Source organism: Vitis vinifera, chromosome 3 (genome assembly GCF_030704535.1).
Source record: "Vitis vinifera cultivar Pinot Noir 40024 chromosome 3, ASM3070453v1".
Taxonomy (NCBI): domain Eukaryota; kingdom Viridiplantae; phylum Streptophyta; class Magnoliopsida; order Vitales; family Vitaceae; genus Vitis; species Vitis vinifera.
Genome location: NC_081807.1, coordinates 6,129,277 through 6,181,513, shown reverse-complemented (window position 1 = coordinate 6,181,513; position 52,237 = coordinate 6,129,277). Strand labels below are relative to the sequence as shown.

Below are 52,237 nucleotides of genomic sequence, written 5' to 3'. Positions count from 1 at the left end.
ATTTTTCCTTTCCTCCATCTCCTGCTGCCACTCACTGTCGGCCAACAACTCCATGCCCGTCGGTGCCGCTCATGGCGCGACCTGAGCTAACAATGCCCGCAGTTGCCCCCACCGAGACCCACACCTCCATCTTCAATTTTTTTTAAATAATAATAATAATAATAATAAAAGATGAAAGATGAGAGAGAAACAGACCATTTTAAACAACAGTTTCAAAGAGTTCAAGATGCACATTTGTTTAGTTACAAAGGTTATTGAAGAATTTGAAGAAAAATATGAAGAATTTGAAAACAAAATATGGAGGAACACCTCAATTCATTCTATGATACCTTTCTTTACAATGAATGAAAGCATAAATAAATAGCCTACGGATATGAGACAATTCCGGAATGGAATTTCCCTTACATGGAAAGTGAATAAACTCTTACATGGGAAGTGAATAAAACATGGAAAGTGAATAAACTACCTTGCTAGAATTACTCCTAAATATATAAACTACTCTTACATGGAAAGTGAATAAACTACCTTACTAGAATTACTCCTAAATCAATTATAATAAAGGTTGTACATTACACTAATTAGGGAAGTAAACAGAGGATGCTGGCTTGATTTCCAACACTCCCCCTCAAGTCGCGTTGTAGATGTTGATCATTCCAAGTTTTTCTGTCAGATCTTCGAAGTTAACTTGAGCAAGAGCTTTTGTGAGAATGTCAGCCGTTTGACAGTTTGTCGGAGTGTAGCTGACTTTGAAAACTCCTTCTTCAATTTTTTCCTTGATAAAGTGTCGATCTATCTCCACGTGCTTAGTTCTATCATGATGAACCGGATTCTTAGCGATACTGATGGCAGCTTGATTGTCGCAGTATAACACCATGGGATGCTTCAATGGAACCCGTAATTCTTCTAACAACCTGTTCAACCAGATTCCCTCGTAGATACCTTGTGCCATAGCACGAAATTCTGCCTCAGCACTGCTACGGGCTACCACTGACTGTTTCTTGCTTCGCCATGTAACCAAGTTCCCCCAGACAAATGAACAATAGCCTGAAGTTGATCTCCGATCAGTCACTGAACCTGCCCAATCTGCATCTGAAAAAATCTCAATCTCTTTATTTGTTGTTCTTTGAAAGAAGAGACCCTTTCCCGGTGTCATCTTGAGGTATCTCAATATTCTGATCACAGCAGTCATGTGTTTTTCGGTTGGATTATTCATGAATTGACTTACCACACTAACGGAGAAGCCGATGTCTGGCCTTGTATGAGAAAGATAGATGAGTTTCCCCACAAGACGTTGATATCTTCCTTTATCAACTGGCGCACTTCCATCACTTTCTTTCAGTTTGACAGTTGTATCCATAGGTGTTTCTGCCGGCTTGCATCCTAGCATTCCTGTTTCATTCAATAAGTCCAGAACGTATTTGCGTTGTGAGACTGCTATACCTTTCTTTGACCTAGCAATCTCCATTCCGAGAAAGTACTTGAGGTTTCCAAGATCCTTGATCTCAAATTCCTTTGTCAGTAATTTTTTAAGTAAGTCAATTTTCTCTTCATGATCACCTGTCAAAATTATGTCGTCCACATATACAATGATAATTGCCAGTTTCCCTTCTGGGAAGTGTTTCACAAATAATGTGTGATCGGATTGACATTGAACGAATCCGTACCCTTTCACTACCTTAGTGAACCGTTCAAACCAGGCCTTGGGAGATTGTTTGAGACCATACAAGGATTTTCGGAGTCTGCAAACCTTGTTGAAATTTGATGTCGTCTCAAGTCCAGCAGGAATGTCCATGTAAACTTTTTCCTCTAAGTCACCATTGAGGAAGGCATTCTTCACATCAAGTTGGTGAAGCGACCAATCGAGATTAGCTGCCAAGGATAAAAGTACACGAACAGTATTGAGCTTGGCAACTGGAGCAAAAGTTTCTTGATAGTCAATGCCATAAGATTGGGTGAATCCTTTGGCAACCAACCGAGCCGTATACCTGTCCACATTACCATCTGCCTTGTACTTTACTGTGAAAATCCACTTACACCCAACTGGTTTCTTACCTCTTGGGAGGTCAGTAATTTCCCACGTACCATTCTTTTCCAGCGCCCGAACTTCCTCATCGACTGCCGCCTTCCACTTAGGATACTTGAAAGCTTCCTGAATATTCTGAGGAACTTGTATCTCTGTGATGCTAGAAGTGAATGCACGAAACGTAGGTGATAGCTTATCATAAGAAATAAAATTTTCAATGGGATGCTGAGTGCATGACCTAACTCCTTTCCTCCAAGCTATGGGCATATTAAGAATATCATTTTCTAACTCGGAATCAACAGTACCATCAGGAGCGTTGTTACCTGGAAGTTTGCTTGGATTAGGACCCGGTTCTGCCTCATGGGTTTGTTGAGAAAGTGCTCTTTCCTCCGTTTCCTCTTGGATGTGCTCCTTATCCCACAAGTCAACAATGGACTCGGGTTGATTAAATGACTCTGGAGGAATGTGATTTTCAGTGGTGATGGGTGACTCACTGAATGACTCAAGATCCCAAAATTGATATTCCTGAGTTGAATTCTCCCCCTGAATATCGTTTTTGGGATAGTAAGGCTGGGTTTCAAAAAAGGTGACATCCATTGAATTGTAGAATTTTCTTGTGACCGGAGAGTAACACTTATACCCTTTTTGATTTGAAGAATACCCAAGAAAGATGCACTTGAGTGACCTAGGATCAAGTTTACTTCTATGTTGTTGATTGATATGAACAAAGACAGAGCACCCGAAAATTTTGGGTGGGACGGTGGAGATGAGACGAGTAGTCGGAAAGGATTTTAGGAGTGTTTGACAAGGTGTTTGGAATTTTAGTACCCTAGAAGGCATCCTATTGATGAGGTAGGCTGCCGTAAGGACAGCTTGCCCCCAGAATAATTTTGGAACATTCATGGAGAACATTAGTGATCTAGCCACCTCTAACAAATGCCTATTTTTCCTTTCAGCGATTCCGTTTTGTTGTGGGGTATCAACACATGAACTTAAGTGAACTATCCCTTCTTGTGCTAGAAATTCTCCTAGAATGGAGTTGAAATAATCCCTAGCATTATCAAACTTTAGAATTTGTATTTTTGACTGGAATTGGGTTTGAATCATATTTTTAAAATTTTTGAAAATTTGACTCGTTTCAGATTTTTCTTTCATGAGGAATACCCAAGTTAATCTAGTGTGATCATCTATGAATGAGACAAACCACCTAGTACCAGTTACATTTTTTATTCTTGACGGACCCCAGATATCGCTATGAATCATTGAGAATGGACTAGACTCTTTATAGGGTTGAATGGGAAAATGAGATCGGACTTGCTTTGATAATTGACAGATTTCACACTCAAAGGATTTTGGATTTTTATTAAATAATGAAGGAAATAAATGCTTGAGATACATAACATTTGGATGACCTAAGCGATAGTGCCACAACCTAATTGCACTATCGTTATTTTGACATGAAACCGAAAAAGAATTACTACCAACTGTCATTTGAGGTTGTTCTTGTGGATCGTGGCGCTCCTTAAGGATGTAGAGTCCAGAGCATTCCTCAGCATTGCCAATCGTCTTCCCCGAATCCAAATCCTTTGTGAGCCAAGGTTCCGGAACCAATGACCTGGTTGGAAGATGAGCCAGTTTGTGACTGTACTGACAAAAGAGGAGACAGTAGTTTCTGAAGCATCTCCATCTGATGAGAGGATGAAGACAATGAGATGATGATATCAGAAGTAGAGGATGATGAGTTGGTAGCCATTCCAAAGGCTGGATCGTATTTAGGCATAAATTAGAAGAATAGAATTGAGTAAAAAAAAACTGACTAAAGATGAAGACGATGAGATAGGATTAAACCTGCTCTGATACCATGAAGAATTTGAAGAAAAATATGAAGAATTTGAAAACAAAATATGGAGGAACACCTCAATTCATTCTGTGATACCTTTCTTTACAATGAATGAAAGCATAAATAAATAGCCTACGGATATGAGACAATTCCGGAATGGAATTTCCTTTACATGGAAAGTGAATAAACTCTTACATGGGAAGTGAATAAACTACTCTTACATGGAAAGTGAATAAACTACCTTGCTAGAATTACTCCTAAATATATAAACTACTCTTACATGGAAAGTGAATAAACTACCTTGCTAGAATTACTCCTAAATCAATTATAATAAAGGTTGTACATTACACTAATTAGGGAAGTAAACAGAGGATGCTGGCTTGATTTCCAACAGTTATTTTTAACCCAAACTCCACCATGATCCCATGTTGCGCATGTCAGCAAGAATACAGAAAGACACATGACTTTGTACCACTCTCATCTTTTGGTCCGCTATCTAAAGACTTGGTAACCTGTTCACATCAATTACAAAGTGTTTTCTACATCATCCCAAACGAAGGCTAAAGAAGAAAAATAGTCTTTTATCATTCATTATATATATATATATAAGCACATCTAAGTAAACTACTTCCTTCCCATGGCAGCAGTCAGTTTCAATTTTCCAGGAAAAAATGAAAGCAGAAAAGAAGGGAGGAGGGAGTAATACAGATAGAAACTGACAAGAAGAAGGAAAATCATTGCATTCAACAAGATCTATTGATCGATGCTCCTGGCTACAAAAACCTTTTCTTTTTTTTTTTCCCGCGACTCCAGTTGGTTGCAATGTTCATTTGCAGTGACACAAAGCCTACAAAGAAAGCAAAGCAGTAAGAAGCTTTTTCGTGCGGTGATCCCGTTTTTTTTTTCTTTAACATGTAAGAGAACCAATCAAGCATTCATCAAACCCTTCTCATGTTCATGAAACTTCTAAACTAGTTCCCTCTCAAGTCTCACCTTTCTGTTTTATAATAAAAAATGGTTTAAAATTTAAAATTGTCATGAATATCGCTCTAAATACAAAAAATAAAATAACATTATATAAAAATATTGAATTTTTTAAAACCAACTTGACATCAAGTATGATTAAATAGTACAATATTTTGATTGCACTCACTATAAGAAGGTGGGTTTTTGGTTGTGGCCACCAACCTCGACTAAAAGGAAGCTTTAGTACTGCAACTATAGGATATGAGTGGATAAAAGAAACCACAAGTAGTCATGACCATAGGGCATGCGGAGAAATGTTATGGTTGGGTTCATATGTAAAAGCGTGACTAAAAATATTGAAATTATGGCTGCGCTCACATTTATTCCACGACTAACAGTAGTATACAGCTGGGGCTTTGTTCTTACCGTGACTAAAGGTGGGCTATAGCGGCGGCTAGGAGTGGTCGCAGCCATAAGGTTGTAAAATATATAAATAATTTGAGGTCTAGTGCTTATAGGTGAGAGTTATTTGTAGTCATAATCATATGTGCTAACACGGAGATGGATATGCTTTGGCCGCTAATTTAAGTCTTGATATGGATATGATTTTTTACTTGGCTATTACTATAGGCTATCATGTGGACAACGTAATGGAGGTAATGGCTAAGTGAAGAATGTTACCCAAAGACAGCCTACTAACCATGAAAATGATGGTTAAAGAATCATATAAAAGAAATAATACCTTCTTTTTTTTATTAAATATAAGAGTACATATGTTTAGGCCTAACATAGAAGCTTAATCTTAATTATGCTGCTGTGAATCAACTTAATATTGTTCCATTACATACAAAAAGTTGAATCAATCACTCCATTACATATGTAGTTCAAATCAAGGCCCACACAATGTTTTTTTGCAACTTTAAGGATACTAAGTGAGCCCACGCAATGTTTTTTTGCAGCTTCAATGATACTAAGTGAGCCCACACAATGTTACCCCAAACTGCACCAAAATCAAGCTCATATGGCCTACAAACCAATGCCACTTAATTAGGATACCACCAAATACATTGAACCACACATCCATGACAGTAAAGGAAAGGCCATGCATAACATCCTATTGCCTACCACTATGTATCCAAGAGACATAAACTCGCCAGATGTATTTATCAAGATATTAGCATCTATAAAGCACCTAACCCCCATGGAGCTGCACAAGAAGCTAGCCAATAGAAACAGTGAGGTAGAAACATACTTTAGATGGAAGATTAGGCCAGAGTGCGACCTGAAAAATCTACGAGAGAAAAAGCTAGCATTTTCTCAATAGAGTAGAAAATGCTATCAGAGGAGAATTCTTAGAAGAAACTTGGAATATCAATGGACAAAGAGATTAGAAAAAGGAAAAAATACAAATAAGTGGAAACTACAAATTAAATCTCGAGATATGTATAGTCTATATGTATAACAACATAATACATTGAAAGAATTACCGAATAAGGCAAATAATTAAAAATAAAATAAAAGTGGGGTGACCAGGCCTCATGGGTTCTGTTTAAAAATTCAAATGGAACTTGTATATGAGGAAAGCATGCCAAAAAACTAAAAACTATGGAGGAATACCATCATGTATGGGTTTAGTCTTTGGAGAGGGATCAAACATAGGTGAATGCATAGATAAATCATGGAATAAAATGATAGGTTCGAAATACAAAACAAAATTAAAACAAAATACTTTTCTAGTTATACCCGGTGCTTCAAAGAATGTGATCCTTGAATCTGTTTTGTGGAATCAAGGCCTGCTTTGGTTGGGATTGAAGTTGGGGCAATTACATTAGACTTGAAACCGGGAGAGACAATACTGGGTTTGGGAACTTTGAGTGAGGCTTCTGTGTTCGCTTTTTGGGTTGATTGACCTCCAGGCTTCGTACCGTTGCCCTTCATTAGGGAACTATTTTCTCTAACTTTTCCTTCTTTTAGAGCCATCCAGATATTTCTAATTGTTTTTTGTTGCTTTCATTCAGTATTTAATCCACACTCATCGTGTGAGGGTTTCATCACCTCTTGTTCATCCATTTTGATAGTGCGCATGTTGGCTCCATGTTCATCATTGGCTGGTCAGAGCCAACTTCATCATTAACAAATCCCAAATTTATGTCATTGGCTTTATTATCATAGTTGATAACCATTGTTGAGATGTTTTTCTCACTCAAAAGTAAACTATCGTTGTCACTACTACAACTATTATTGCCTTGGCTTTCAGCCATGTTCTTATGAGAATCAGAAGTAGTTGATATAGGCTTCTCTAAGGAATAGGCAATAGGAGGATTGAATAATAATTGATATTGATCAACATATATAAGTTTGTAGATAGGGGAGTTTAAAAATCTCAAATGCCTGATAAGAGTCCAAATCCAGATTGTCAAGAAGAAATTGCAGAAACAAAATCCTCAAGAGTTTATCATAAACAATGCAAGATAATGCTTCCAGAGGCGAGTGGGCCAACCATACAAGCATAATAGTTAAGTATCCAGTAGACTCTACATGGGCAGTTAGTACACGAAAATCTTTGCTTCCTGAGCATCCTCTATCTGGTAGTTATACTGTCCATCAATTTCAGTTTAATTAGTTTCAGAATATCAATAAACATGTCTCTCAAATTTAGAAGGGCAACAAACTTTCCAAGAAGTAGTAATTTATTATCATAGTTACATAATACATCATTATCCTAAAGCAAAGCATAAGTAGCCATAGTGTAGTGTTAGAGTGTTTGAGTGGCATTTTTTAATTAATAAATCCATTAGAAGACACTGAAATAGTTGTAACCCAGGTACATGTGTTGTAATAGGGGAACATCAATTATGAACATAATGGGAGAAACAGAACCCAACGTACACAATACAAGTCTTCAGGAAAGCTAGAAACTGCTCATCCTATCTAAACTGCATGTATTCAGAGTACTAGAGAAGAAGTTTGAGAGATAAGCTGAGTCTTCAAAGAGGTTATAACTGAGATTGAACGACAAAAGCTGGTTTAGAGATGCACCTAGCCTAGCTTAGAATCTCCATTGAAAAACTGAAAATTAGGTTATTTTCCTACTTTTGACAATCATTTTCATTTGACCTCCAAGATAGATCTTTCCACTACACGTGTATTGGGTTCAGTTTAGCAAAGGCAAAAGCTTCCCCATCCACTTCGGCTTCAGAAATACCCAAAACTTTCTAATCCTCCTTTAATCTTACACATACCCCATCATACTCGGAATTTCCACTTTCATCCCAACTAGGAATCAAAGTTCAAACCACAATAGCTTTTCACTAAAGAAACTAAGTTGTAGCCACAATAAGATTATCACTAATATTTGTACAAAGTCACAATCCTTCATCCTAAGAAGCTATATATGGCCAGTATTGAGGAAATTACATTAATCATTAATTATAGAGACTAATTCCAATTTCCTTTACAGCCTATGACCGACCATAGGAAGTCGCATTGCAGCATGGAAGGAGCCCAGGTGTGAAGAAACAGTTTGTGGATACTAAATCAACTATACTGTAAAATGATATGACCAACATGCATACATGATAAAAGTATCAATTTATAAAAAAAAAAATTCAAGTCGAACCACAAAATTGAGCCACAAATATATATATATATATATATATATAAATCTCTATCAAAATAAAAATTCATAGAAATCAGAAGCCCTAGATTCACAAGGGAATTATTCAAACAATCAATTATTAAACACAAAACAAAAACAAAAACACAATTAAAAAGAAAAAAAAAAATCTCCATCAAGATCAAAAGTCCTAGAATTAAAAGCCCTAGATTTTGAGTAAATGAAACTACGTAAGAGGCAAAAGTTAACAACAATCTAAGGTCTGACCTAATGTAAATGGAAATCCCAATGGTAGATAATAGCTCAACAACAATCTCCAAATCCTGAGCAGCTCTTGAAGGTGAATGGAAGTTTCGATGTTGAAAATTTAAGAGCAGAAGAAAAATGTTTTGAGAAACTCTTGAAGTATCAAATAGGTTTGGGTCACCTTTTATAAGGGTCAAAAATCCTATGTCCTTGGCCCAAAGAAGTTGTTCCTAATGACCTTCTATGGTTGCGGCCTAAAAGAGACCGTTTGTATAGGATTGCTATGGTAGTGACTGGTAAAGTCCTATAGCTATTTGTCTTTCCAGGAAATTTTCCCACGGCTTTAGACATGAGCAGATTTTGGGCATCCCCATATATCATATTTTAGTCATGGATTTCTTATACCCTCCACTAAAATTATGTAACAATATCCTTCTTTTCTTGTAGTGACTTTCTTTTACATTTTAGTTCTTTGACAGATACGATGAAGACTTTGATTACCAATATGATAACAGTGTGAATATTAAGCATGATGAAGAACTCATGCCAATTTTGGATAATATTTTAAGTGGTTTAACATTTGAAGATTATGGAAAATGGAGTTTAGTTCAATAGATGAAACATAAGAATTTTACAATTTATATGCTGAAGTTATTAGATCCAATGTTAGAAAAGATGATATGTAATAAGATAAAAATCCAAATATAGTATCTTGTAAGTGTGTTCGCTTGAAGAAGGATATCGACAAAGAATGTGTTTAGGGAATGAAAATCGAAAAAGAGAACCTAAGGCAATAATTAGAGTTGGTTGTGAGACATCATTTGTATCAAGTTTAATAAACAAATAAACAAGTGGATTGTGAAAGAGTTTATGCTTAATCATAATCATCCACCAACCCAATTCCTTCGTCCCATAGGTGTTGGTACCTCGCGTCTTTGATGATCCACGTAGTTGCCAGATGGATGGACGCGTGATTTCAACTCATAAAGGTTCTTGATCCAGTCGTAATACCTGCAAGAAGGCGTCTGGACAGGGTGTCCGGACGCACCCTCCGATGGTTTTGTTAGTCATGGTCAGAGAGAGATATATAAATCAGTTGGCCTTTTACTAGGTACCAGGAGGTTACCAGGGGATTGCCTTCTTCTTTGTCTGAAGGCTTTATATATACAGCTTCAGGGGTACTGTTCCTCTCATTAATGGTGAGGAGATATTTTATGTTGTTATGATGATAATAGGCGTCAGTAGGAGCATCATCACCCTACGAACGGTTGTCAGAAACCATGGTAGGTGATGCGGCTGTCAGAGATCGTGGGAAGTGATTATGTAGAATGATCGTGGGAAGTGACTTGCTGTCACTTCATCTTGTCTTCTCACTCTGCAGGTGATGGGATGTGGGCCCTGATTGTTTGTTGTGATAGCGTGTAAGACTCGCTTTACTTTAATTGATCATCCGGATGACATATGCTGATTATCCGGATGTATTGTGGAGTAGATGCATTATGAAGGTTGTCCGGATTTCCATGCTCTGCCAGCGTCGTTTGCTCTTCCTTGGATAGGAGAAGCTGAAACGTCATTTGCCTTTCCTTGAGGCGGTCCGGATAGGAGAACTGCCTCATGCATATCTTTAGGGGAATCCGGATGGTGGTGGTCCGGATGATGATGCGTGCCACGTGTCACTGTGAGATGTGTGCCACGTGTTTCCCAGAGGGAGGGGTCCCTACATTGCCCCCCTTTTTAACTTGCCTATTTTGCCCAAAAAATGGGCGGGTTAAAAAAATAACTGGCTTTTTGAAACTTGAAGAGGTCTCTTCGTCTGACTGGGCCACGTGGCGAGTGGGGGTGCGGAAGCCAAAAAAGGCCTTTATGACGAGCCGCCGACTCTGGGTATTCTCAGGCAGCATGTCGTTTCAATGATAGTTTGTTTGGACGTTTAGCTTTCCGAGGGCCTGTCCCCCTATAAATAGCGCACTGTTGCTTCTTTTTGCATTTTTTTCCTACTGCATTCTCTTGAGAGCCTTTCTTCTTCTCGCTTTTGTTATGTCTTTTGCTTTTCTGAGTAAAGAAACACGAAAGTTTTTTGTACCGGCGATTTTGTGTTGCGACATTCGTTTGCTGCTGCTGGTTTTGCATCGAGACAACAACCTTTCTTCTTCAGAGCTTTCATTTGGTACGTGTACTATTGCTGTTCCTTTTGTTGCGTTTGTTGGTTCTTTGGTCTTGGTTTCTGATTTGTTTGGGTTTTGTTTGGGTAAGTCGCTTACAACTGTTTGTTTGGCATTTGTTGGTGCTCTGGGGGTCATTGTTGGAGTAGAGTCAAGGTTTTTTGGGATGGGTTTATTGGTGGTGTAAGATTTTCTGGGTGTTTGTTTATTGTCTAGGGTTTGTGGGGTTGTTTGGCTGTGTTTGACTGTTGCATTTCTCGTATGTAGGTTTTGGTTCAATTTTGGCCTAAAAATGTCTTCAAAGAAGAAAGCTGCTTCATCTGCGCGAGTTGGCGACGCTCATGAGAAGTCCACAGACAAATTAAGTGTGAAGGAGTTTCGAGATCGATTCTGCATTCCAAATGGCGTAATTGTTTATTTTCTTCGTGGGGAGGACGTGGTGCCTACTGAGAAAGCTGAACAAGGTGCTATCGTCTTCTCCAAGGAACAATTCAATGCTGGGCTCCGGTTCCCCCTGCCAGCGTTGCTCATGGAATTCCTCAACTTCACCCAGATTCCACCCGTCTTCATTCATCCCAATATTATCCGGGTGCTGATGGGATGCAGCATCATCAACATGTTGTACAACCTCGACCTTACAATGTTGGAGGTGTTCTTCGTCTATTCGCTGAAGAAGGCGAAAACTGACATCTTCAGTCTGTCCGCGCACCTGCCTTCCCTTCAATTGGTGACGGAACTGCCCGTCTCGACGAAGGGAGGGGCAAAGGGACGGGTGATGGTCCGGGGTGCGTGGGCAGGGTCGAGGCATCCAACGAGGCCCTTCTCTCCAAACTATTCTTTAGCGATTCCGGGTAAGTTTGCTTTGCGACTTTTGTCCGGATTTTTGCCTTGTTGATCTATTCGTATGGTATTCTCAACCCTTGTTGTTGTTAATGTAGGTCCGGAAAAAAAGGGCCACCTCGTGGGTTGGGTGGAAAAGGCGTCTTTTGACTGTCTCAGCAAGCTTTTTGAGATAGACGCCAAGGAGATGCAGTGTAAGACGCTGCTGACTGCGCGGAACCTGACGGCGGTCGTCCGGGAGCCCCAAGAGTACGTCACCAATATTCTCCCCAGGAAGATGCCAAAGGAGGTAGTGCCTGGGGAGCATTATATTGTGAAGGATCTCCCGATTTACGAGGCGTCAAAAGAGGCTGACGCTGAAAAACGCCGAGTTCTCCTGGAGGATCAGGAGAAGAAGAAGAACGAAGGGACCCTTCGGAAGGCTCCCGGACAGAAACGCGACGCAGACTCTCCTCCAAAGAAAACTCCAGCGAAAAGGAGGAAGCTGGTGAAGAAGAATGGGAAGGACGTGAAGGAGCCCACTCCTCCCAAGGAATTTGCTCCTCCGCCCATTATTCACGAGGCAGAGGTAATGATAGAGGAGCCAGTGAACCCTGCCCCTCATTCCATTTCCAGCGGATCCGGACACCTTGCGGGGCTGAACCACTCAAGCACCTCCTTGGCAGCGGTTGCGCGTCTAGCGAATTTGGCTGAGGAAGCTGCGTCTGTCAACCATCCGGACTCCCGTAATCCGGATGCCGATGCAGCTGAGGCCGTTTGTGCGACCCCCATGGAGGAAGCGGGAGCAGAAAGCCAGAGTCAGCCCTCTGACGATCCGGATCGGCTGGCTCTTGTTTTGGTGACGGGGCCACCCTCAAAGAAGCCTCGCTCGGTGCGCAATCTGAGGTCCGGACTCCACGGCCGGCTTCAAGAGCGGCAGCAAGAGATTGAAGTCAATTGCTCATCCGCCCACGACGCTCATCCGAAGGGGGGCGAAGTGGAGATGGTCACTGAGATTCCAGCCGTCTCGGTGATGGTCCCGGCTGAGGTTACACCCGAGGAGACCCATCCGGACGTAAATGTTGAGGCCCCTCATCCGGAACAAGAATTACCTTTTGCTGCTTTATCCGGGGGGAACCTATTCATGACGCATCTTGCTCATCCGATGACTCTTTTAGTTATGCGGAGTTGGAAGATAAGCTGAAAGAAATTCCACCCGGCTCGCCTGACATCATGCCCTCAGCCCAGATGTTTGAGAATGTGGAAACGGTAAACTGTTTTTCGTGCTTTTTGATTGTTTTGTCATTTTGATGTGTTGTTGTGGTATAATTTATAACTTTGCATTGCTTGTTTTCGTGTCAGCTAGTGAGTGGTCTCCGCGGCATGGCCCAACAACACGATCTCTTTTCTGACCTACTACGGACCACTGATTATATGAAGATCTTCGCCTCTAAGCATAAAGAAAGTGAAAACCAGCTGCGCCTGAAACTGGAAGAGGCTGAAGCTAGTTTGTCCACTATTCGAAAAGAAAATGAAGCCCTCCGGGTGGATTTGGCTGAGGCAAAGGGCCGGGAGGAATCAACAGCCGACCGCCTGCATGAGGCAGCAGATGAGATGGACCGGCTGAGGGGGGAGGTGAGGCACCTCCGGACAGAAATTTCTATTGAAAAGAAACAGAGGGAAGATTTGAAGCTGCGCTTGGTTGCACAAAAAGAGGAGCTAGAACGGGAGTTTGCTGCAGAGAGGAAGGAACTTGAAGCAGAATATCAAAAACAAGTGGATGATACGTTCATCTTTGGGTATCGGTGCTGCATGAAAAAGAACGGTATCAAGCGGGATGTGCCTTCAATTCCTCCGGGTGAAGAAAAGAAACTTCATGACAAGCCTGCTCCCTGATAGCTTCTCTTTTTGCAATTTCTTCTGTAATCTTCCTTTTGTATTTTTTGTGGTCCGGAGACCTCCTTGTACATACTTTTAGCTATATCAATAAAAATACTTCTTTTCTCATTTGAACTTGTTTTTGCTTTTTTATTGATAATACTACTTTAAATTAGACACATTCCATGGTCTAAGTAATGGAGTTCCGTCTAACTTTTGTAAATGATAGGCTCCATTGTTACTTGCCTTAGACACTATATAGGGTCCTTCCCAGTTGGCTTGGAATTTCCCTGCACCCACTTCAGTAGTATTTTCAAAAACTTTTCTAAGGACTAGCGTACCATTTTTGAAGCTTCTTGGCCTCACTTTGCGATTGTAATGTGCTGATGCCCTTTGTTGATAATCTGTCATCCGGATGGCCGCGCTTTCCCTCACTTCATTCGTTCAATCTAAATTTCTTCCTAATTCCATGTTTGCATCACTCTGTTTTGCTGCGTTAGTCCGGATAGTAGGGAGACCTATTTCGGTAGGAATGACTGCGTCCATTCCATATGCGAGAGCGAAAGGAGTATTTCCTGTTGGCCGTCCGGGTGTAGTTCGGTAGGCCCATAGGACGTCGGGCAGCTCCTCGACCCATTTTCCTTTAGCCTGCTCAAGCCTTTTCTTTAAGGCGGTGATTAGGGTCTTGTTTGTGGCTTCTGCTTGCCCATTGCTTTGGGGATATCGTGGTGTGGAGTATGAGTTCCGGATGTTCAGCTCCGAACAAAAATTCCTGAATGCAATGCTATCAAATTGTGGACCATTGTCGGCTATGATGGTTTGGGGAATTCCAAAACGGCAGATAATATTTTTCCATACAAACTTGGTGACATCCTTGTCCTTGATGCTAGCATACGCTTCAGCTTCTACCCACTTACTGAAATAATCCGTGGCGACAAGTAAAAATTTCTTTTGGGCAGGTGCAGTTGGGAGAGGTCCCACTATGTCCATGCCCCATTGTACGAAGGGCCATGGGCCTGAGATTGATTTTAACGTTGCTGATGGCATATGTGGAATGGGAGCATACCTTTGACATTTATCACATCTTTTGACATATGCTGCCGCGTCTTTCTTCATTGTTGGCCAATAGTATCCTTGCGAATGAGCTCTATGTGCCAAAGATCGTCCTCCCGAATGATTTCCGCATATTCCCTCGTGTAACTCAGCTAACACATACTGAGCCTCTGACTGCCCTAGGCATCGAAGGTAAGGTCCTGTGAAGGATCGCTTGTACAGGTGCCCCCCAATCAGGGTGAAACGGGCAGCTTGCACCCGGACTTTGTGTGCCTGTTTGAGATCTCCGGGTAGAGTTCCGGTCCGGATATATTCTGTGATGTCATACGTCCATTCTTGGCCATCCGCTTGGTTTGTCTCAATGGTGTTGCAGGTGGAAATTTCTGCGACAGAGGGTTTGAGTTGCACATGTATAGGCAATAGAATGGCTTCTTTGATGGGGAGGGAGGCAGCTATGCCGGCCAAGGCGTCAGCGCGCCTGTTGTCAGCTCGCCTGATTTTTTCGATTGCCCATTCGGTGAATTGCTGTAAGGTGTTTCTTACTTTAGCTAAGTATCGCGCCATGCGTGCGTCTTTAGCCTCATATTCCTCCTGGACATGTTTTACCACAAGTTGTGAGTCACTGTAGATCCGGAGTTTGGAGACGGATAGAGCAAGGGCGAGGTCCAATCCGGACAAGATGGCTTCATATTCTGCTTCATTGTTAGAGGCAGAGAATCCCAGCCGGATGGCTTGTTCCAAATGTTCCCCAGTTGGGGACTGCAACAGGAGCCCGACTCCAGAGCCTGATGAACGTGAGGCTCCGTCAACTCGCAGAGTCCACCATTCTTTTTTACTTGATTCGTCATGCTGGCCGGGTCTTCGGGAATATTCTAACACGAAGTCAGCCATTACCTGGCCTTTCATGGACAACCTTGGTTGGAACTCGATTCCAAACTCGCTTAATTCAATGGCCCATTGTAGCATTCTCCCGGTTAAATCTGGCTTGTGCAGAATATTGCAAAGGGGTTGATCGGTTAACACGATCACCGGGTGGGCTTGAAAATAGGGGCGGAGCTTTTGGGCAGCGCTTCGAAGGGCTAAGGTTGTTAGCTCCATTTTTGAATATCTGGTTTCTACGTCCGCCAATGCCCTGCTAACATAGTAGATAGGTTTCTGCTCCTTGGGTGAAGGGCAGCGGAATAGAACGGCACTGATTGCCCATTCTGATACTGCCAGATACATGTACAATTTCTCCTTTGGGATGGGGCTGCTCAAGATGGGTGGTTGCATAAGACAATGTTTAATCCTTTACAAAGCGTTTTGGCAACTGTCCGTCCACCCGTGCGCTCCAGCTTTTCGTATTGCCAAGAAGAAGGGTCGCAACTCATCAGTAAAGCGGGCTATGAAACGCCCTAACACAACGAGCTTGCCTGTGAGGCGTTGTAACTCCTTCTTGTTCCTGGGAGGAGGTGTTTCCATGACTGCCTTGACTTGATCCGGGCTGACTTCTATGCCCCTTTGGCTGACCATAAATCCTAGAAATTTGCCGGCACTCACGCCAAAGGCGCATTTAGAAGGATTTAGCTTCATGCCATACTTTCGTAAGAGGTGAAAAACTTCTTGCAAATGAAGGATATGCTGCTCTCGAGTTTTGCTTTTAACCACGATATCGTCAATATATACCTCTACCGAGTGGCCTATCAGAGGTTTGAAGATTTTAGTCATCAATCTTTGATAAGTGGCGCCAGCATTTTTGAGTCCGAATGACATGACTTTATAGCAATAGAGGTCGTGTGGCGTTATGAATGCTGTTTTTTCTTCGTCATCCGGGGACATGGGGATTTGATGATATCCAGAGAAGGCATCCAAGAAAGAGAGCATCTCTTGCCCGGAAGTGGAATCCACAATCTGATCTATTCGTGGCAAGGGAAAACTGTCCTTTGGACACGCATTGTTGAGATTGGTGTAATCTACACAAACTCGCCATTTTCCTTCTTTTTTGGGTACCACTACTACGTTTGCCAACCAATCCGGATAAGAAACTTCTCTGATGAATCCGGCTTCGAGCAATTTGTCAACCTCATTCCGGATGACTCTTTGTCTCTCCGGGTGAAAGCGCCTAATCCTCTACCGGACGGGTCTGGCAGTTGAAAAGACATTAAGCCTGTGAGATGCAATGGAGGGATGAATTCCCTTCATGTCAGAATGTGCCCATGCGAAGATGTCATGGTTCTGTCTGAGAATATTTTGCATGCCCTGAGTTTCTTCTTGTGTCATGAGGGAACTGACGCTCGTGAGGTGATTGCTTTCCTCCGAAATTTGGATTGTTTGTAAGGGATCTGCTGACGGGGGATCTTTGTCCGCCGGACCCAATAATTGCTATTGGTCGTGTGCAATGTTGGGTTCAGGGGGAGATGCATCCTCCTGGTTAGCCCCTGCTTCACGTGCTATTTGATAGCATTGGTGAGCGGCTAATTGGCTGCCATATAGGTCGATTTGGCCATCGTTGGTGAGAAAACTCACCATTTGATGATATGTAGAGGGGATAGCTTTCATGTAGTGGAGCCATATGCGCCCCAAAATGACATTGAAGGGTGATAACTTCTGCACTACTGAAAACTGTACGTTGAGAGTGACTGGGTCTGCTTGGACCGGCAGTACAATGTCTCACAAGGATGTAGTTGAAGATCCGTTGAATCCGGATAGGATTCGTCCAGGGTTTTCGAGGCCTGTGAGAGTGTGTCCCATGTGGCTTATGACCGATGTTTGCACAAGATCGGCCGAACTGCCTGGGTCAACCAAGATACGCCGCACATCGAAGTCCCCAATTTCCAGGGACAAGATGAGGGCGTCACGATGCGGCTGCAATGTCCGGGTGGGATCTACTGGTGGAAAAATGATTGTTCCATCTATGGGGCGAGGGCCCCCTCCAATTAGCCCAGGCCGGATGGAGTTGATGCATTCGCGTATTGATGCAGCTCACAACAATTTTTGCCTCTTTCTCCTAGAGTCGTACTCCTCGTCAGATGGACCTCCGGTAATATAGTTTATGACGGCCTTGGGGGCAGCTGGGGCCCTAAGGTTCCCGGGGTTGTGATGTTGGGGTGCGCCCCTTCCTCCATTATCTGATCGGAGGTATTGCTTCAAATGCCCTGCTTTTATGAGTCTTTCGACCAGATACTGGAAAGATCGGCATGTCTCTGTTGTATGGCCATGATCTTTGTGGAAGGCACATCTCCTGTTACGATCCCTTGTGGACGGGTCTGTTCCAATGGGTCTAGGCCACTTGAAGTCGGACAAGCCCTGGATCATTGGGAGAAGTTTCTCATATGATATAGAAAGAGGTGTGAGAGGCGACATTTCCGGGCGACTTGGCCCTTTCTGCCTTTGGTCAGACGGTTTTGGCCGATCCGGCGGTTTAGTATTTCTCTCCGTATTACTTCTAGATGGTCGTCCGGCAACCAAAACTTGTTGGGTGGCTGCACGTACGTCATCTTCGAGCATTGAATATTTGTTGGCTCGTCTGAATAAGTCATCCATCGTAATAGGAGGCTTTTTAGCCAGTGATTCGAAGAATGGAGTGCCTGGACAGATGCTTCGTTTGAAGATCTGTAGGACAGCATCCATACTGCAAGCCTCTACTTGAAGTACGGCTTGGCCAAATCGCTTTACAAATTCCCTCAAGGATTCGTTATCTTGCATTTTTATGTTCTGCAGGGTGCTGATATTTTGCTTGTGTCGTGCGGAGCACAGGTATTGTCCCACGAAAGCTTCGGACAGGTCCCTGAAATTGCCAACAGAGTTGGGAGGTAAGCGATGAAACCATGAGAGGGCCTGTCCTTGTAGGCTAGCGGGAAATACTTTGCACAGCAGCGCATCGTTGCCAATCTCGAGTGTCATGAGCTGTCGATAATGCATGATGTGATCGAAGGGATCGTTGGTTCCATCGTATGTAGAAAATTTTGGTACGAGGAATCCCCTTGGGGGCTCGTAATTAATGATATGAGAGCAGAAAGGCATGGAGAGCATGTCATCCAGCCTTTTGCCGATGGAGCCAATGGGTGGCCCGTTTGGGATGTTTCTCCCAGTTGGTTGTTCCGCTGGGTGCGAATGAGCGTTCCGCATCATGGGGGTGACTACGGGGTCACGATGCGGGTGAACGTTTTGCACCATGGGGTCAGGGCGTGGTGCCCAGGTTGTGGCCATTGGCGGCCTTGTTCTTCCAGGCTCTTGCGGGCCTAGTCTCGCGCGCATTGAATTTGACAACTGAGATTTTTTATCACGTTGTCTTTTCGCTGAAAAGTGAGTAGAGTCTGAGCTTTCCTCACGGTGAACTCGAGGCATAGGCGTGCGTGGCTCATGAGGTCTTATGTTGCATGCTCCTGGGATAACTCCTGTCGTCCCAGGATATATTGACTCCGGTTCTTGTTGAGGCCTTGAGTTTGCTACTTGGCCCCTCGAACGTTGACGTCGAGGAGGCCCTGATGTTGAATCCTGGATGCATAACACAGCGTTTTCTTCTCTCAATCTTTCTGTCTCCTGGAGGAGAGCTTTTAGCTGTCTTTCGCTTGCCAACTGTCTCCTTTCGATGGCTAGGCGCCATTCAAAATTATCATCCTCTCCCCTACCAGATGAACGGCTTTGGGAAGGTGTGGCCATCTTTTTTAGTGACTGAATCAAAGTAAAAAAAGTTCCCACAGACGGCGTCAATGTTGGTACCTCGCGTCTTTGATGATCCACGTAGTTGCCAGATGGATGGACGCGTGATTTCAACTCATAAAGGTTCTTGATCCAGTCGTAATACCTGCAAGAAGGCGTCCGGACAGGGTGTCCGGACGCACCCTCCGATGGTTTTGTTAGCCATGGTCAGAGAGAGATATATAAATCAGTTGGCCTTTTACTAGGTACCAGGAGGTTACCAGGGGATTGCCTTCTTCTTTGTTTGAAGGCTTTATATATACAGCTTCAGGGGTACTGTTCCTCTCATTAATGGTGAGGAGATATGTTATGTTGTTATGATGATAATAGGCGTCAGTAGGAGCATCATCACCCTACGAACGGCTGTCAGAAACCATGGTAGGTGATGCGGCTGTCAGAGATCGTGGGAAGTGATTATGTAGAATGATCGTGGGAAGTGACTTGCTGTCACTTCATCTTGTCTTCTCACTCTGCAGGTGATGGGATGTGGGCCCTGACTGTTTGTTGTGATAGCGTGTAAGACTCGCTTTACTTTAATTGATCATCCGGACGATTATATCCGGATGACATATGCTGATTATCCGGATGTATTGTGGAGCAGATGCATTATGAAGGTTGTCCGGATTTCCATGCTCTGCTAGCGTCGTTTGCTCTTCCTTGGATAGGAGAAGCTGAAACGTCATTTGCCTTTCCTTGAGGCGGTCCGGATAGGAGAACTGCCTCATGCATATCTTTAGGGGAATCCGGATGGTGGTGGTCCGGATGATGATGCGTGCCACGTGTCATTGTGAGATGTGTGCCACGTGTTTCCCAGAAGGAGGGGTCCCTACAATAGGGTCATCATGAAGAATGAAGATAAGGCTCAATTGGGTGTAATGCATGGTGTTGGCATGAGAGCTAGCCAAATTATGGTTTTGTGCAACAATCAAGTAGATATAGCAATGTTGAATTCACAAAAAAATGATCTATATAACCATGTTGATATTGTTTTTAGAGTTCAAACAAGAGATGTTGACACAGAGAGTGTTTTGGCTTATGTGGAAAGGCTAAAATGGATCCATCATTTTATTGCTAGTACGATGTTGATGAAGACAACCGCCTAGAAAACTTGTTTTAGGTATATTTTACAAGTAGATTGGATTACACTTGTTTTGGAGATGTGTTAGTATTTGATACAACTTATTGAACTAATGCTCACAGAAAACTGTTGGTCATATTAGCATTAACCATCACCATCAAACTATATATTGTTTAGATGTGCATTATTAATGGATGGGAGTGTTAACACTTATACATGGGTTTTAGAGATATTTTTAGATGCAATGAATAACAAGACGCCTCTTTTTGTTATTATCAATGAGGACAAGATGAGGCATAAAGTCATTAAGAGAATATTTCTAGTCTTATCATGGAGTATATGCTTGGTATATTCAACACAATGCATTCACTAATGTCCATGTCAAATACCTTACTAATCATTTTTCTAAGTGCAAGTCAATAGAAAACACAGTTGAAGAATTTGAATAGTATGGAATGACATGATGGAAATGTATAATCTCCATAGACATAAATGGGTGATAAATATATATATATATATATATATATATATATATATATACTAAACATTCTAAATGGGTAGAGGCTTATTCAAGCAAACAATTTTTTTTTGTAGGTATGTGAAGTGCACAAAGGATTACACATGAATGCATACTTGAATCATTTTCTTAAACCTTGTTTGAAGCTATTTAAGTTTGTTAAAAATTTTGATAGAGCACTTTCACGTATTCGTTATAATGAGGCAATAGTAGATTTTGTAACACCATTTTTCACTATTCTAACGACCAAATAATATGCAGTTAAGAAACATGAAGACACTATTTTCACAAGGCAATCTTTTTTAAAAATTTAGCAATGAGATGAAGAATGTAGAACTTTTGATCTCTATTGATACAAAAAATTATGGATATTATCATGTCCATCTATACATCGACTAAGTTTAAAAGCCCTAACAAGTTATACAAAGTATGTTATGATAATGGTAATTGGTCTATGAAATGTAGTTGTATAATGTTTGAGTCAATCGATTTTCCATGCCATACATAATTGTTGTTGTTGGCAAGTCCCCTAAGTGTGTTTCAATGATAACAAATCATGGTTAGTTTGCTAATATTGATAATTAAGTTTCAGGTATAAATCAAGAAATTCAAAAGAAGAGTCAAGAAGAAAAGTAAGATCAAGGGTACATGAAGATCATTCAAGCCTAGGAACTTAATGTAAGGCGATTACTTGGGTATCCTTAGAATTTTTAGCTCATTTATGTATCAATTTTCATACTTGCTTTAAGCCTTAAAGATCATATTTTTATAAACTCAAGTATTAAATTAAAAACCTTGGGCAAACTACTCAAACTTGTTCTATAAAAGCACTTATAGATGTTACCTAAATGTTAAAAAATTTTGGGTTTTAAAAAAAAAAAAATTAGCTAAAAATGTCTAACCAATTGAGAATGAGCTAAACTGGCTCAACCAATTAGGGAATTGATTGATCGATTGGCTTTTCCGAGTCAAGGATCAATCAAATGGGTGCAAAAATTGGCTTTTTTTTTTTTTTTTTTCTAGAAAGGCTGCTTTCCCAATGAGGAAAACCCTTTCCTAATTGAGAGGTACTTCTTCCTAGTCAAGATTCGATTGAACCCCCAACGGTCATCTACTAAGTGTTAAATGCCCAATGGCTAGTCAACTAATCAACCGGAGCTTGACCGAGAAAGGCCTATTGGTGCACTTTTTTATGTCCGAGGTTGGAAATTTATAAATAGAGAGTTCTCATTCATTTATTGAAAAGAGAACACTTGTTTTAAATTTCTTATTTATCTATTTCTCGCATTCAAAGCTCTCATTATCGCTCTGGTACATTAAATCTTCACTTGCAAACCATTCTTAGTGCACCCTTGTTTTCATCCTAGCTTTCTTTGTACTTATGAATTATTTGTGATAAGATTAAATGTTTTAAATCTTTCATCCTACAAGAAAGGTTGAGAGTTTAGTTTTCAAGTTGTGCATAAACTTGAAGAGAGACTTGTAGTGCCTATTAGAGTCAAAGAATCTAATTGTAAGAGTTGAAGCACGATTAAAAGCTTCACTACAGTGGAACCCTCACTCAAAAGGAGCTTGAGGAGAAGTAGTCTTAAGCGGGAATTGTCGAACCACTATAAACTGTGTTTGCCATCTCTCTCACTTTTATCTTTGTGCATTTATTGTTTTTTTAATTGTCGCTTTAAAGTAGTTTTTGAAAAACTTTTAAAAACCTAATTCATCCCTCCTCTTGAGTGTTTTTCTTGGTTAATTAACCTTTAATCCACAATTATAATGAAGATAGAGCATATCGAAGAAATACCTAAAAGTTGTATTATGAAAATGTGGTCTAAGTCAAGAATGAAAATATCGATAATTACGAATATATCAGTAGTCTGATTTTATGAATATATCAGATATATATTGATGGATATTTTGACATAAAATATCGATGGGTCAAAAATTGATCAAAATTCATTAAGATGTTAAGAAAAATTTTAAAGAATTATATAAAAAGAAACAATATATATTTTGAAGTTGTTTTGTTAAAGAAATTAATATATATATTATATACTTTGTCGTATTCGATAATAATACTGTGTGCGTCGATAAAAAATATAAATTTTGCAAGTATATATTTATTATTAAGTTATATTAAATATTATTAAACAATAATATTGTGACGTTTTATTGTGGTATGTATAACTTTAAAATATAATTAATATTAAAATTATGATTCATTTAATTCTATTATATTCAATGATATAAAATAAATGATAACATATACATAATTTTTTTTAATATTTATGTTTTTTATATTTAATTAATATATAAATGATATAAAAAGTTAAGAAATTTTTATATATTGGGGATATATGACCAATATATCTCCAAATTTTCAGCCATCGTGTAAGTTAGCAAAGAAAATGGTCAAGTAGAATATAGCAATGAAAGTCAAGATGATGTAATTAACATGATGTCTTATTTTGCATCACAATGAAAAGCTTTTAAAGATGTTAGGTGCAAAAATTTCTTTCATTTCTTTTTTTCTTTTTTGTTTTTGCCTTTTATTTTTCATTCCTATTTTCTTTTACCGAATTTTTCCTTAAATTTCTCAACAAGAAGAAGATAAAGCGTGACACTTAAAGTTCTCAACAAGCAAATGATGAGGTGTGGTCCACTCTAAATACGTTTAAAAGTGAGGTTTCCCTAAAAGCTTATAAGATATGGTCCACTCTAAATATGTGTAAAAATGGCAGGTTGTAGGAAAATCATGGATAGCAACATCTGCCGACCTTTTTTTTTCTTTTTTTTTTATTATTATTATCACAATCACAGAACAAACAAAAAAGGACGATTTTGAACAACATCTGCCGCCAGTGAAAACAGAAAATTTACCATAGAACTTTATCACTGTGAAAAGCTTACCAAAGAAAACCAAGAAGCTTTGAGTGTTTCTCTGCTGCTCTCCGAAATAAGCTTTTGGAGTTTGATCCAGAAAGTAAGGGTTTTGGAGGTCACACCAAAAGGTCGCAGAGCCAAAAGGAGAGCAAATCCTAATAAGGCATGTTTTGAGGGGGCTTTAGAGAGAGAAAGAGGGAATCAGAGAGAGAGAGAGAGAGAGAGAGAGATGGTAAAGCCATTGCAGTAACCGATTACACCCTAAACCGGTATACCATAACTTTTGGTTTCAGTGATGGAGATTTAATCTCCACATCCAACGGCTCTCATCTCCTGAAATGTTTGGTACATTACCATGCACATCCAACGGCTCTCCTTAAATTTTCAGTACATTTCCATGCACATCCAACGGCTCTCAAATGTTTGGTAGAGTACCGTGGCGTTACCATAGAACTAATCCCCTATCCTATCCTCATATATATATATATATATTATAAATCCTCTCTTTTCCCACTCCCATTCCCGTTCCTAAATTCCTAACAATATTATTTCTGTCTCTCTCTCTCTGTGGAAATGCGTAGCCTTGGGACTGAGAAAACGACCATAGGATGGGCAGCTAGAGACCCTTCTGGCGCTCTCTCTCCCTACACCTACACCCTCAGGTAAGCTTTCGATCCCTCTCTCACCAAAACTGTTATAATCTCATCTTACATGATCTCTCTCTCTGAGAAATTTCACAGAAACACAGGCCCAGAAGATGTAGTGATAAAGGTCACCTACTGTGGAATTTGCCATTCTGATCTTCATCTAATAAAAAATCACCAGGGCATATCCCACTACCCCATGGTTCCTGGGTATGTTTCTTTCTTTCTCTATCCTGTCCTTTCTTCAAAAACTACCCGAAGTAATTAATTATTTAACATATTGGAATAAGGCATGAGGTGGTAGGTGAGGTGGTGGAGGTGGGATCAGATGTGAGAAAGTTCAGAGTAGGAGACTGCGTGGGAGTGGGGCTCCTCGTCGGATGCTGCGGAATCTGCCGTCCATGCAAATCAGAGATGGAGCAGTACTGCAACCAGGTGATCTGGTCCTACAACCATGTCTACACTGATGGCAAACCCACCCAAGGAGGCTTTGCTCGATCCATGATCGTTGATCAAAAGTAAACTTTTCTTAAATATTTTCTTTTTCACTTAAAATATGGTCAATGATTTTTCGTAATATTAGCAATATTTATTCACATATGGTTTATTGGGTGGTGTTTGTTTAAATAAATTTCAAATAAATATAAGTGTTTTTTTTCCCAGGTTTGCGGTGAAAATACCAGATGGGATGGCACCGGAGCAGGCGGCGCCACTACTGTGCGCGGGGGTGACAGCGTACAGCCCACTGAGTCACTTGGGGTTGAAGAAGAGTGGGTTGAGAGGAGGAATACTGGGGCTTGGGGGAGTTGGGCACATGGGTGTGAAGATAGCAAAAGCCATGGGCCACCATGTGACTGTCATCAGCTCTTCTGATCGGAAGAGAGAGGAGGCCATGGACCATCTTGGCGCCGATGATTACTTGATCAGCTCTGACTCCACTCGGATGCAGAAAGCTGCCGATTCCCTTGACTATATCATTGATACTGTCCCTGTCTTTCACCCTCTTGAGCTATATCTTTCCTTGCTCAAGCTCGACGGCAAGTTGATTCTCTTGGGTATTATTAACACTCCTCTCCAGTTTGCCAACCCCATGGTTATGCTTGGTGAGCCCCATATTCAGAAAAGAAAAAAAAAATGAAAATTTTCTCTGGGTGTCTCTGTTTTTTGTTTAATCTAATAGCTAAAATTTTTTGGTTTTGTCTGGTATGAAATTGTGAAGGGAGGAAAAGCATAACTGGGAGCTTCATAGGAAGCATGAAGGAGACAGAGGAAGTGCTGGAATTCTGCAAGGAGAAGGGAGTTACATCAATGATCGAAATGGTGAAAATGGATTATGTTAACACAGCTTTCGAGAGGTTGGAGAAGAACGATGTGAGATACAGGTTCGTGGTTGATGTTGCTGGAAGCAAGCTTGATCAGTGAAATATCACTCTCCTAGAAAATGGATCACAAAATGCTTCACTTTCTGTTTGTTTCTAGGGCTCTTTTTTCTGGTTTTTCTCTGTTCTTTTCTTGATTTGACGTATGCATGCCTTCTTACTATATTATAATATGAATAATGCAGCGTTGGTCAGAAGTTGGCATTTTATCATTTCTATGGTTTTTGTTGCTCATTTATTGAGGGTAATAATAATATTGCACCTTTTGAAGTTTTCTTAAACAATTTTCTTATACCCTGTTTGGTTTAGCATTTTAAAAGAATAGAAGTAGAAATAATTATTATTGGTGCAATTAAATTAGCATTTTAAAAGAATTTGGAAAAGGAATATGAGAAGAAGGAAAGAGGAAGAAAAAAAGAAAAAAAAATTGAAAGTTTGAAAATTATATAAATTTTCTATTTATTACTTTTTTATTTTTTTTATTCCAAGCTAGTAGAACTTATTTATTTATTTATTTTCATTTGGATTTTTAAAAAGTTAAAAATACTTTTTAATATTTATGTTTGCTTCTTAATTGGAAAACTATGGTTCTATATACAATCCAATTTTTGAAAGCGTCTTCTACTTCTATTTATTGTCAAACCAACCCTAACTAGGTGCAACCCAAACCCTCTCTAACAGTCTCCTTAATGTTTAGAAGTGTTTTTCTTTATAAATAGTATTCAAGGATGAAGTTTTAGAAATCACTTCTAAAAATACAAAAAAATCATTTTCAAAAACACTTCTTTGTTATATAAAACATTGTCAATCCTATTAATAATGTACTCATGAACCCAAGTCTTGAAGCTTTATAATTAGATTGGATTATAGTTTTAGTCAACCATTCACAAAACCTTTGAAAATTCACTCCTCAATTCTTGAAATGATACCACACTAGGGATGCGTAAAGTATTATCCCACACTTTGAAGGTTTACAACAAATTTATAAATTAAGGTGCACCTAGAAACGCCCTTTCAATAAATGAAAATAAATGTTGAGTAGTTGGAATTGGAAGTCGATAAATGAGAATTGATGAGTCTTTATGTATGAATTGGAGGCAAACTAGTTGTTATAGCAACCAATTGTTGGTCCAATCAATCGTTCAATCAATCATTTAGCTAGCCATTGCAAGATTCAATGTTACATGTAACCTTTAAAGGCTCACATGCTCATCCCATCAAATGTCTGATTTTTTTAATTATTTCATTTGATATTTGTTAGTTGTTACTTTGTTTCATTTTTAACTTTTAATCTTTTAAATTCTGATTTTTAAATATGTGATTTTATACTTGTGATTTTAATTTTTAAATTTGTGAGTTTAAATTTCTAAATTTTGATTTTAATCATTTTATTCATTTGAAAATATATTTTTCATTTTTAATTTTCATAATTTTTTTTTTTAATAATATATAACCAATAACCTTTTCAATTCAATGATTTTTTTAATAACATTATTTTTTACCATTATGACCTTTTGGTCAGCTGGTAAACAATTTCTTCTTCTTCGTAACCCATTCACATCAGGTTTTGACATCTTACCATTACAAATTTTGACTTCTATGAGGACTTTGCTTATCTTCGTCACACCACTTTGAATGTAAATCTGGTAGTATGGAGATTGTTGCAAGAGGAGTATAGAAGAGTCCAAACCCATCAATTACAAAGTGACTTTTACATCATCCCCAACTCAAAAAATTAGTTAAAATCATCAAAGGTAAAGATGGAAAATACTCCATGTTATCATTCACGTATGAGCAAATATGATACCCAAACCTATAAGCACATATGAGCAAAGCACTTCCTTCCCATGGCAGCAGTCAGTTTTAATTTTCCAGGAAAAAAATGAAAGCAGAAAAGAAGGGAGGTGGAACACTGATAGAAACTGACATGAAGAGGCAAAATCATTACATTCAACAAGATCTATTGATCGATTCTCCTGACTACAAAAACAATTTTTTTTTTTTTTTTTGGGTGACTCCAGTTGATTGCAAATTTCACTTGCAGTGACAAAAGGCCTACAAAGAAGCAAAGCAGCAGAAGCTTTTTTCGATCGGTGATCCTGCCTTTTTTTTAACATATAAGAGAACCAATCAAGCATTGATCAAAACCCTTCTCTTGTTCATGTAACTTCTGAATTAGTTCCCTCTCAAATCTCACCTCATTATATATCCTATATATTGAGTGTTAGCCTCGGTGGATCATTGGAATTGACTGAAGTACATGTTCATAATGTATCTTGAAGGATTGAACCCACTCAGAATGACTGCAAAGAAAAAGAAGAAATTTACCTTCATCATAGTAAATCACAAACAAAGAAAAAAGCAACAGGAGTGGGATTTGGCACTTACAGATGGGAGAAAGGATTATGACACAACCAATTGGATACAGGAAGAATGTAGTCCTCTCCAAAAAGGGCAATACTGTGGTGAGAAACAGATGATCAGTATTTATATTCATTCATGAAAGTAGTCCAAGATGCTGAATTGGAAAATAAAAATTTCCCAGCCACTTCAAGAAGGAACATTAATATTTTCATTGACTTATTTTTTCCAAGATGCAAAGACAAAACACTCAGAATTGTCCACCCCCGAGTTCTTCTCACTCAAAAAGGTGAATGGACGGTAAGGATACGCTGTTGAACCAAAATAAGGTTTCCAAGACAGATCCCAAATGACTATATGAATCTTGCTTGAAAACATTTTTGTCACATCTGCTGAATCTCAGAAAAACCTGAGCTAAGCCATGCTGACCTTTTCATAGTTCAAATTGACAAACTTCAGTTGTCAGAAAACTGATTTAAGAGTATCAGCCAAGACATCATAAAACTGTTTTTTTCATCACGATGCCAATAAACCTGTCCCCAAAAACTCCAAAAAAATGAGACAACAGAAATAATCTGTTTGGCTGATTCCAATAAATGATATCCTAAGAGAATCCATCATACGAAGATTTCATCCCCTAGGATGATTGTAAGGCTTAGGCAGGAACTCACTCGTCCACCTACTCGATCTAATAATTCATATGACTACACAAAAATACATACATACACCTAAAAAACTGACTTACCATCATAACCTAAAAAGTTAAGATAATGATAGTAGGAGGTAGCCACCATGAAAAGCAAATTTGACAGCAAGACAGGAATGAAACCGTGAGCCACCAAGAGAGGTGATAGAAAATAATGTATCACTGTCACAAAACAAAGTCATTAGTAATATTCAGGTGAATGGATTGAGGTTAAAAATTTGAAGAACAGAGCACAAGTTAACGTAAAACTTACCATAAAGCAGAACAAACATTGGGAAGAAAGAGTTGCAGTGCACATCAAATGCATACAGCCTTGAACAGACCAAAATAAACACCAAATAAGGAAACCAAGCATGAACTATTTATATCAACAAAGATAACAGTTATGCCATGTATGTTTTGCGGAATCTTAACTAGTGAATGGGTATTTTATTCTCAATTATTAAATTACCATGTTTGAGGAGCACATAATTTGGAAATTGTAATTTTCTTGGATATAAAATCCTCCCAAATTACTTACTGACCCATTTCTATTCCCTTATTTCTTCATAAATAAATCTCATCTTCATAATTATAATTTGAAGAATAGTTTTGCAAATTTGCATCAACTCTCAGGCAATTCTTGAAATAACCAAACACCAAAATGAGTGTGAAAGTAGACAATCTTAATTTCTGGACATTAACAGAATATTGAAATAAGAATCTCATATCCACTTCATTTGAGGGGATCCTTTTCCACAGACATGATTCCCATTCCCAGGTTCCAGAATTTATCCCCAGAATGGTATGAATATGACATTCCCCTACAAAATTTTGGTTCCTGTCAGAATCCATCAATCTCATTCCTGTTCTAGTGTTTGGTTATCTCAGGAATTGCACAAAAATTACTACAAATTTAGAGTATAACTCTTTCAAATTATATTTATAGAAGTATATTTATTGACAAACAAATAAGGGAATAAAAATAGTCATTTAATCTTTTTCATTTTTTGTTTCATTAGCAAAGGATGGGAATAAATACACTGAGGCTGAGCTGTCCTTACACAGTTACACTTGATTGGAGAAGATCCCAGGAAATTAAAATTTCCCCAGTTATCTGTTTCCTAAACAGGTCATCTATTAATGAAAGACTCATTCTCTATTTTAAAAACCCTAAACACCCTAAAAAAAAATATGAGGAGCATCAACCAATTTTAGCTTTTTCAGAAGTTGCACACAGAGCTAGACCCATAGCTGACAACTGAAATGTAGGATGAAATTTATTTGAACTGCTAAAATTGGCATAAAATTGCTTGAGTGGGAAAGGGGAAGTTTGCTGACTTGCCATTCAACCCGTTGCTCAACTACATGACTGTTTGGAGCCTCCTCTCGAAGGTAAGCATTTGTTAGAAACCTGCATGGACATTCAGGAAAGGAATTTTGCCATCATAATGGTTAATCACTATACATCTTTTTTTTTTTTTTTGATAGGTTGGTTAATCACTATACATCTTATGCAAAGAAACTAATTGCATATCCGATCAGCTTAGTATGAGAGGGGAGAAGGAGGTTACAAGAATGTGAGGCTTCTCAAGTCAGGATTATGCCATAATATAAATTAGGATACACAGAATTAGCCAAGTTGGCTTTTTCTAAAACAGAAAGTAAAAATAAAAATAAAAAATAAAAAGGCACTAACACAGAAAAGCAAACAAAACAAAACAACATAAAAACCAGCCAATTAAGTGATATCATCAGATAGTAAAAATGCCAGGCAAAATATTGAAGATAAAACTTTTTGCCCTTATCCCTGAAACCTTTAGATTCTTGCTTTGAGATCCCTTTATCAACATCTATTCTGGAATAACATTTCTTCCAAAATCATTTTCAAAACATTTTCTCTGATTTTAAAGAGAATAAGGAAAATTTATGTGGTATTCAGGCTGGGCATGGAGAAACAAATATGAAGCTAGATCTCTCAAAAACCCACTTCAAGCCTTGTAATCTTTCAAGATTTTCTATATCCTGCTATAGCTATATCTTGGGTGAATAAGAAAGAAAGAGGTTCAAAGCTAGCTCTTTGACATTGTCTCAAAGTTGGAGTGCTCTTTTCATTGGATCCCTCACTTAGCTAAAAGTGGCAGATTTGTAAGCAAAAATGGGAGCAAAACATTGACCTCCTTTGTGGGGATTTTCTACCTCCAAAAGGAATCAATGTTATAGTTGTAATTTCTTTCTCGTATTTGATTCTTGTAGTTTTGTTACAGGGAAGGATTTCTCACCTTCCCTTCTATGTGATTATTTCTTGGCAATGAAATGTTTGTTTCTGATTAAGTAGAAACAAAAAAGCATGTGAGGACCTTCCCACACTCATTTGATTATCTTGCTCGCTTTGTTCCTTCAAAACCAAAGTGAATGATCTCTAAATTTTCAGTGGAGTGATTTTTCAAGAGAATGCCCGATACAAAGGTTTGGAAGATTTTGTACTCTTTAGTTTGGAAAGTTTGGACAGGTAAAAGAGGGCAAATAGACATAAACACGATATCTTTTTGTAGAAGAACTACTCAAATAAATATTATTACGCATTAAATGGAATTAGGTGACTCACAAAATAAAAAACAACACAGAAGCTGCTAATGTGCACAGTAGGTATTAACAAGGATCCTAAAAAAAGAGAACACTAAAAAAATATCACATTTCTCAGTAGAAGGGGCTCTTACCAACAACATGTAGCCAGAAATATTCCAGTTATTAAAAAATGGAAAAGCAATACTGATATCACTACAAAAACAGCATGTGCTGAACTATGATCATACCTGAAATAGATAAAACATTTAGATGAGATTAGACACGAGAATAGTTTATACAACTTACTGAACAAGATGGATGATAATCAAATAGTCCAAGTGCAAGATTAAAAAAAATCCAATTAGAAGGAAATTTTGAGCCATTAAATTACTTAAGTTGGAAGAAGTTAGTACATCTAAAGTACAGGAATTGACCATTTTGCATTTGCACATTAATAATCACAAATCTAGCTTTTGAAGGCACCATGGCATGGAAAGCTTTTGGAAGGATTTTCCTTGCCAAAATAGTCATTCGCTAGATGATTGATGAGCACTTGCTTTCATATGGAAAGGTTCTTGAACATCAATTTTGTCACTATTATCACTGCTACAAAACTAGCTGTAACTTGCAACTGAGAAACTTACGCAGCACAATAAGCCGAGGTTGCAACTACCAAAAGAAGACTGCAGATTACAACAAAAGCAGGATCATCACGGGCCCATTGATTCTTAGTTTCTGAGATCAAAAAGAGAAGTAAACAGATTCTCAATTTTTATCTAATGTAAGGAAGAAAATTTTAGGATCTCCATATATTCAATGATTATGCGCTCATGAAAGGTAATAAACAAATGGTCTTAAGAACACAAGCCAGTCAACAAGGTTTAAAATGAAGTTTTCCTACTCAGTTTATGCTTGACCAATCATGCAAACAACAAAACTAATCAAATCATATAAGAATCCCACCTACAAAAATCTGAACCAACTTCCTTTGAAAAAAACCATAAGAACTAACACAATCTCAGTTAACTCTTATTTTCTACAATTTTCATCAAGTGATGAATGGAAATTGGATATCGGAGTAAAACTTGAGGAACAGAGAGCATATTTTTTTAACATCAATCCAGTAGATTTACAGGTACCATTGGATACTTTACCAATAATTTGATATCAAATGTTGCAGTTTCCAATACTTTTGAAATATTTGCAGGTACTCTTCACTTTTAGCTGATTATGTTCTTGCCAAAAATGACACATTCAAGAAAACATTAAAAGACACTGAAGAAGACATAAACCATGCACATACGAAATATTCAAAGAAACACCAATAAAAGAAAAGAAAGGGAAAAAAAATTACACTAAAAAACATCATCGAGACCTTATGCCATCTAAGAAATCAAGAAAGGAACCCAAACAAGAAGGATTCAACCCAGGAAAACGGCAAAATAATTTTTTTTTTTTTAAATCCCAAAAAAAAGTGGGTTTGAGCCTAAGTAACAAAAGCTGTACCTCAAATTTACCAATTATTCCTCTTTTTCCACAAACACCAAATTAGCCAAAGAGGAGCTCCTTTCCTTAACCATGGATCAGCTCTCCTAATGAATCACCATGCCAACCTCTAAAAACCTCCAAAACCTTCAAAGCCATAATTCATGTGAGAATGCAACTCACATCCTCACAAGGTTTTTAGAGGATGTGAGTAGCATATGGAACAGTTCCAATGCTACTCACATCCTCCCTACCCACATAGTCTGCTACCAAGGCATCCTCAAAATCCAGAATCACAAACAAATCAGGGTAAAATAAACTGTTTTAAAGCCCTATACTTCCTTCACCCTCCACAAACAAAACACATTTCCTGAAGTCTCCCCAAACCTTTCTTAGAACCCCTTGTCTTAGCAGGCAGAACACCATCCCTCCCAAAGAAAGTCCTACGACTTCTCAAAGCTCTCAGTACTTTGCACTGAACTTAGAACCATGTAAGCATACATAAAAATATGGGGAGGCTACATTGATTGCTTATGAAGGGTTAAACTACAACCTTTTGAGATACAATGTTTCTCAACCCACCAGAAAATCCTCTCAATAACTGAACCCCATAGAGTCTTGGCCTTAGGCCTAACCCCAATGAGAGACCAAGATATGTTTAGAGAAGAAATCCAACTCCAAAACCCAAATTTTTTGCCTAACCTAGCAGATTCCCAATCTCAGAGACAAGAATCAACTTACTCTTCTTCATATTCACTTTCAGTAAGCAAGTTTGATAATAAATTATACTGGTAACCATAAGGGTTACAATATTTCACGTCATTAAAGTCACCTATCATTGCCATGCGACCGCTTAAACTTTGCTTTTGAAAGGTTAGTGTAATCAAGAAACCTCTACATGCTCTACTAGGAATTCAATGTTGGCTCTCTCCCGTGGTTTCCATACAACAGGTGCAACAAATAGGTATGCTTCTGCAATACTCGTTAGGGAACCAATTGCAAATTCTATCACAGGCACCATGCCTACCATGAATAGTAAGAAGAAGATCAACGATTACAAGGACAGGGGATCATCCAGATTTTTCCCAGCTGCCAAAGTGAAGGCTCTCAAGGAGTATTTAAAATCCTGGAACAAGGGGTTCTAGGTAATATGGCAGTTTGCAAGGAATGTGCTCTTGAGAGCAGTCGTTTATAGGACAAGAAGGAGAGGAGAGGGTTCAACCTCAGTGGAGCTGGAAGCAAGGGAACTAGCTTTGTAGAAGTATTGCTATTGGGCAGGTTTTGGAGGAAACATCTTGGAGGCAAAAGTCTAGGGAGTTGCAGTTAGAGGGCGTTGATAGAAATACCAAGTTGTTCCCCAAAATGGCATGATGGGGGAAAGCCTTTTAAGTTTATTCAAGGAAGAAAGTGAAGACCTAAGCAAACTTTAAGTGGGATTAATATTAATTAGAATTGAATTGGGATTGGTATTTGTTGAAGTCTAATTAAGATTAGCTAGTTATCAATGTAAATCAAATGGATGAATTGATGAATAATATTATACTTTCTTTCATTGCAAGGTTGCAACCCTCAATGGTGAGACTCCATTAATTTTCTTCTAGGAGAGACTCCTAGAAGGCCTTAGTAAGACTCTAAGGTTTTCCATCTTTTCTTCATTGTTTCTTATTTCTCTCTATTTCTTATCTTATAATTTTCTCTACCATAAAATTGATTCTTTGTTCCTCTCCTTACACCCTAAAAATAAATCCCTAGCCCACCTACACTGTTATTGAGGAGTGGAGCAACATATGCAACCATGGTTGAAAGCTACAACTTTTTTATGTAGCCATTGGTGAACATACCAAGGCTAAATGAAGAGGAGGATTGGCGATGTACTAGCATCTTCCAAACTCGTGTTGCTTGTCAAGGGAGACTTTGTACTTTGATTATTAATGGAGGTAGTTGTTCCAATCTAGCTTCAGAGGAGCTTGTTGAGAATGCTTATTTGTTAGAGCTCCCTTCAAACTTGCATTTTAGTCCAATATTTAATGTGGAAGATTTGTATATCTACCATGGCCATCACAACGATGTAAGTGAAGAGTTGGATCTTCAATTACCACCTACTCTTAGCCCACGTCCTGAGATCGAGTATGTTCTTGATGATCAACTTGTGTCCACTCGACAAGGTGGATGCCAAAAAATTTTGGTGAAATGGCGAGACAAACCACACTCTGAGAATACATGGATTACAACAACGGATTTTCAGAAGTTTAACCCCAATCTCTATGAATTGTATCAAGCATCTAACTCGTCAAAGCCGAGTTCTTTCAAGCCAGGGAGAATTGATGGGGGAAAGCCTTTTAAAGTTTATTCAAGGAAGAAAGTGAAGACCTAAGTAAACTTTAAGTAGAATTAATATTAATTAGAATTGAATTACACTTGATATTTATTGGAGTCTAATTAGGATTAGCTAGTTGAGTTATAATATAATTAGAATTTGAGTCATGATAGGTTATTAGAGTCCTAGTAAACTTTAGATGTCATAATTAGAATTAGAATCATAATAGATTATTAGAGTCATAGTAGACTTTGGATTTCTTAGAGAAGCCTATAAATAGGCTAATCAATGTAAATCAAAGGGATGAATTTGATGAATAATATTATACTTTCTTTCATTGCAAGGTTGCAACCCTCAATGGTGAGACTCCATTGATTTTCTTCTATGTGAGACTCCTAAAAAGCCTTAGTGAGACTCTAAGGTTTTCCATCTTTTCTTCATTGTTTGTTCTTTCTCTCTATTTCTTTTTTTTTATAGGCATTCTTTCTCTCTATTTCTTATCTTATAATTTTCTCTACCATCAAATTTATTCTTTGTTCCTCTCCTTACACCCTAAAAATAAAACCCTAGCCCACCTACCCTTGAGTGTAGGCAACCATCCTAGGGTTGTCCTACATCATGGCAAATATGTGAAGAATGAATCAAAATTTAGAGGTTACCGGTGAATGGGGTGTGGCTTAATGAAGACACTCAGACACAACATGAGGTTGCTAATTTTTCCAACTTTTGTTTCCATATCTGGTTAGTAAAGTCCCCATTTAGAAGGGATTACTTTTAAGTCTTTAGACAAAGTTGACTCTATGAGGTTGGAGATGCCTTTTTTTCTAAGGAGGAAACAAAAACTTCTTTTAATGGTTTATGTAGGGATAAGGCTCCTGGGCAGATGGATTCACTTTGGCCTTTAAAGGAATTCTTCAAGGTTTAGGACCTTCAAAAAAAAGAAGTCTTAACACTACTTTCTTAGTGTTGGTACCTAAGAAAATGGACAATGAAGACTTGAAGGATTGTAAGCCTATTAATTTAGTTGGAAGCCTATACAAGATTGTGGCAAAGTTTTGCCTAATAGAATGAAGAAAATAGCAAGGAAATTAGTGCCAAGGTCTCAAAATGCATTTGTGGAAGGCCAACAAATTTTGGATGTAGCTTTAATAGCAAATAAACTCATAAATTCTAGATTGAAGAGTTCAAGAGAAAGGGGTGATTTGTAAGTTGGGTATTGAAAAACCCTACAATCATGTAAATTTGAATTTCCTCTTTCTGATATGGGGTTTGGGCAAAAATGGATTCATCGGATAAGATTCTATATATTGACTATAAGATTCTTTGTAATGGTGAATGGATCTCCTTCCAAAACATTTTAGGGCTCAAGAGGATTAAGATAAGGGGATCATGTATCTGATTATCTGTTTGTTTTACTATGGAGGCCCTAAGCTGTTTTATCACTACAGTAGGGAAGAAAGGATTCATTTCTAATTTTAAATTGTTGGGATTGGGAGGAATGCAGAAGTGGGTGGTTGAAGAGGAAGATAAGAGGTGGTGGGTTCTCATTTACTCTTTGTTGATGATACGTTAGTCTTTTATACGCATCCTCTGATTATATGTTATATTTAAAGTAGAATCTTTTTTAGTTTTAAGTTGTTTCAAGGTTGATTATTAACTTGGAAAAAAGTACATTAATCATGCAAGAGAAGTCCCCAATACTGAGGAATTAGCCTCTTTTCTAGGTTGCAAGTTGGGTAAATTACCCTCCATTTTTCTAGGTCTTCCACCAAGTGCACTTATCAAATCTTCAATTGCCCAGGATGTTGTGAAGGAGAGGCTCCTTAAAAGGTTAGCACCTATAAAAATTAAAAAAAGGTTCCTTAAAAGGTTACGCTTATGGAAAGCTATTATTTTTGTCTAAAGGTGATAGATTAACACTTCTAAAGAGCACTTTATCTTGTTCTCCTGTCTGCTATATGTCCTTAATGTTACTCTAAGTGTGGTTCTATAGATTCAAAAATATTCAATGGGACTTTTTGTGGGGAAGTCATACTTTGGAGAAGAAATCTCACTTAGTTAATTGGTCAACCTTGTGTTTAGAATAAAAATGAAGTGGCTTAGGCATTAAAAGTGTTTCTTGACTCGATAAGGCTTTTATGGATAAGTGGAGTTGTACATTTGCAATATACTAGGATAAGCTTTAGAAATGGGTTAGCTTGGGCAAACTAGATGAGGAGAGAGGGTGGTGTTCTACTGAGGGGAGGAAAGGATATGGAGTTGAGCTAGGAAAACAATTAAAAAAGGATGGGTGATATTTCAAGCAAGACCTAGCTTTGAGGTGGGTAGGGTTAAGGGAGTGAGGTTTTGGTATGACTTGTGGTGAAATGGAGTTGTTTTAAGGGACTCTTATTGCATTATGCTCCATTGCAAGGTCAGAAGATGCCTGGGTTGCCAATATTTAGGAGGTTGTGGCAGATGGTGGGTATTGGAACTCTTATTTTTTAAGGAATTTACATGAATCAAAGCTAGCTGTTATGGAGTCTTTACTACAAGAAATTCAAGTGGTGATGACTAGTGGATAGGATGATAAGTTGCTGCAGAAAGGCACTAAGAATGGGAATTTTCCCTATCAAATCTTTCTTTAGCTCTTTGAAAGTGACTTAGAGTTCCTTTCCCAGTAAAAGGAGTATGGTGTCCAAGGACCCCCACAAAAGTGAGTTTTTTGCATGGGAGGCTGCTTGGATGAGATATTGATATTGGATCAATTGAAAAGCAGAGTAAGATCTCTAACTAGCCATGTCGCTTGTGTAGAAGCAATGAGGAATCAGTCTACAATAACCCTTTTATTGTGGCATAGCAGAAAGTTTATGACAACTGGTCTTTAAGCTTTTTAGTCTCTTTGGTGCTGCCAAGGTTGATAAAATGAGGAGTGTTCTCTTCAATCCTTAAAGGTTGTTTGGGAGTTGCCAAGCTTTTTATTCATTCCCTTGTTCTTTGGTCTAGAGGTTGTTTGGGAGTTGACTATTTTTTTCTATTTATTGTATGGTCAACTAAAAGTTTCTAGTTTGTTTCTAACCTTTTGACCCCCTTTGTATGCTCCCAATGTTCCAAGGATGTGCCTCCCTTTTTTGATTGGCAGTTGTCAATATATTCTCCCTATTTGCGGATTAAAAAAGAAAACAACCACAAAAGACGGCTTCTTTGGGGGGAAAAAAACCAAACAAACAATTTTACAAGTTACAGCTAAATAAAAAGATATTATGGTAATAACAACAAGATTTCAGGTTGAAGCACTTAATAACAAATGGCTTCTAGTAGGAAACAGAGTTATTATTTCTGCTAGGATGTTTTCTATCTATGTTCTTTCCATACAAAAGAAGCAAGGAACAAATTTATTTCTGCATAGAAATCCAGCTATCCACATGGAGGGTACAATCACTAGTTATACTATTCCAGCAGGCCAACTATGCATATTAAAGGAAGAGTTAGGATAAAAAAAATTATGGCTCCTTGAAATAACAAATAATTCAAACATAACAGCTAAATAAAAATGCATAGGCTGCTAACATCATAATTTGATATTGATGCACTTTAAGATTCATCAAAATTTTGGAGATCACAGGTGAATGGCTCAGTAGTAGGATGCAGACTTACGTTTGTGGTACTTAGTGTGCTGATAGCTGCATCCATTAGAGTTCCACATGCAAAATGGAGCATAAATATAATTAGGAAATTGCATCATAACAAACATAAAGGACTCTTTATGAGCTTAAAGAAGAGAATAGTATCATGATTTATTAGTAGCAAAAAGGCAGATAGAAAATTAAGAACTCATTTTTAGGGGTAGCAGGGTTGCCAGGGGAAAGAAGAATATGAATGCTCTCTTCATTTGGCCTCATTCTTGATCAATCAGCCACATAATATGAAAAAACAGTAAGATGATGATTTTATGGTTATTACAAAACCTCTCCCAAGATTCTGGTCATAGAAATAACCACCTTCGCTTTTGTGGGTATCAGAGAAAGAATTCTTCCACACTAACCTTTGCCTATTTATTACATTCCCACCCTCCTTCCCTCATATCCTCACTTGTCCAATTATGGAATCATCTCATCTGTGAGTCTTGTATTCAAAATGTGGGCCACCTAGCACTACAATTAAGCACATGGCACTCATACAAGAGAGCGAAACCTATCATTTTGCAGGCCTCACCTAGATGAACATGTAGAACAGAAAAGGAATATGATTAAATACATTCCAAGTGATTAATCAGTAAAAAAATAAGATTAAAAGCATTTCAAGTGATTAATCGGTAAAAGAATATGATTAAATGCATTCCAAGTGATTAATCAGTACAGTTTTCTCATTTCTTCAAATTTTCAAACATCTCACGAAATGGGTAAAATTGGATGTCCTAGTGTTGTCCCCAACATCCTGAATCTTGACTACAGATCTCTTAAAAGATATCTGCTAATTGGCCAGTCACAGTTCACTGCTTGCAAGACACGTTAATGCAATACAATAAGGTGTTTAGTTCATTCAAAAGCACCTACTAAAGATTTTTTTCTTTTTTTTAGTAATTGAACATTCTTCATTAAACTTGGAATTTTATGCATCCATGAAATTGAACACAGATGATAAAACCATGGCTGCTTTCTCGGAGGGGAGAGGAGTTTCGAAAGGTGGAAAGTGTTGGTTTGCAGTGGAATCTAAGACGTTCAAAATCTCCATTGAAGAGGTCCAAGGTAAACAGAGAGGGATTATTTTGGAAAGGAGCAAAGGCTTTTCCTCGTGGATAAGATTTGGAGAAAAGAGCTTATGTTATCTATTGGAAGGTGTGGAAGATTGGTGTAGAGGAGAGTCAAGCTCGAGGTGTTTAAAAGTTTGGGAAGAAGGAGGAAGAAAGTTTAGGCTGGAGTATCGTTCAAATGAAGCTGGTAGGTTTTCACTTTGCTCGGTGAGAGATTTGGAAGCTAAGAGGTTTTGTCTCGTTTTTCCAGAAGGAAAAGGCTTAGTAGGGGGGTGGTTTCTATTGGCTCAAAAGTTAAGGGCCCTTGGATTTTCCACTTCAGCTTTGAGCAAAGGTGATTTGGGTACTTCCAACTCTGAAAATGATGGATATAGTGTCAAAGGGAAAGAGAAAGGGAAAACAGTGTATGCAGAAGTCGCAAGAGTGAAGACAGGGGAATTAGGGGATTCTTTATGGGTGCATGTAGGGGACCGTGACCTGCTCAGTAGGGAAGAGTAGCTAAGTCGTTGCCTGGTAGGATGCTTTGGAGACAGTTTTGAGTTTGTTCCTCCTTTGTCTTTCTTGAAGGAGTGGGCGTTTAAAAGGTGGTTTCTCAAGGGAGGTTTAAAAATTTCCAGGTTGGGTGGGGCCCTTGTGTTGTTCGAATTTGAAAATAAATGTGAAGCTGATTTGGTGTTTTTAAGGGGCAGCAAATGTATTAAGGAGAGAGAGTTTCTCCTGTAGAAATGGGGACCTGAAGTGGGGTGTTTTAGGAATGGGAGTCATGCCAAGGAAGCTTGGGTGAAGGTTGTAGGACTTCCACTTCACCTTTGGAGTAGAGAGGTGTTCAAGAGAATTGGAGAGAGCTCTGGGGGTTTCATAGCTGTTGATGAGGAAACAACTTTCTTCTCACAGTTGCAATGGGCTCGTATCTTGGTGAGAGCCTCTGGGAAGAATAGGTCAAGTTCTTTGCAGGTGGTAGCCAGGAATTTTTGTTGGGCGGTTAGTCTGTGGTGGGAAACCCCCCCTTGGGTTTCTCAAGTAGTGGCAAGGTTCGCTTGGCATAAATATGAGGGGCGGGAGGTCAGGGATAAAGGTGGGGATGATGCACGCGCTGGTGTTAGCGTGCGGGATTTTCAAATTGGAATTCAGTCTTGGGGGACAAATGAGCAGGTTGAGTGTGGCAGAAGGCATAGGGTTGCAGTGGATGCAGAGGGCAGGCTAGCTAGTGCAGCTGAGCTGGACTCAACCGTGAGTGGGCTTGGGCCTAGAAAAGCAGGTTGGGAGGCTTACAAAGAAAGAGGCTATATGGGCTTAAGTGGTGGAGTCGAATGGGCCAAAGGCCCAATTCTTGTCAGTCCAGCAAAGGCGGGCCCGGGTGATAGCTCATCGAGGCCTCTTAGGCCCACTTTTAATAAGGCATTCACGAGCATATTGGGGAGTCCTTCCTCTTCTAGGGCTCCTTCTGATCTCATGGGGGGTGCTGTGGGGATGGAAATGGAGCTCCTAGCCGTTGAAGATGTCGTCGTCGGGTAGTCGCTGTCTAGTCGTCTAAAGTTCACCGACGAGGCTTTGTTGGAGAAGGCTTCCAGGTATTCCGTTGTTCCCAAAATCTCTTCTTTTTCTTTGGGGCTTCAAGGTTCCTCTTCTTTTTCTCCTCTCTGGGGGCACGACAAAGCTTTAGTGGTGTCGGAGGGGGTTTCTAGTGGAGCGGAAGGGGCAATGGGCCGAATTCCGCTGTGTGTAGTGCTGATTGAAGATGTTTCGGTTCTCAGTGGCTGGAATGAGCCTCCTTGGGGTTTGGTTGACATTGTGAGTGCGAATGAGCTAGCACTTGTCCCGGTTGGGTCGGAATATGCAAGTCCTTTTGAAAAAATGATTGACTGTCACCTGGAAGAGGGGGGGCGAGATGAAGGGTGGAGCTTAATGTCACAGGATGTTTCAAATGACCCTCCCCATGGGCTTATATAGGAGGAGGGAAGCTTCTGGAGACTCCTGGAGTCATCTACACTAAGTCATTGGTGGGAAGAGTGTGGAAGGTTCTAGAAATGCCTAGAGATGTCCACACATTTCTACACTATGGTGGAAGGCATGGGAGGAGTCCAAAGCTTTCTAGAGAAATCTAGAAGTCTCTTGAATATTCTAGAATAGTGTAGGACATTCTAGAAGTCTCTTGAATATTCTAGAATAGTGTAGGACATTCTAGAATATTCATGAATTGTAAGGAACCCTCCAAGGTTCTAGAGAGTTCCATTGGTGCCTATAAATAGGTGAGGGCCTCATTTGGCCAAGGCACCAAGCAAGTGAGCATCCAAGCACTTGTAAAGGTTTCCTTGAGTTAGTGAAAGCTTCCATTCTTTCAAGAGTTGCCTACCAAGCTTCTTAAGCTTTTAAGTCGCGAGTGTCTTAGCCGAGCAAGCTAAGCATTGGGGAGCAAGGCTGACTTAGCAAGATCAAGCGTCTTGGCTTGTCTAAGTGCCGCACGAGCTTAGTGAACGACTAAGTCCGTGACAAGTGGTATCAGAGCGCGGTTACGAGGTGGGCATAGCAAAGGAAGCATGTCGGGTTCCAACGTGGAGGAGACTAGTGAGCAAACCCGTGGGAGGGAGACCGAGCCTACTGCACGGGGCAGGGGCAGGAAGGATAAGTCTCGTGACGCCTTAGCCAACATGGAGGCAAGGTTAGCCAAGGTGGAGCTAGCCATGGCAGACACTCGGGAAGGGTTGGACTTGATCGAGCAAGGCATGGAGAAGGGCTTAGAGGATCTAAGGGAGCAGATCCAAGACCTTCGCGAGGGGGTGCTAATCTCACAGGTTCAATCAGTGTCGCACGAGGAGTTTGTGTCCTTCCAAGGAAAGGCCTTAAGCATGCTTGCTAGCATGGAGTCAAGGATGGAGGCCTTGGCTGCGCGCATGGAGGCCCGAGACCAGGAGGTGAGGCAGGAGTTGGTCATCTACAAGGCTGTTGTGTCGGCACGGGTCATGGCCACACAGGAGGCATCTAGGGTGGAGGTGCCGAAGCCACATAGGTTTAGTGGCAATCGGGATGCCAAGGAGTTGGATAACTTCTTATGGTATATGGAGCGATACTTTGAGGCTATCGCATTGACGGATGAGGCGGCTAAGGTAAGAACTGCCACTCTCTACCTTACTGACACAGCTACTCTATGGTGGCGTCGAAGGTTTGCCGATATGGAGAAAGGCATTTGCACCATAGAGACATGGGAGGATTTTAAGAGGGAGATCAAAAAGCAGTTCTACCCCGAGGACGTGGCTTACCTGGCTAGGAAAAACATGCGGCGTCTTAAGCACACAGGCTCAATACGCGACTACGTCAAGGAATTCTCTTCGCTCATGCTTGAGATTCCTAACATGACTCAGGAGGAGCTGCTATTCAACTTCATGGATAACCTGCAAGGGTGGGCCGAGCAGGAATTAAGGCGCCGAGGTGTTCAAGACTTAGCCACTGCTATAGGCAGTAGCAGAATCTTTAACGGATTATAAGAGGGGAGACTCCTCCAAGGTCGAGTCTTTGGAGGATAGCCACGCCATGGGTGGGGGAAACGAGGTTCCAAGGGACCACAATGCTCCTAAAAAGGGATCAGGCAAGACGTCTAACGTCCGGGAAGGAAGGGATAAGGCGGAAAGGAAGGAGTTTACGCCTAAAATCAAATGCTTCCTATGTGACGGACCACATTGGGCATGGGATTGTCCAAAGAGGAAGGCGCTCAGTGCCATGATCGAGGAGAGGGAGCAGGAGGACGAAGCACATATGGGCTCAATGCAGCTACTAGGTGCCCTCCAATTCAACCCGAAGCCTAGTACGCCTGAGACCTCCTTACTAGCAGGGGTGCAAGTAAAGGAGGAAAAAGGGGAGCGAGCTGAGGTAGCCCGCACACACATGGAAGAGGTCACCAAGGGAAAGGTGAACTCAATGGGTAAGAGGAAGCAGCACTCTAAGCGTCGGAAGCGCACGGGTCTGCATCCATCTGCGGCCTCACGGGAGAAGGAGGTGAAGAATATCCTAGCTGAACGGATCACTAGGAGACAAGGGGTCCCTCCTGTGGTAGAGTACCTAGTCCGATGGAAAGGACTACCTAAGAGGCGAGTAAGCTGGGAACATGCGGATGCCTTGAGAAAATTCTGGAAACACATCGAGAGGTTTCAGAACGAGGCAACGACGAGGACGTCGACGGCATCGGTGGGGGAGAGTGTCACAGGATGTTTCAAATGACCCTCCCCATGGGCTTATATAGGAGGAGGGAAGCTTCTGGAGACTCCTGGAGCCATCTACACTAAGTCATTGGTGGGAAGAGTGTGGAAGGTTCTAGAAATGCCTAGAGATGTCCACACATTTCTACACTATGGTGGAAGGCATGGGAGGAGTCCAAAGCTTTCTAGAGAAATCTAGAAGTCTCTTGAATATTCTAGAATAGTGTAGGACATTCTAGAAGTCTCTTGAATATTCTAGAATAGTGTAGGACATTCTAGAATATTCATGAATTGTAAGGAACCCTCCAAGGTTCTAGAGAGTTCCATTGGTGCCTATAAATAGGTGAGGGCCTCATTTGGCCAAGGCACCAAGCAAGTGAGCATCCAAGCACTTGTAAAGGTTTCCTTGAGTTAGTGAAAGCTTCCATTCTTTCAAGAGTTGCCTACCAAGCTTCTTAAGTTTTTAAGTCGCGAGTGTCTTAGCCGAGCAAGCTAAGCATTGGGGAGCAAGGCTGACTTAGCAAGATCAAGCGCCTTGGCTTGTCTAAGTGCCGCATGAGCTTAGTGAACGACTAAGTCCGTGACATTAAGCTATCTTGCAAAGTTCAGTTGTTGCCTGGGTATGCCGACGAAAGGTTTTAAAGAGGAAATTTTGTACCTCTTAAGGAGGATGAAGGAGAGAATTGATCAAAAGGGGCAGACAACTGAGATGAAGGGCTTATTGCTTCAATGAGGAGATTTTCAAAAGTGGTAAAGGATTTGGAGTTAAGGGATTTTCCTTTGAAGGAGGGCCCTTTTACCTGGATAGGCGGTTTGAATAACCAGGCCCAACTGACCGGTTTTTAATGACAGACAACTGGGATAGCCTTGTCAATGGGGCTGTGCAGGGAGTTCTTCCTAGATCAGTCTCTGATCACTTCCCCGTTCTCCTAGAAGGAGGAGGATTGAAGAGGGGACCTTCCCCTTTCAGATTTGAGAATATGCGGTTGAAAGAGGAAGGTTTCAGACATAAAATGAAGACGTGGTGGGGGAGTTTAAATTTTACAGAGACATCCAGCTTTATTTTAGATGCAAAATTGAGAGACTTAAAAAATATTTTGAAGAATTGGAATAAAGAAGAGTTTGGTCTCATTGAGACTAAAAAGGGAGAAGCTCTCAGGCAGGTTGTGTACTGGGATGAAAAGGAAAAATGTTCAGCTTTAATTTGGAAGAGTGTGAAGCAAGAAAAGAGGTTAGGGAGTCTTATAAGTCTTGGGTGTTGAGGGAAGAAATCTCCTAGAGACAGAAGTCTAAGGAGTTGTGGCTGAAGGAGGAGGGCAATAATACCAGATTTTTTCATAGGATGGCAAACGCTCATAGTAGAAGAAACTGGTTGTCCAAGTTGAAAGTAAATGGTTGTTGGCATTCAAAGGACAACAATTTAAAAAATAGTGTGGTGGGGGCGTTTCAAAAGCTGTATTCAGAAGAAGAGGGGTGGCGCCCTTGTATCGACGGGCTGTCTTTTATGGGGTTAGTCAACAGTGAGGCTGAGGGGTTGGAGATTCTTTCTTCAGAAGAAGAGGTGTTTGTAGCTCTCTCAAATCTAGGCAAGGACAAAGCCCCTGAGCCAAATGGATTTACCATGGCTTTTTGGCTTTTTGGCTTTTTTGTTGGGATGTGGTGAAGGTTGAGATTATGGGTTTTTTTAGAGAATTTCATGAAAGGGGCAGATTTGTAAAGTCTTTAAATCCTACCTTCCTAGTTTTAGTCCTAAAGAAGGGAGGTGTAAAAGATTTGAAAGATTTCAGGCCGATTAGCCTTGTGGAAAGCCTTTACAAGTTGTTGGCCAAGGTGTTGGCAAATAGAATTAAGAAGGTTATGGGGAAAGTGATTTCGGAGCCCCAAAATGCCTTTGTGGAGGGTAGACAAATTCTAGATGCAATTTTGATCGCAAATGAGGTTGTGGATTCTAGGTTGAAAAGCAATCAAGGGGGTGTGCTGTGCAAGTTGGATATAGAGAAGGCCTATGATCATGTCAGCTAGAAATTCTTGTTGGCAATGCTTAAAAAAATGGGCTTTGGGGAGAGATGGATTAAGTGGATAGAATGGTGTACCTCTACTGTGAGATTTTTTGTTCTTATAAATGGCTCTCCTTCCGGTTCTTTCCAAAGTTTGAGGGGTTTGAGACAAGGAGACCCCCTCTCCCCTTATCTGTTTGTGATAGCCATGGAGGTGTTTAGTTGTTTATTGAGAAGAACTATTAGTAGGGGTTTTTTATCAGGATGGAGGGTGAGAGGCCGGAGAGGTGAGGGGATACTAATCTCACACTTGTTATTTGCGGATGACACTTTGGTGTTTTGTGAGGAGTCTCATGATCAGTTGACATATCTAAGTTGGCTTCTCATGTGGTTTGAGGCTTACTTAGGGTTGAGAGTTAATTTGGAGAAAAGCGAGCTAATCCCGGTGAGGAAGGTGCATGATATAGAGGATTTGACCTTGGAGTTAGGTTGTAAAGTGGGTGGTCTCCCATCCTGTTATTTGGGTCTGCCTTTGGGGGGCCCCTTCAAATCAGAGGTGGTTTGGGATGGAGTTGAAGAGAGGTTTCGAAAAAGGCTTGCAATGTGGAAGAGACAGTATATATCAAAAGGAGAAAAACTTGCTCTAATCTGGAGCACTCTCTCTAGCATGCCTATTTACTTCATGTCTCTCTTTTATTTTCCCATAAAAGTAAGGTTGAGATTGGAGAAGATTCAAAGGGATTTTCTGTGGAGTGGGGGAGCTCTTGTGCAGAGGTCACATCTTGTTAGGTGGAACTTGGTTTGTTTGGAAAGAAAGAAAGGTGGTTTGGGTGTGAGAAACTTAGCTTTGATGAATAAAGCTCTCTTAAGTAAGTGGAATTGGTGTTTTGCCATTAAAAGCGAGGCTTTGTGGAAGCAAGTCATCAGTCACAAATATGGTGAAGAAGAGGGGGGATGGTGCACTCGGGCCGTAAGTGAGAGGTATGGTGTCAGACTTTGGAAAGCAATTAGAAAAGAGTGGTTGTATCTGAATAGCAGTTTAGCCTACCGAGTGGGTTGTGGAAGGAGAGTGAGATTCTGGAAGGACAAGAGGTGTGGAGATGAGCCTCTTTGTGAGTCATTCTCTTCTTTATTTGTCATCTCCTTGGCTAAAGATGTTTGGGTATCGGATGTTTGGAGCTCAGACGGTGTTGGGGATGGTTGGACCCTTAGTTTCTCAAGGGCATTTAATGATTGAGAGATTGAGATGGTGGAGCGTTTTATGCTTAAGATCCAAGCCTTTAGGGTGCAAAGGGAGAATGATGATAAAGTGGTGTGAACAGCATCTAAGAGTGGAGCTTTCTCAGTCAAGTCACTTTATTCTATTCTGGAGCCCGGAGGTTCTTCTTTGTTCCCTTGTGGTAGTATTTGGAGGGTGAATGTGCCTCCTAAGGTAGCATTCTTTGCTTGGGAGGCTTCTTGGGGTAATCTTAACTTTGGAGCAACTCTAGAGGAGAGGGTACTATTTGGCAAATAGGTGTTTTCTATGCCTTTGTAAAGTAGAAAGGGTGGACACCTTTTACTTCATTGTGTAAAGACGCGGGCCTTATGGAATCTTCTTTTCTCCCTCTTTGGTGTGGCTTAGGTTCTCTCTGGTTCAGTGAAGGAAACTCTCCTTGGGTGACATGGAGCGTTTGTGGGGAAAACCTGTAAAAAGACTTGACAAATGGCCCCCTTATGTATATTTTGGTTAGTCTAAAAGGAAAGGAATTTGTTAGCTTTTGGGAATGAAGAGTTTTCGCTTCAAAGACTGAAATATTTTTTTGTATGTAATCTTTGGTCCTGGATTAGGGTGTTTATAGTTTTGAGCCCTTCTTCTCTTGTTAGCTTTTTTGAGTGGCTAGGCTCTAAGTAAGGGTAGGTGATGTGTTGTTTATTTCCTCCTCCCTTGGTTTCGAGCCTTTGGACTGTTTTTGTATACTCCCTGTATACTTAGAGGGCACTATTTTGGTGCTTTCTCTTTCTGTTTAACATAATTCCCTTTATCTATCAAAAAAAGAAAATTGAACACGGATGATACTGCATTTGACATATGACAGATATTGGGACGTGCTAAAACTTGTGAATTCCATATTTTGGGCATCACTACATAGATATGTTTAACAAAATTTAATCCCAAATGTGTTCACCACCATTGTTTGAAAGTAAGCCAATCTATTTGATGTTCTAACCTGATAAGATCTGTGCTAACCCTGTTTTTATTCCAACCAGAATTGGCCTCGATGTTTGTTTGTATAATAATCAAGGGAGACTTGCAAGATGATAAATTTAATTTTGTAACAACAAAGGGGACTCAGCTATTTTCCAAACTTTATCCTGATACATTTACTCTGACTCTGTATGAAAAAGTTTCTGGCTCTAGTTCTGTAAACAAAAACTGCATGCATGAAGAAGAATTTAAAAGGGTGAATACGTACACAACTTTCGGTGAGGTGCATAGGTGAAGCATTTGCCAGAAAGTATATTCAATATCCATTTGTTGCCACTACAATGGATCAAAGAATAGAAGATGAAAAGAAAAACGTAAGCCAAGATAAAATGCATCTCATAAAAATGTGAGAATAATAACAAGCAGTATATTTCTTTGATTAAGACTCCAATGCTCTAATTGAGAAATGCTCAATGCCTATTAACAAAAGTAATCTTCATTAGCATATGTTCAATCCATCCATACAGCCTTCTGCTACAAACATGATAACTAGGATATCAAAATAATAGCCAGTCAGGGGGTAATCACAAAGTAAGAAACAGGAAAGACTTCAAGGAACAGGAGATTTAGACATAGAAGTTTTGATTACAAGGACACTCCAAAATCCATAGCAAATCATAGATAATAAGATATCTCCAATGTATTTAAAAAAAAAAAACGATACTAAGAAGCCATCTGCATATTTGTCATAGCAATCAGAGACGTCTAAAAGCATTTATCAAATCCACCAGCTCTCTACTATTGTACCTGAAACTAGCAATCAAGCCAGCTCCATCCTGTTCAAGGCTTCAAAAAATGCTAACAACTATGCTAAAGCTTTTCTAATTAGCCAAAACATTTAGACCAACATAATCACAGAGTAAAAATCAAAGGATCAACTTTGATCCTAAAACTAGAATAATAGGATAACTCTATGCACATGCTTTTGTTTTTGAGTCCACATTATAACTAACGGTACTGATTGATTCACCCTGTTTTTAAGTGCAAAAGGAAAATGCAGAATGCATATGGCACTTTCTACCCAGATGGAATTGTAATTAGTTGCAATTGGTTAACATTATAAAAGTAATGAGTAACACATTTTATGGGCCATAACCAACCCCATTATTCTAGTCTCTCCAAGTCCAGAATTCACAACGATGCCAATGTCCCCTCACTACAACCCTCCCCATGTTAGGCACTGGACGCCTTTTTTCTTTTCTTGTCATAAAATTTAAGAAAACCAGAAAGATGAGTAACATTGAACACATTAAGGAAATACCTATCAAAAAAAAATTGAATGCATTAAGGAAAATTTGGGGAGAATTTAAGTAAATGAGAAACAAATTAAAGAGGTGAAAAGGATGAACAGAATCGGTTAGGAAAAAAAATGCTAAGTTGGGCTTTAAATGAAATGAACAAGTTGTATGCAAAGCCAAGAAAGTTAGGTACTTTGAATTGACTAGAATGTATGGAAATTTAACAATGACAAAGCAAATCAATTGTACCAAAAGATTGGGAATTAATACTATGGGTAAACTGAAATGTTAAAAGAGAACAAGTGACTGCTCCCCCAAATTCATGCAGGTCAAGATCAGAGGAAGAAGGCATTAAAATCCAGAGTTGGAGATCATCAGAAAATGAATCCAGTTGGTAAGAAAAACTTCAAGCCTTCACACAGTAATGGTTTTCAAGCTCAAATGTCTGGAAAAAAATAATTTTGGCACTAACCCAACAACTTTATGGACATGATAAATTGATTTAAAAGACTGTAGACAAAGTTCTGTGAATTATTAATACCCCTGAGTGCTCAAAGCAAGAACTCGTGCCATAGGGTCCTGAGTTACAGAATTTATCAACAGCTTAATCCTTAACCTAAATCACAAAAATAATAACATTCTGCAACTCCACCAACCTGATCTCACTAAAGCAATTACAAAACACCCATTTCAATACCCAATTCTCGGATCCCAAACAGCGACGTAACCTAATAATCCTCAAATCTACATTAAACCCGCATCAAAACAATCCACCGTCCAAAATTTACACCCTCAAAGGATAAAACCCACACCTAAAACACTTCTCCCACTATAAAAAGGAAAAAAAAACAAAAAACAAAACAAATCATCCAAAATTCTAACTCCCAAAGAGAAACGAAAAGGATTCTCATACCATTGCAGATATACATGGGTATGATATCATTAATTCTGTAAATTTTTCAGTGAAGTTATTGTTTCAGTTCAGATCCATGGACATGAATAGCACGTGTATGGATATAGAGAGAAAGGGAACCTTGATTATTCGGCGGAGGTACTGGAGGAACATAGGATTGGGGCGAGAGTTGGAAGGAGAACGTCCTTTGGAGACTGTGGGCAGCATCTTGGTTCTTCTACAACCCACGATCTGACACTGATTCTACACTTCTCTCTCGACCTCGGCACCAATCCAAGCGTTGTCAAGGGTGAAGCCGAACACAACGACGACAACAAAAAAACAGGTGCAATGAGCTGGGGCGAGTTGACTGAGTTGGGCTCAAGCTTTAACACATTTGGGTTGGGCCGTGGACTTGGGCCTGCTTCAATTCCTTAAATTTCCCAAAAGGATCCTTAAATAAGTGAGATGGGTAACGATCATGGTTGTTGCAAGTTGCAAGCACTGTGGACATGGTTGCTTGCTCCCCTCCTTTTTATATTTTTGTTTTTATTTATTTTTTATATTTTAATTTGAAGTAGGTTAGAAAATGGGATGGATGAGAAGGGAGAAAAGAAAGCCAAGAATGAGAAGAAAATGGGGAATATGAGGAAGAGGAAGGGTTAAGAGTGTGAGATGAGGTACATGAGAAACCACACTTGCATAGGTTAGAATTTCCAAATTCAATAAATAAACCACTCAATAAAAAAGAAAATAAATTTATTTATATATCAAATGAGAAATAATAAATAAAGCAAAAAAAGTGTTTAAATTAGTTTTTAAATAAATTTATTGCTACTTTTTTAAAAGAATTTATTTTAAAAAAAAATTAATTTTAAAAAAAAATCCTTCTTTTAGTTTTTTTAAAAATTTTAAAATATTTATGTAACATTTGTAATGGATTCACACCTAATTTTTTTTATTTCCTAACAGTGATTCTATGAAGTATTTTTAACTTTAAAAAATGAGGTATTTGACAAAATCTAATAAACATTTTTAAAAATCTGAAAAATAAGAGTTTGTTTGGTTATAATTTTAGGAAACATTTTAAACTTTCTAACATTTGAAAATTATTAACAATAAAAATACTTTATAAAAATTGGATTTATCGTATCTCCCTTCAAAACCTACTCCATATTCCTTCGCATTTTTATTCTGTGAAATTTAGAAAAAACATGCTAATCCTTAGTTCCACAATCTTGAAATGCTCTAAAAAAAAAAAAAACTTTTTACTCCATAAATTAACTACTTCTCCATGCAAAATTATTATTTAAAAAATATATGCAACCCTAGATAGGGCCTCTACTAGATTGTTAATTCAAGTAAAACTAGGTCTTCTTGTGAAATTGAACAAGTTGAAAATTGTATAAGAAAAGAGAATTATTGTTTTTTTTTATAAAATTTTGAGAAAAATGAAATTAATTTCAAGTCTGCTTTAAAGAAAGCTCTTAGGAGGCTTGTTTGTTGAGATTTATGAATTTTGAAATGAGAACATGTTACGGTAAAGTTAGGGATGACAATGGAGCGGGTTTAGGATAGGTCGCCCTCATTCTAATCTTGTCTCATTTATTTAAAATAATTATCATTTTCATCCCATTAAAAAAATTAAGCAAGGCAGGTTTTGGAACAAGTCGCCCTCATTTCAACCCCGGTCTCATTTATTCAAAATAATTCTCATCCAAATTCCATTAAAATAAATAAATAAAT

The 52,237-nt window shown here is 39.4% G+C and overlaps 2 protein-coding genes across 3 annotated transcripts; one reads left to right on the top strand and one right to left on the bottom strand.

Annotated features, from left to right (window-relative positions):
• Positions 1-24,256: 24,256 nt before the first annotated feature.
• Positions 24,257-25,987, top strand: LOC100262421 (probable cinnamyl alcohol dehydrogenase 1). Its single transcript, XM_002285358.5, has 5 exons — positions 24,257-24,417; positions 24,496-24,609; positions 24,690-24,917; positions 25,063-25,502; positions 25,619-25,987. Exons 1-5 carry the CDS (start codon positions 24,329-24,331, stop codon positions 25,819-25,821), a joined length of 1,074 nt encoding a protein of 357 aa, XP_002285394.1. The 5' UTR covers positions 24,257-24,328; the 3' UTR covers positions 25,822-25,987.
• A 1,714-nt stretch (positions 25,988-27,701) lies between these two features.
• LOC100247075 (uncharacterized) lies at positions 27,702-50,859 on the bottom strand. 2 transcript variants are annotated; one of them, XM_010649593.3, is made up of 11 exons: positions 50,633-50,859; positions 48,570-48,637; positions 38,831-38,856; positions 32,037-32,127; positions 31,545-31,640; positions 30,170-30,238; positions 29,099-29,157; positions 28,885-29,007; positions 28,167-28,238; positions 27,976-28,081; positions 27,702-27,881 (listed from the first exon to the last, which is right to left on the bottom strand). In XM_010649593.3, exons 1-10 carry the CDS (start codon positions 50,717-50,719, stop codon positions 28,017-28,019), a joined length of 756 nt encoding a protein of 251 aa, XP_010647895.1. In that variant the 5' UTR covers positions 50,720-50,859; the 3' UTR covers positions 27,702-27,881; positions 27,976-28,016. The 2 variants fall into 2 exon arrangements, with proteins under 2 accessions (XP_010647895.1, XP_002282581.2); XM_002282545.5 differs by having other exon boundaries at positions 27,702-28,081; positions 50,633-50,858.
• Between the last annotated feature and the right edge of the window lie 1,378 nt (positions 50,860-52,237).

Excerpts from the sequence above, each read along its gene's own strand:
- LOC100262421 (XM_002285358.5), top strand. The coding sequence starts at position 24,329 with ATGCGTAGCCTTGGGACTGAGAAAACGACCATAGGATGGGCAGCTAGA. Across the intron at positions 24,418-24,495 it reads CCCTACACCTACACCCTCAG|AAACACAGGCCCAGAAGATG; the intron begins GTAAGCTTTCGA and ends GAAATTTCACAG. Across the intron at positions 24,610-24,689 it reads CACTACCCCATGGTTCCTGG|GCATGAGGTGGTAGGTGAGG; the intron begins GTATGTTTCTTT and ends TATTGGAATAAG.
- LOC100247075 (XM_010649593.3), bottom strand. The coding sequence starts at position 50,719 with ATGCTGCCCACAGTCTCCAAAGGACGTTCTCCTTCCAACTCTCGCCCC. Across the intron at positions 32,128-38,830 it reads GCACACTAAGTACCACAAAC|AAACTAAGAATCAATGGGCC; the intron begins GTAAGTCTGCAT and ends TTTTGATCTCAG. Across the intron at positions 28,239-28,884 it reads TAACTTTTTAGGTTATGATG|TATTGCCCTTTTTGGAGAGG; the intron begins GTAAGTCAGTTT and ends TTCTCACCACAG.